General features: G+C 39.6%; 1 protein-coding gene across 1 annotated transcript; it reads left to right on the top strand.

The window, feature by feature from the left end:
- The first annotated feature begins 30,610 nt into the window (after positions 1 to 30,610).
- Positions 30,611 to 57,092, top strand: arhgef39 (Rho guanine nucleotide exchange factor (GEF) 39). Its single transcript, XM_032590059.1, has 12 exons — positions 30,611 to 30,719; positions 32,157 to 32,328; positions 33,836 to 33,930; positions 37,047 to 37,167; positions 37,583 to 37,701; positions 40,233 to 40,303; positions 44,959 to 45,087; positions 48,813 to 49,042; positions 52,988 to 53,076; positions 54,927 to 55,032; positions 55,701 to 55,798; positions 56,253 to 57,092. The coding sequence occupies exons 2-12, from the start codon at positions 32,179 to 32,181 to the stop codon at positions 56,287 to 56,289; spliced, it is 1,245 nt and encodes a 414-aa protein (XP_032445950.1). The 5' UTR covers positions 30,611 to 30,719; positions 32,157 to 32,178; the 3' UTR covers positions 56,290 to 57,092.
- The last annotated feature ends 599 nt before the right edge of the window (positions 57,093 to 57,691 follow it).

The raw sequence follows: 57,691 nt of genomic DNA, 5'->3' as shown, positions 1-57,691 counted from the left end.
AATAGTTGTAAGAAAATGAAAGATAAAGACCTAAACTAGTCCTCAAAAAATTAGTTTGACTGTGATGTGAGATTAACTCTTCATAAAGGTTCCCTACAGTTTTTCTTGTCTTTCAGGTCTCTGTGAATGTCTTCTTTTAACCCAATTTATACATTTATAATTTCAGCAGTCCATTGTCTAAACACTAAATTCACATTACTCTCCTCTCGATTGATCTTTTAACTCTTACACCAATCACAGTTGCCACATCATCTACTTAAACACAGGGTTAATTTCATGTTTCTTAGCTCCTATCCTTAAGCTGTTTGCCACACGGTGACTAGCAATAACCAATATTTAGCTTTCAGAATTGCTTAGTTGTTATACAGCACTTTGGTGCCACTTTGTTCATTAATGAAAGTGACACTGACACCAATAAAAATGGGCCAAGATCAGAGTTATGATCCAAGATCTCATTGATCATCCATTGGGCCAACCATGAAATGAAGCAAAACAGAGAATTCGCTCTGGTGCAAATAAGTAATCACAAATGGAAAGGAAATGGAGTAGAAAAACTATTTTTTTGGAAGCAGAGGTATTCTGACCAGGCTACTTATCAGTCTGGATCCTAAAATATATACAATTGACTGCTTATGTCTAGCAATTGTATGTGGCCACAGATGATTATGGCAAAACCTTAATAACAATAACAGAAAATGTTGAAGTGATCAGAAAACTAACACCAAAGGAAAGCAAAACTCAAACAGCTGTGGACAGGTTTCATTATGGCTCTTAGTTTTACCCCTGCATGTTTCAATCACTATAAATATGATTTCAAATGCTGTTGCTGAGAGATTATAAAGTTTAGGGACATGTTTAAACTGTTTTTAGATAAACCTATCAGTGCTCTGATGTTGTGTGATAGAAGCATATGATCAGAAAGTCCAATCAAATACTTCCTATTTTACACACTATGAAGCAGGTGGGATTTATTATAAAACCTGGTTATTCAAATCAGCAGTTTTGAAGAGCTATGCATCTTCTCAACTCCATATCTGCTGGTGAGGTTGTGCTGTTTTTGCATATTTATGTAGAAGCAGGAGTTCATTATATTTGTATGAGCTGAGTCTACCTATGTGTGCTTGAAGATTTAGTCAAATAACTTGATGGAAAGGAAAATGAAGGAACAGGCACAGGGCAAAGTTGTGGTGTGGGGGTTTGTATCAAACCTGGGCCATCTCCCAATGATTCCTGCTGCATCCAATTTCTGCACCAACGCTTCCTGTTAAACCCCATCAAACAGACACACAGAGGTACAAAGGAAAACCTCATCTCCTCAGGAAACTAATCCGTTGGAATACGCTGTAAGCCTGTCAGTTTTTTCTCTCTCTTTTTTTTTTTGAAAGAAGTCATCACTCATTTCAGTAAAGATTAAAAGTATGGCTAAATTGAGAAAATCCGCTTATGAATTGTAAATTTAAATAGTGAAATGGAGGGGCAGGTAGGAGAGAAACCAAGCAAAGCTTGTGGTGAGCAAACGCTGGTATGGGAGGTAAGATAAATTGCAAATATACATGTTTTTTATTTGGATTTCTCATAACCATCAGACTGAGATGGGTATGAGGAAGACGAGGGTGGAGGAGAGCTGCAGGCTCCACACAGCAACAGCAGTACGACATGAGAGGACCTCACCTCTTGATGCACTGATTTCAGCTACAGAGAGACGGCTGTAAAAATATTTTCACATATATAAATCATATATACACATTCAGAAGCCCCGGCCACCTTATTTATAGGCCCAAGTGGAAGATATGTGGCACATGGTAATGGGTACAATTTAATTTATCAGTGATCAGACATGTAAGAGATCAGCTGGGCACAGCAGGTACAACAGTTAAACAACCTTTGAAGAGGATACCCTCAGTGGATGGCTCTAGTTAACAATGGAAGGGTCCAACGCTCAGCTGAGGGCCCAAAGCAGCAGCTGTTGTCAGGCATGTTGGTCGTCAGCTGTGTTGCTGGTGTGAAAGGACCCTTAAGAAGAACCTGCCAAACAAATTTAGTAAGGAGTGACCCAACAACTTATCCAGGAGGTTGCAAAAAAACCCATACAGTCAAAGTTCATAATTCAACTAAGAAAGAGACTGGGCGAAAATAATATCCACAGGAGATTTGCATTCTGGAAAGATTAAGTTGCTGCTAGATGAATGACAAACTTTCACACTGTCAAATCAGCTTGTTTTGTACATCTGAATGCTACCTTACAGAAGGGACATCAATGGAAATGACAGCAGGGGGTGTCCAGGCCCCACTGCCCTGTAGGCCACTTTTCATAAAACCTACACAGGCTTCATTAATAATTATTTCTACCAGAACAACTGCTATCTGGTTCATAGCCCTGGCCTCCTCACCTCTGTATCTGGGCGCATGGAAAGAGAGAAAGATCTGATCTATAGACTCTGTATCTTGGAGATATTTCATGCACTGAAAGCCTGTGTCTTAGGTGATAATTATGTCAGCTTCCAGACCAAATAATGTATTATTTATTTAGCTGTAACTCGCCTCCCCGTCTCTCTCTAACTGCTGGCTGAGCTTTGTGCCCCTGGAGTGGTCATTAATCTGATATCTGGCTGGCCTGGGTGCAGCCCTGTGATCCTGACCCAATCTCACATCCTAATCCAAGGAGGAAGAGGACTGCAGGCCAGGATTTGGAGGTCTAGGCTATCTCCTTGTCTATGATTGATAGGTTTAAGGTGATTATACGCTTCAAGTGATTACAATCTATAACGATCTATTGATTGGACTGGGATGCATTCACCAGGCTGTTTTCATGCCATAGACACTTACATAGCTGCTGTGTTATTTATTATCTTTTTGTTTTTCCTTGTTTTGAGCTGTTCTGGACTTTAAAATATGGATGACATGTATGCATGCACACACTCACTCACCCCATGCATGCACACACACACACAGGCCGCTATTCTGGATGGAAAAAGAACATGATGTGTCTTTGGCACTTCCTTTAGTTGGTTTGTATCAAACCAGTTGCACTGCATTAAATTGGTTTGATGCGATTCAAAACAACATCCTTCCTCATTCCATATGCAAAAAATATACATGCTCACTTCTTGTCAGTCAACTTGAAAAACACTAAAGAAGATAATACACAAGTCACAACAATAAAAAGTCAGGTTACCATTTCTGTTAAATATTTAGAATCTTTAATATTCATCTATTTAACTTGGAAGCTCAAAAACAGAGATACCAAAAGCAAAAGAATATCATGGTATTACAAAATTACTGGGATTTTTTATGTGATTAGAACACCTTGAGTTATTATAAAAATGAACTGTTTATGTCTCCGTTCACACTGACCAAAATTAGAACAACAACAACAAACAAAAATCTATCTTGAATCACAAAGCTGCTGCCACTCTCATTTACTCTGGGCATTGGGTTTTGTGGTGTTTTTTGGAGCCAATCTTACATTTTAGAATTGTGGCTCAAAAATTACATTTTGCTTTCATCAGACATTAACAAAATCCCAATCCCACATAAGATACTAAGATATCTCATCTGAAGAAGGTTTTGATTCAATTTGTGAGACCTACATGTTTGGAAGAAAAAGCCTGCTTGCTTTTCATGACTTCAGACGAATTGAGAACACAGGAGAATGTCATGTGTAGGACCCCACATTGCACTTTAAAAAAATGACTGGAGCTACTTTATAGAAAAATCTGTCTTAAAAAAACAAAGAGGAAAAAACTGGGTAAAATCAAGTTTGGCAAAGGCCTGGTGGTGAGCCGTTTTTCTTTTTTTGTTGTTGTTTTTTTTTTTTAATTCTGCTGTGTTGGAGCAAGAAAGTGTAAAAGTTGCAGAGTGGAGGACTGCAGTTGCAGACCCCTGCTATTACACCGTATCTGACCCAGATACGGTATGTGAACAAAAAGGCCTGGTTAGTTTTCTCCAAGTACACCTCGCTGCAGCAAACGGAAAGGGGCGGGGACGGACCACTGTCAGTCTCATACCTTATATGGAAATGGCGGGGACGGACCACTGTCAGTCTCATACCTCATATGGAAATGGGACTATTTCATTCCGGAAATGAAGGGGGCGCTAGTGACACTATTTCCTGTACCGACCGTGTTATAATAATTATACTAATAATAACGTATTTTATTTGACAACGCCTTTTAAAACACCCAAGAACACTTTCAACATTAAAAATACAAATTAAATAGTAAAGAAATGGCTACAAAACGTGATATGTCACGTGGTATGTCTGTCACGTGGTAAGTCACTTTTTTATTTTCAAATCTTTATTAAATCTTTATTTAAAATTATATTAGTAACAAACAATCTAGAATAAGCAACAATAAGGAAACATTATGGAGATGTATTTGTCTATCCTTACACCCAATCTATCTCAAACAAAAGTAATAAAACATGAATCTAATCAATATTTTGGAGACAAATGTACATTACATTAAGAGCACATTTATCCATCCATTAATTATCATGAATTATCCCTATAGTGGGGTCATGAGGACTGCTGACCCTGGACAGATCGCCAGTCCGTCGCAGATTAAGAAAACAGATATAAACAAATGAAGTTCAAATAATATATTTTGATGTTGTGAATGGTACTCTTAAAATAAATAGCCCGGCGCCGTTAGGCTGGGATGGAGACACATGATCAGGTGATTGGCTGAGCAGGTGAGATGAAGACAGTTATAGTTAGAATTTACACACTGGTTTAATTTATGTAACCAGTGACTTTATTCAAAAAGGTTTTCATATAGAAAAAAGATCATTCTCTCTTATTTGACAAGAAATAATCTTTGGCCCTCGGCAGTAGACACTGTGCTGGTAACTGCCAGAGAGAATGATCTTTTGTCTATATGAAAACCTTTTTGAATAAAGTCACTGGTTACATAAATTAAACCAATGTGTAAATTCTAACTATAACTGTCTTCATCTCACCTGCTCAGCCAATCACCTGATCATGTGTCTCCATCCCAGCCTAACGGCGCCGGGCTCATCTCCTCCACCCTTCATAAAGTCCGGCTCAGGATACCTTTAATCTTATGTTTGTATTATGACTTTGTAACCGAACAATATGTTTCTGTATGTGCTTACTTTTATTACAAAAAAACCCAACAGTTGATTCTGTTAAAACATAAAACAACTTAGCTGTATGTCAGGTTTGTAAAGAAAATTTGTATTGATTCCAGTCATTGTTCAAAAAGTATAGGAAACATTGTATTTACACATATAAAATATTGCAAGTTATTAGCTTTGCTTGCATTTAAAAATTTTAAAACAAGGTTATCCTATTGTTAAACAACGTTGTTACAACATATTTACAACTACTTTATTGGTTCTACTCTCTCCAACAAATTACAGCCACAAAGTAACTTTGTGTGGAAACGGCACCATTTTTATGAAAACTAAATAATGCAAATCAACTGAACTACAACAAAAGGAACATTCAAAAATGTAAATAATATTGAAAGAACACGTTATTAAAAAGGATGACTGCACAAGTCAAAAGGTAAATATTATTTAGCAGAAATGATTTAAAATGGCATGTCACAAAAAAAACGCACAATATGTGACAACTGAAATGTGTGAAAGACTGTGGAAAGCAACTAATATTCTCCTTGCATTCAGTATTGACAGTCAGTGCAGTGTCCAGGTCGGCCATCACAGTAGTAACCAGGGTACTCTCCTCGTCTTCCATTGCCGGTGAAGCCCACAGTCTTTATATTACCGGCTGCAGCAAGAACACGTTACAAGTGCAAAAGGAATCCGGTTTTCTGCCTTGAATGTTTTTGAAAATTTGCCCCAGTTGATCTCACCTGTTAATGAAAAATCGATTTCATGTAGCTGAAATCTAATTTCACATGTTTTAGGTGAAAAAAGTCAAAGGTCATCCAGCCAAGCAAAGTGAGTCTTCTTCCTGAAAACTGGGTCAGACACAACGGCTTCAAAGCACTTGCAGGTCAATGCCAAGGTGAGGTAAGCTGAGTCTCCCTGTGCCGGTATCACCTCCTGGAGAACAGCTTCAAGAACATTCAGAGGCATCTGAAAATAACAAAAAACCAAACAAAATAAAAAATCACATTGCACATTATGTGCAATGTAAAAAATCACATTGCACATTAAGATCACTCCTCCATGGGCTGCCACCTTATCGTGGTGGAGGGGTTTGAGTGTCCCAATGATCCTAGGAGCTATGCTGTCTGGGGCTTCATGCCCCTGGTAGGGTCACCCAAGGCAGACAGGTCCTAGGTGAGGGACCAGACAAAGAGCAGCCCAAAGACCCCAATGATGAAGGAAAACTTTGGACTTGGTGTTCCCTCGCCCGGACGCGGGTCACCGGGGCCCCACTCTGGAGCCAGGCCTGGAGGGGGGGCACGATGGCGAGCGTCTGGTGGCCGGGCTTTTACCCATGGAGCCCGGCCGGGCTCAGCCCGAAGAGGAAACATGGGCCCCCCCTCCCATGGGCCCACCACCCGTGGGAGGGGCCAAAGGGGTCGGGTGCAGTGTGGGATGGGTGGCAGCAGAGGGAGGGGACCCTGGCGGTCCGATCCTCGGTTGCAGAAACTGGCTCTTGGGACGTGGAATGTCACCTCTCTGGTGGGGAAGGAGCCGGAGCTAGTGCGTGAGGTCGAGAGGTTCCGGCTAGAAATAGTCGGTCTCACCTCAACGCACGGCTCTGGTTCTGGAATCAGTCTCCTTGAGAGGGGCTGGACATACTTCCACTCTGGAGTTGCCCAAGGTGAGAGGCGTCGGGCAGGAGTGGGCATACTTGTTGCTCCCCATCTCGGTGCCTGTACGTTGGGGTTTACCCCGGTGAACGAGAGGGTAGCATCCCTCCGCCTACGGGTGGGGGGACGGGTTCTGACTGTCGTTTGTGCTTACGGGCCGAACGACAGTTCAGATTACCCACCCTTTTTGGAGTCCTTAGAGGGGGTACTGGAGAGTGCTCCTCCTGGGGACTCCCTTGTTCTGCTGGGGGACTTCAACGCTCACGTGGGCAATGACAGTGAGACCTGGAGGGGCGTGGTTGGGAGGAACGGCCCGCCCGACCTGAACTCGAGCGGTGTTCTGTTGCTGGACTTCTGTGCTCGCCATGGATTGTCCATAACGAACACCATGTTCAAGCATAAGGGTGTCCATATGTGCACTTGGCACCAGGACACCCTAGGCCGCAGTTCGATGATCGACTTTGTCATCGTTTCATCGGATCTGCGGCCGTATGTCTTGGACACTCGGGTGAAGAGAGGTGCGGAGCTGTCCACTGACCACTACCTGGTGGTGAGTTGGCTCCGGTGGTGGGGGCGAAAGCCGGTCAGACCTGGCAGGCCCAAACGTGTTGTGAGGGTCTGCTGGGAACGTCTGGCGGAATCCCCTGTGAGACGGAGCTTTAACTCCCATCTCCGGCAAAACTTCGAACACGTCCCGGGGGAGGTGGGGGACATGGAGTCTGAGTGGACCGTGTTCCGTGCCTCCATTGTCGAGGCGGCCGATCGGAGCTGTGGCCGCAAGGTTGTCGGTGCCTGTCGCGGCGGCAACCCTCGAACCCGCTGGTGGACACCTTCGGTGAGGGATGCCGTCAGGCTGAAGAAGGAGTCCTATCGGGCCTTTTTGGCCTGTGGGACTCCGGAAGCAGCTGATGGGTACCGGCGGGCGAAGCGGCATGCGGCTCGGGCGGTTGCTGAGGCAAAAACCCGGGCGTGGGAGGAGTTTGGAGAGGCCATGGAGAAAGACTTCCGTACGGCTTCGAGGCGATTCTGGTCCACCATCCGGCGTCTCGGGGGGGGAAGCGGTGCAGCACCAACACTGTTTATAGTGGGGATGGTGTGCTGCTGACCTCTACTCGGGACGTTGTGGGCCGGTGGGCAGAGTACTTCGAAGACCTCCTCAATCCCACCAACATGCCTTCCACTGAGGAAGCGGAGCCTGGGGACTCTGGGTTGGGCTCTCCAATCTCTGGGGACGAGGTCGCCGAGGTGGTTAAAAAGCTCCTCGGTGGCAGGGCCCCGGGGGTGGATGAGATCCGCCCGGAGTTCCTTAAGGCTCTGGATGTTGTAGGGTTGTGTTGGTTGACGCGACTCTGCAATGTCGCATGGACATCGGGGGCAGTTCCCCTGGATTGGCAGACTGGGGTGGTGGTCCCCCTGTTCAAAAAGGGGGACCGGAGGGTGTGCTCCAATTATAGAGGGGTCACACTCTTAAGCCTCCCTGGCAAGGTCTATTCAGGGGTCCTGGAGAGGAGGGTCCGTCGGATAGTCGAACCTCGGATTCAGGAAGAGCAGTGTGGTTTTCGTCCTGGTCGTGGAACGCTGGACCAGCTCTACACCCTCGGCAGGGTCCTGGAGGGTGCATGGGAGTTCGCCCAACCAGTCTACATGTGTTTTGTGGACCTGGAGAAGGCGTTCGACCGTGTCCCTCGGGGAGCCCTGTGGGGGGTTCTCCGGGAGTATGGGGTACCGGGCCCTTTGATACGGGCTGTCAGGTCCCTGTATGACCGGTGTCAGAGTCTGGTCCGCATTGCCGGCAGTAAGTCGGGCTCGTTTCCGGTGAGAGTTGGACTCCGCCAGGGCTGCCCTTTGTCACCGATTCTGTTCATCACTTTCATGGACAGAATTTCTAGGCGCAGCCAAGGTGTTGAGGGGATCCGATTTGGTGGCCTTAGGATCTCATCTCTGCTTTTTGCAGACGATGTGGTCCTTTTGGCTTCATCAGATCGTGATCTGCAGCTCTCGCTGGAGCGGTTCGCAGCCGAGTGTGACGCGGCCGGGATGAGGATCAGTGCCTCCAAATCCGAGGCCATGGTCTTGAGCCGGAAAAGGGTAGAGTGCCTTCTCCGGGTCAGGGGGGGTGTCCTGCCCCAAGTGGAGGAGTTTAAGTATCTCGGGATCTTGTTCACGAATGGGGGAAGAAGGGAGCGGGAGATCGACAGGCGGATTGGCGCAGCGTCTGCTGTCAAGCGGGCGCTGTACCGGTCCGTCGTGGTGAAGAGAGAGCTGAGCCAAAAAGCGAAGCTCTCGATTTACCGGTCGATCTACGTTCCCACCCTCATCTATGGTCATGAGCTTTGGGTCATGACCGAAAGAACGAGATCGCGGATACAAGCGGCCGAAATGGGTTTTCTCCGTAGGGTGGCTGGGCTCTCCCTTAGAGATAGGGTGAGAAGCTCAGTCATCCGGGAGGGACTCAGAGTAGAGCCGCTGCTCCTTCACATCGAGAGGAGCCAGTTGAGGTGGCTCGGGCATCTGGTCAGGATGCCTCCTAGACGCCTCCCTGGTGAGGTGTTCCGGGCACGTCCCACCGGGAGGAGGCCCCGGGGAAGACCCAGGACACGCTGGAGGGACTATGTCTCTCGGCTGGCCTGGGAACGCCTCGGGATTCCCCCGGAGGAGCTAGAAGAAGTGGCTGGGGAGAGGGAAGTCTGGGCCTCCCTTCTGAAGCTGCTACCCCCGCGACCCGACCTCGGATAAGCGGAAGAAGATGGATGGATGGATGGACATTAAGATCAGTAAAACAGTAGTTAATAATAGCCATTTCACCAAATACTTTGTTACTCTTACTTGTGTAGTTTATTGCAGTTACTTACTAAAACTATATTGAAGTAGTGCTACTCGTCATTAGAGTATCACATCTGGGTACTACACCCAACTATAATGGCAGCTGTTAGTTTATAAAATATATTAGACTTTCCAGAAATTTAACATTGGTGTACAAAACATATTTAAAAAAGATTAACCTTTAAAAATAAAAGAAAAACACTAGAAAACTGGTATGTAAAAAATATTTTATATTTTTTAGTGTAGTTATACATACCGTTATGTTGAACCATAGCAGTTTGTGCTATATGGTTCTGTAGCTTGTATTAGCAAAGGGAACAGCAATATTTATCGTTCATGCAATACGGAAGAATCTTCTCTCCGTTCCGAATGTTGCAAATAGATACGTGGATCTGTATAATGAAAATAAAAAATAAAGTTTGAGCATAAAATACATTTCTCAATTATACATGTTATCTACATTTCTATTTTTATCTAATGGTGCCCTGCGGGATAATAATTAGCTATGCTACATGTTAAAATTAGCCTTCCCCTGTATGAATTACGAATTTCACTAGTTTACAGCTGTTAATTATATTTTCAACCTAATCTTGAAAAGCGTATTGATTTACTATGTGAAAAAATTTTAAGAAGGTAAAGATACCTTTTGTTGACTTTGTGAGTTTTGCATTGATCCGTGATCGTGCGCCAACACCAGTAGAAGAACCTCTCAAACTTCTTTCTTTCTTCTTCCTTTCCTCTTAACCCGCGTCTTAAGGTATTTATACTAGTGATTATGAAAATAGCGCCCCCTTCATTTCCGGAATGCAATAGTCCCATTTCCAAATAAGGTATGGGACTGACGGAAAGGTCCGTCCCCGCCCCTTTCTGTTTGAAAGAACAAAATACTGTATGTAAATCACTTTGCAATTCAGTTATCAACATTGATTTTAAAAGGTTAAAATTGCCTGATTTTTATCAGTAATAATTATCTGTAAGTTACAATTGGCACATTTGATGGCCAGGAGTCATGAGAATCCTTGCAGCATTTTCTTTTTAAATTCACAGCAGACAGATTGTTTGTGTCCAGCCTGGCTGCTGTCAGGCTGCCACAGGGCAGCGGTGGCTAAAAGCTAGTAGCTTATCATCATCACCATGTGAATGGGATTTTTCAGATTTCAAGATTTAAAGGGTATTTTGAATAAATCAATTATTATTATTATTATTATTATTATTATTATTATTATTATTATTATTATTATTATTATTAGATGAGTGAGCGCTGTGAATGTCTCAAAACAATAAACTTTGTTGTTGACATCTCAGTAAGATAAGCTTGTCTGGTAATTCTGAACAGTTGTAGTTATAATCTCGGTGGATGTTTGCTTCTGAATTGGAAGAAAAAAACACTCTCCTTAGTTGGGTTACAGTACAATATAGGAATGTACTAGTGCATCTCAAAATCTTAAAATATTGTGTAAAAGTGCATTATTTCTTATCAGTCATCAAGAAATGCAGAAAAAGTAAAACGGTTCATGACACAAAAATTATGACGTTTCAAGCTTTAATTTTTTTTTTTTGTGTGTGGCATTTTATTGGTTGTGGCTTCAGGTAAAGAAACCCTGAAATTCAGGATTAGTTTCCATCTGAAAACAAAACCAGAGTCGTTGTCTCTGGTTCAGGGCACTTGTAGCACACGTTTGTGTGGTGGCTCTTCTGGATCGGATTTCACTTGACAATCAGCTCAAGACTGCACTTCTCCCTGTCCACATTTCTTCCTTCCACTCAATTTTCTGCTATGTTTAGATAAAGAACACTGTACTACCAGCTTCTTCAGTAATGACCTGGACTGTCTTCTCCTCCCTGTGTTGTCTCACTGTCTTGTGGACATTTGTCCAGTCATCAGTCTTCCCCATGACTGTGTCCTGCTGACCCAGACAGAGAGCGTTTGTTATTATTAATCTAATTTCTTTGATGTAAAAGTACTTCAGAAAATGGACTCAGACTTAGTCACACTTTTTTTAATACAATTAATATAAATACATAAAATACATACCCTGGAATATGGAAATGTTTCACAACCCCCATTCTGTTCGAGTTACCTCATTAGAGGTATCCAAGCTCAAAACCTCCCTCAACTATTATAATAAATGCTTCAGTCTGGTGCATGGTTGTTCATTCCCAGGTCTGTTTGATGTAGGACGTACAGAGAAAGCTGTGGGATATCATCAGATATTGATCACAATCTGGTTTGCAGCAACATAAACATGCAATAAATATTTTCAGCAAACCTTAGGTTTTGCTAAAAATATGGTCTAAAATGCTTTTAGAGCATTTTACTTTAACTGGCCTTTCCATGTAAACATAGCAGCTATGAATGACTGTAGAATTAGCTAACAGTTTGCACTGACCAAACCCCAGTCACCTCAGCTCATCTGCATCTAAGTTTATCCAGCAGTAACAAAACCACACCTCTTCACATCCTTCACCAACCTCCCCCACATACTCTGCTATTCCTGATTACTCGTAAATGAGCAAATATTTTCCCAGTGTTTGCCAGGTTAGTTCCCCATTTAATTAAACTGGCTCATTATGTCGTTCTCTGATTAGTGGAGGAGAATCAATTATTCAATTCACAAACACGGGCCGCAGGAGCTGGAGGTGCACAACAAGCTACTCATTTAATTCCAAGGACACTAATTAGCAACAAAGCAAGCAGTAAGTTTGCATCTTTTTTTCTGTCTGCCTTGTTTTCCAATTAATGCACACGCATGGCTTGTAAGGTTAGCAACAAAGGAAGAATTACAGCATCTTGTGAGTGAGGTTTTGAGCAGGTGTTTTGGGAAAACATAGAACCAGTGGGTGTGGTCAGTCAATCTTTCTCACTTAGTTAGAAAGGTCAAAAAGGAGAATTAGGCAACAGGGAGCTTATTTGGTAATATGTAGATCATTAAGTTTAAGAATTCAATGAATTACCCAGAGGGTTTGTGGATGTGCCGAGCTGAGGCAGCTCACTTTTGTTATCTGCAATCAACCAGAGGGCCGTTATCCAAATTATTGACAGCAGATTTCTCATTTCAACTGCAAATTAAGGCTATCAATAAAGCTTTCTGATGCAAAAGTGACTAATTAACCAACCGAGTCAAGCTCTGAAGCCTTGATTAAGGAAAAAAAACTCCAGTTGACTGCACATCGTGGAAACACAGGGGATCTAATTAGTTTAATTATCAAAACAACTAATTAAAATTACACAGTTGCCTAATTAGTTCTTTGCTTCCCATCATCTTTCTCTCCTGTTTTTTTTTTCAGCTGTCCGCTCAATCTGTAATTGACAGGTTGAAATTAAATATAAAATATCAAGTCATTGACTGAGTAGAGGGTGAGCATTGTGTGGACTTGTATGAAACTAATCTTACTGAATATGTTAAAGCATAGCAGGATCAATAACTGATATCCCTTTAGAGTGAAAACCTATATTTGTGGCTGTTTAGCTGTTCCTCTGGGTTGATGTAGAAGACATGGATGTCAGTTGCCACAGAGTTTTGATCACTGGATTATCAATTTTGAAGTATCTACAATATTTCAGAATACCAATCTTCTTCGTTCATTTCAGGCTTGTTGCCTGAAATGAACGAAATGAAAAGCTAGCACTTGTATTATATGCAAACTAGGGCTGTACCAATTTATCTGAGCCGATTTCCTTAATTTTGGGAGATTTCGGCTGATATTACATGTGATCTTATTTACCTCAGCAAAGGTGCAAAGATCAGCCACTGTCCTTTTCAGCCACTGTCCTTTCAGAGAGAGAACCTCTCTGCCTTAAGAGAGGTTAGACTGACAGACCCGCCCACCAGATTATGTCTGCACATTTTCAGTTAACAATAGTCCCTCCACCGCTGCCAACTCAGTGACATTCTTCCTATATTTAGTGACACTGGGATAAAAAAGAAAAACTGGCATTGGCCAAAGTCGGAATCAGCATGTCAGGCTTTTCATGATCTTTAGATCAGTAATCGATTATCAGCCAGAAAACTGCAATCGATGCACCCCTGATGCATGCCATTGTTTCTAACCTTCTCAAACTCTGAGGAAGAGATAAAAAATAACAGAACATTCTCCAAAGCACTGTGACTAGGACTGTCACAAGGACAAATTTTGTTGGACAATAAATTGTCCCAGAAGTTATTGCGATAAACAACAATATTGTTGTTGTGAGACAATTTTCCAGTAAAATAATGGTAATGGCATAATAATGCAAGAACACATTATCAAAGATCAATAAACTTTAAATTCTGATGAACATTTAACTCTGGAACTGGAAGACATTTTAAAGATCCCAAATAAATGAACAAAAGAACAGAAACAAATAAAATGTATTATGAAGTCTCTGTAAACAAATTTGTCTTTCAAAAAAGGTCTAGTTAAGACCAAAGCACCAGACTGAAGACTTCTGTCATCCAGTTTTTGGTAAAAAGAGAGAAAAGAGAAAAACAATAAATCCAACAAATAGAAATTGAGTTTGTTTTACTTTATCATACAATTAATTGATTTAGTGTAGGATCTGGATCAAAGCTATCCCCTGTAACATTAAACTCAAACTCCGTTCCTTCAATGAGTTCAATGAGTGAGACCATGTGTGTTGAGTCCCACAGAATCATTAGTGCATAACAATTAAAGATTTACCACAATGGTTCAATCAAGCCTCTGTTCTCTGACCAGAACTTATAAAAGGAAACCAGAATTCACAGTTAGTCAGAGCAGACTTGACAGTCTCCTTTGACTCTGTATTTTTATTCTCACCTAGAAAGATTAAATAAATTTCTACTTCTTCTCTTGTTAAAGTATTTTTTTTCCATGACAATGCATCGTCTGAAGGCTTGATGTTTTGGTTTGGTCCAGAAAAAAGTGAGACTGAAGGGGAGCAAACTACTCAGGTACCCAAAGAAGAGCTAGCGCCTCTTCATCCATGCTGCACTCCTCTCTGCTTTGCTGCCACACAGCATACATACAGTATATACATATACATATACATATACATACACAGATGCACATACACTCATATATCCTGTTCCCTGTTAGCGTTTACTTAGTAATCAGTCCCGTACCATTGCTCCAGTAAGCACAGTCCCAGTATTTAACAACCTCTCCTTCAATCGCTCCTTGCTGGATTCTCCGTCGCTACAGGGTCCCGTCTGTGTGTCGCTCTGTTCTTTGTACTTTCTGCATTTATGCCTGTATTCCTTCCCTGTAAGGAACAAGGAACACAGAATTATCTTTATTAGATATATTCAAATTTACTTCTGCCTTCAACTCTGCCTGCACTTTGGGTCCAACTGGCACACTGACCATGACACAGTGTCTGTATCCTCTCTGCTGGCTCTCCTGTGCCATTTTTTTTTTGTGGTTTCATTTAAGCTGTTCCCTATAAATCAGCCATCACCAGCATGAGGTTGTCTCTGTCTCTGTCTTGTCTACTCTGGCTTCAGTTCCACCACCACACATCACTCAGTCTGTGATTGAATCTGATGTGCCAGAGCTGTCTCTGTTGCAGGTTAATTGAAATAGGTTGATTGAAATGACTTGTGTCTTCTTGACCAATTCATCTTTGAAGTTCTTTAACAAGTGGAGCCGTAAACTGCAGCCATGTTTTAACATGGAGCAAAGCCCCATTTCTCATTTCCTTAGTGCCAGCAGCACATCACCAAGACAATGTCTAAACATACTTTCATCCACAGAGCCAGTCCCTGTCTTCCTCTTTGTATCCATTGTGAAGGGTCCCAAACTTAATTAAGTCTGCTGAGGTTTAAACTGTTGAATCTTGTTTAAAGCTCGTCTCAGCTCATTTAAAAGACTTGTGGGAATGTGCATGGTAATCAGGACGTTGTGATCTGGTTGCTGAATGGCAGATTTCAGACTTGTTTCTTTTGCATATTCTGTATCTTTGTTGACATAAATTTTTGAAGGAAATCATTGTGGTGCAGTTGTTCCAGTCTGTCAGATTTAATTCCAGGACTCTATTACTCCCTGGAAGATGTTAATATTCCGGAATTTGCCCCACTCAAGGTGGCAGTATAATTGATTCATTCTGATTTATTCTTAAAAAAAATTATTAAAACAACTTTAACTCTTAATTTTAAGTATTTTTTATGATTATTCTGTTTTTTTATGGAAGGAATTGACTTAACATTTTTGCAAAAATGTGTGCTTTTGTAACAGTGGCAAACAATCAAACGAGATATTGTGATTGAGTCTGCAACATTTTAATTTTAGAATTGTTACAAAGTAACTCAGTTAGCAGTATTGCTACACAGCCGTTAGAAAAAGAGCACAAAAACATTCGTTCCACAACAGTCATCACATAGCAACGGCTGAATGATATTGACCCCCCTCCGCAACCACGTCAAACTTTCAACACAACTAGTAAATAATGCACACAAAAAACACAAAACAGTATTAATTTACCTCAACTATTTCATCAAAATGGCCTGTGTGAAACACTTTCACAACTGGGAGCAGCTGATTAACATCTCTAATTACAATATTGATAATAATAGCTCAAATAATCTCTCATCTACAGCTCAGAATCCCAAATGAGTTGAAAAGGATGGATGGGGAGCAAGCCCAGAGAAAAGAAAGAAAGTAGAAAGTTCAAACCATCTCTTCTATCTGAACTTCAAGCCCTAATAATGATTCAGCCAGACTATTATGTTGTGTTTAATATGAGTCAGGTTTTGGCTATGAATAATTGAAATCATTGTTTAGAGCAATTATTAATAAAACTAATAATTTAGATCAAAATTACCACGTAGGGGAACCACACTCAAGAAAATAGCCCAAATTGTTCCAGTTCTCAGATATTATTTATAGCTATGTGCCTGAAAAGTTCTGGTTTTTAAAATAATAGATTAAGGCATAAGTCCAGCATTGATGTTATCTGAACAGCAAGATGAACACAGACATTTAAAAAAAAAGAAAAAAAAAGATTATTAACAGAAAGGATTCAACCTTACAATCAACAAACTGTCTATGCTAACAACACTCTACTAAACTACCTGAAAAAACATACAGTGATGATGAAACTAAACCACTAGAGACAAAACAGTTAATTATAAAATAAAATTGTAATAGAACCAGTAAAATTCTGCAATGATGTCACAGTTCAGAATGAATAGTGAACATAGAGAAACCAGATTTATTTTGTGAGGAATTTAGAGTGTGACTATTCGTTTTAACTAATTAGTTAAGGTTGGTTTACAACAATCTGTACTGTGTGTTCTTCAGACAGAAGCAATAGAAATAACAAACATGAAATAAGCAACAATCCATTCGCTCTCAGAGAGCAGGTCCTGAAACACCCAGGCCGTCCACCTGGCAGCATCAGTCGTATGAAAAGGTGTCAGTCCTTCACTCTGGAGATCAGCTGTAATGACAGGAACAGCCTCATATCCAAGCTGTGCTTCTTGCTTCCGTCCTTGTAGCAGAAAATAGTCGGTGGCGATGAAAGATTCATGTTTTGGTATGTAAACAAAACGAGCTGCTTTTCAGTTGAACATTTAGTGATCGAGATAAAAGTAGCAGCAGTTTTTTTAAGACATGAGTTTTTCTCCTTCTGAATTCTCTATTATGTTCATGTCAGTTTGACAACGTTATTTGCTTGAAACTGTAATTAAAAAGCACAGACAACATTGAAAAATTGAAAAACTGAAATTGTTTTGAAGTATTCCGAGGTTAATCTCTAGATGTAATACTGGACATAATGTTGCTGTTCTGATTTGATTTCCTCTGAACACCATGAACAGCCGTTCTTCTCCAGGCTGTTTTCTACTTTTGCTGTTGCCCCCATTTCTCCACATTAATGAGAAAGGCAGTAGAATTAGGCTGCCCACTGACTGTTAATGGGGCCTGTGAAAGCTGCAGAGTGGCTGCACCTCTCGTTAGCTGAGCCGGCTACTATTGATTGTGGCAGGCCACTAGGGGCTCTCTACCTGTGGTTGACTTTGTACTTGCACAGTAGTGGTAAGGGCTTGCTGAACAACAGGGACCACGTACATCTCAAACAAGGTCTATGAGAAGCCTATCAATTAGGCGTTGAAGGTCAAACAAACTCTCTTCTCCCACCCTCCACTTTCTCTGTCTCCCCACCGCTCCCTGATCTTGAGCCGACAGTATCTTCCCTGCTTTCTCCAAAATACATCTGAAGACTCCATTCAATTAAATATCTCTCAGCTCCAGCTGCTCCCTAAGTGAAAGGTCAACTTAGTCCAGGAGGCTAAAAGAAAAAGGCTTGGGTTCTTCACAACCCCTCCCCACAACAAAGCATCCCCCAAGCAGGCGTGCTTGCTCCTAATGATACCCACTGGTCAATACCTAACTAGCAGTGACAGATACCCCCAGAAGCAAGACTGCAGACCAGAGCCAATCGATCAGGTAAAGAAAAAAAATACATATAATGATAACCTGCAGACATAATGTCAAGCCCTTGCACTGTCCCAATTGGTTGACATTCAGGTTGATGGTGTAGAGAGAAAGGTGGTCAGACATCAAAAGAGAGGTATAGCAGTGAGCTGTCTGGCTCTCCTGTGGTACTGAGAGGTTAACCCTCCCTCAACCGCTCTAATTATCCACACCGCAGCCCAAAGGAGCTCCACTGGGATGACCACCAGGCCCAGCAGCACACACTCATTCAATAACCATCAACATAAACACCAGCTAATTGACTTAAATTGAGCCTTATTGCATACATTTTATCAGAAGCGTTTAGAATAAATACAAACGTGCACAATGGACTGTAAGAAAAAAAAAAGAATATTCACTTAGTTATGTTATGTACTTCGAAGCATCTCAAAGATGATCAGTGAAAACAGCTCAAGGCCGCGAATGATTACCATTTTTTTTGTTTTCTACGTTTAGTAAATTTGCAAAAACTGAAACTTTTTTCCACATCGACACAAATGCCGGGATGTTCTAATCCACAGTGTTTACAGGATATTTACATTACAGGTTTTAATCAGTGTTAATCTGTCATCCAGGAGACGACATGCCTGGCAGATTAAAAATGATAATTCGCTCCAATCCTTCAATTAAAATACAATAATACAAACATGGACAAGCAGTATTCAGCTTCCATCCTTCTCTAATCTGGAACAAACTTCTAGAAAACCTCAAAAATGCTGAAAAACTGAGTTATTTTAAATCAAGGCTGAAAACACACCTGTTTGGGTCTGCCTTTGATTAATAACTGGAACATCATTAGTTTTAGTCTGGATTGCAACTTTTCATAATCTTTTTCATTGTCATTTCAGTGTAACTTTTTATTGTTTATTGTGTTTGCCACTTTGAATGCCTTGTTGCTGAAATGTGCTATTCATATAAAAGTGATGATTATATTGATGATTAGAGGTGAACAAAAAACAAACAAACAAACAAAACAAACCTAGGGTTTTTTTGTGAAGTTGCCAGACTTACAGACTATGACTATAATTATGCTCCATTCTCTCTATTCTCAGGAATTATGATTTCTTAGAATTTCTGCTTAATAAAATCCATTCTATTTGGCATCCTCCTTAACATGGTATGTAGATCCGCAATATGTGAGGTAACCTTGAGAGCCTGATTTGTATTTGAATTATTTCTATTTAGTTAAGGTCGCTAAAAAAAAATCTTGAAAAGACACGTTTCTAATAAATTGTGTGAGGATTTCTGAAATAATTAGATATCTGAAGAGTTTTAGTCAGGTTTCAGATCTCATTATAGCACATTTAAAAAAATATGTGTATGCAACTGCACACCAATGAAATGTTACATTCCAATGTTACAGCAACATAATGCAGTAATACAGCTGGGATATAGATTAGGGACAATAGACATGCTATACATGGTTACATTCAAGACAATTCTTCCCATTGCTTGCTGACCTATTGCTGCTTTTCTTCTGGGAATGCTTTACATCACATAGCATCTGGTCATGCATTTCCTGTAAGCATTTTATATGAGCAAACACAAAATCCATAGCTGGATTTGAATTTCTGCTCTTGGAAAATTGAGAACTGTGACCATAAGACCAATATGATCAGTATTTTTTTTAATTGAAGAAGCTGGGAAGTGATCCTATTGTATGGCAGGTATTGTTGGTGATTTTCTGGAAATACAAAGAAACTTTTTGACTTATTTTTGCAGAGTGTTGATTAAATAGTGGCTACTCTGTGCCACTATTCCAGTTATTTATTTATTTTTATTTTTTTACTTGTTATTACTTTTACTATTACTTGTATTATTTTAACAATATACATGGATTTTCTTTCTTGTAATATTTCTCTTTTTCTTTTCATCAACTTATTTTATTATCGTTTTTGTGCAGCACTGTGGTGCAGTTTTGAACCTGTTTTTCAAGTGCTATATAAATAAATTTCACATTGACATTGACAAAAATAGAAGTGATAGAACTTTTATATGGCTTAAATTCAGATGTAAGCCTATTGACTGATTATAACCTCTGGTCTCATATCCATAGTGCTAATCCCAAAGCGGTTGCCTGAAAGTAATTGACTGTTTTATGAAAGATCTTTGCAGAAGGAGAAACCACACACAACACAATGTGCCTGTAAAATGTTTCACTTTACTGTGAGACATTACATACAGTTTACAGTAAATACTGTAAGTAATGTCTCATATTACTTACAATATTGTGAGTAATGTCACATTACTCACATTAATGAGTAATTAATGTGAGTAATTAATTACTATATATATATATATATATATATATATATATATATATACAGTATATATGCCTTCCCAAATGTTAGATCAGTAAACAGTCTACTGGTGGCAGATCACGAAGAGTTGTCTCTGTGTGTGCTATAATGAGATCTTCACACAGTTACATTCACCAGAGACTGGGCTGGTCATCTGAAGCACTACGATGGTGGTGAAAGCAAAAATGAGCTGTATGAATACAACAGAACTACATTGTCCAACACGCCACTATTTAGATATAAAGCTTTTCAAGAACAAAGCTAAATCTGACTTTATTTACACTCTAACTGAAATTAAAGACAGGAAAGTGATTAGCTTCCTAAGTCTAGAAATATTTTACCTGAAAGCACCACCAGGTTTCTTTTTACAAATCTAGACTTTGATTGTTCTTGCACACCTTTAATTCCCTTTCTGTTGTTTTAGTGTTTAGAGTTTCTGAGTCAACAAAATATTATTAATAACTTCATCTAAACTATGTACCTGTATACTAGACTCCATCCCAGCCAGAAATGACCAAAAGAAGTTTATCCTTTGCGTACCACCTTGAGCTCAGATGTGATTAACCTTTTCTCAGTAAATGGACATGTACCACATGCCTGTAAGCATCCTGTAACTACACCTTTACTAAACAAAGAAATGTTCTTGACAGGATGTCTTAATCAGTTACAGGCTTTGATGCAGTCCCTCTTTTCTTTATTTTTTGAGAAAAAGTTGCTAATCAAATTTGTGAGCATTTGTAAAGTAGTGATCTGTTTCATGAGTGCCAGTCAGATTTGGGTGTTAGAGCTCATCATGACATGAATTGTTCCAGATATCAATACCGAGGCACTTTACTGCTGGTTCTGGCAGTAGATCGGGAGGCAAATCCTTTAGTTCAGTGGCCCCCAACCACCGGGCCAATTGGTACCGGGCCGCGCAAGAAATAATGAACTACTTCCGGATCTTTTATTTTGAAAATCCTAAACCGGATTTTACCGGTTACGTCTTGCGAGCCAACTTGCAGCAGAATGAGTAACAAAACAACATCGGAGTTCAGTGAACCCTCACTATTTCGCGGTTCACCTTTCACGGTCTTGCTGCTTTGCGGATTCGCATCGTGCATTGTGTTCTGCATTCTGATTGGCTAAACAGTCTCTCCGCTTCTTCTCTACCTGTGTGTCAACAACGTTGCGGTATAATATGTACACGTACGTAAAACAGCTTGCCAAATTTAACATAATCGATGGTGGCATGTCGGTTTATAAGAATCTTTTTGCCCAGAAGAAAAAAGAGCGACAACAGCTACCGATAACTATGTTCTTTTCTCAAAAAAACACACCTGCACCGCGGGTTTTAGAAGAAAAGAAAAAAAATCCGCTACAGGGCGGAGTCAGGATGCAGCGGCTCAGTCAGAAGAGCAGTGAAATACACGTGAGTCACTATTTGTCCTACTGTAGTTTGTTTTGTTTTTTTCATAATCATTTTTTATTTTCTCCCGTTCTAATCCAATGACTCAGGTCGCGGTGGGGCGGCGCTGATCTCCGCAATTCGGGCACGGGAATCCGCCTTCAGTTCATATTAAAATTATTATTTTACAGTACAGTAGTTATTTGTGGAAAAAAAAAAAAAGTTTACACAGTACTTTTTAGTTGTTAAACAAATGTTTGGGCCTGTAAAAAGGTTTTGTTCTTTGGTTTCAATGCATTATGGAATGTTTTATTTTATAATAATTGTAAAAAAAAATAAGGGTTCACAGTAGTTCCCTCCCCCACCCCCCCCACCCCCCACCCCTTCCCCGGTCCACATAAAAATTGCGAAGGGCTGACCTGTCCGTGCAACTAAAAAGGTTGAGGACCACTGATTTAGTTGAAGCTCCTCTCCTGTGGAACCAGCTCCCATCTTCAGTCCATGAGGCAGACACCCTGTCTACTCTCTAGACTAGATGGGCTTACCTGGATTTCCTCATTCAGTCTTCAAGTCAGCAATATACCTCCGGGTCTCTCTCACACCGAGCAACCTCTACGCTCCTCATCACCATCATTCTCCTGCAAGCATCTACCTGTGCCCCCTTTGTTGCTGTCTGCTTCCACCTGCTCCAGTCTGCATGGCCTATAGTTTCTCGTCAGTTCCACACCTCCTGCTCTTCCTTTGTCATCCAGCTCCAAGTATCATGGAACTGTCAGATCAGTCACCACATTGCACTCACTCCTCTCTGGCGTCCTTCTCTATTTCACCCAGTAAGCACGGTTCTTCATTTCATTGATTGTTCTTGTACTCACCTCTCTGTCTTCTCAGTCTCTGGGTCTCCACCACCCTGGATCGGCAACCAACCATATTTGACCTTCTGTCAAATAAATCTTTTAAATCTTCACTTGCCTCCTGAGAGTTTTTGTGCATGTAATGCATGTAGTATCATGTTTTTATAGACTGGGTCAGGAGTCTATAGAAGCATGACACTAGCTTTAAGGTTTTCCTTTTTTTTTAAAAGGACCATATATTTATGATCGTTGTAGTAATGCTGCTTTAGGCTTAGATTGCTGGATCACAAATTGAATACTCTGCTACATTCTACTTTTCTCCAAGTTTTCTTTATTTTCTGTTATTTTATCTCTGAACTTTATATTATCTGGGTTTTTTTCTCAGTTTTGTCAAGAACAAACAAAGCTAAATCTGACTTTATTTACACTCTAACTGAAATTAAAGACAGGAACGTGATTAGCTTCCTAAGTCTAGAAATATTTTTACCTGAACGCACCACCAGGTTTCTTTTTAGAAATCTAGATTTTGACTGTTTTTGCACACCTTTAACCTGGACACCTGGCCTGTCTTTCAGTTTTCTACCCGGTCTCTCTTCTAGACAGCCATTGTCTGAGCTATTATTGCAATTGACTCAGAGCTCATCTGTGTCTCTGTGTCAGCTGTGTCTCTCTCCTAGATGAAGCCTGAGATTAATAACAAAACTTTTCTTTAATATGGAAAGTACTCCTGAGTCTGTGCTTCTCCGTTTTTGTGTGTATGCTCTGTCTACTCAAACTCCCAGTACGTCATGATAGATGGTTAAGTCACAATGCCATGAAAATGAAAATGCGATTGTTATTAAACTCTCTGCAATATTTGGAGAGCCCTCAGTGTAGGTTCCTATCCAGAAGTCACTGACTAGCATGGTTTAACATAGTGTAATTATGACCTCAATACAAGAGAAAACATTTATATTTATAACAGTATTGAGTCCAGTCAAATACAATAAACACTCATGCATGACATTTCAAGTCAGCTCTCAGACAAATGATCCTTTGGAGTGTCAGATAATTATCAGTATTTTGCATGATTTAATTGATGAGGGCAGTAAAAGGAATATCCACCAAGTATTGATTACAGGTCTACTTAATCTGCAACTGCTGTTTTCATCAAAGTGGGACTCATATTCACACTCTCTGCAAAGCAAGATGAATGATAATTCACCGTGGAATCAGCTTCCAATTTTGCCCCAAGCCAGTGCCAAAGGCAAGGCCCATGCAGCGTCCCTCTGGACAATAAGCGATTCTGTTTAAGGTGTCATATCAACAAGGAAATGTTCAGGACCAGGAGAATGAAGGGCTGCATAAATACAGATATAATCATTGCAAAAGGAAAGTACACCGTCCTGCTGTTTTACACACCTTTAGTTATTGTTTAATAAAGCTTAAAAGCTGGAACTTTTATTTTAAAAAAGCCACGAGCTGCTATTACTGTCTGAAGTAATGCACCGCCCCCGCTCAAAAACAACCAATCAGAGCCAGGAGGCGGGTCTTAGCATATGTACTGCTAAATGTGCTAACAGTCAGAAAAACAACTTATTGTTCCAGAGAAACCATTAATCTGCCATCATCGGTGGCTATGGTAACAACCCTAGCATTCATGGCAGCTTCTGCTGATGAGGACAAACTGTAGCGTAGCAGAGCAAACGGGATAGTGTGTGAGCAGCGAGGTGTACTTGTGTATATGAGGTGATTGACAATGCTAAGACCCTCCTCCTTACTCTGGTTGGTTGTTTCTGATTGAGCTGTGTATTTCTATTGTTGGCACTGGGAGAAAGGCAGAGCAGCTATATTTTTTCACAGATTATCTGTCCCTATGCCATACTGTCATGAAATAGCAATAGTTTTAGCAAAGGTGTAAAAAGTTATAAAACTTTTTAAAGTTTTAGCTTTAAATTAGGAGATCCTATACTTTAATTTTCTCTGCTTCCACAGGATGTAAGAGGAAATAGTAGAAGCCAGGTACCACTAATGAAATCTACTTGTGCGTAAATTGTCAAATATCTGGTTGTCAAATATGGTGTGTCATTGCTTTAGTCTGGAGCATAGGTTGGCATAGTAACATAACTGGCAACTGACATGATGCCACCTGTCAGTCATTCCAGTGGGTTTTGTCAGCACTTGACCAGTCAACGGTCACAATTCGTCCCAAAGCCCCTTTACTGGAGGAACTGAACCTCCGACAACATTGCCAGGGTTTCTCATTGCAGATAAGCTGTGGTCATAGAGAGGTCAAGCAATATAATAGAACTCAAGGTCAAACGTTGTCAGTGGAGAACTTGATATTCCGACAGCCATTACCCAGAGCTTTTAGAGTAGCGTTTCTCGACGGGGGCAGTACCGCCCCCTGGGAGGCGTTCAGAGGACGGCGGAAATTTTTACAAAAGGGGGGCACTGGGATTCCTATGGGGGGCGTTTGCTCGAAGGGAAACTTTACTTCTTAAATGTATTGTGTAATACAAACTGTATTGTATTACACAATACAGTTTTAGCAACTTGCTAAAACTGTATTGTGTAACATTAAAACATGCTTGGCTGCAACCATATCGATGGTAGCTCTTATTCTCTTAAGTGTTTGTTAGCTTCTTGGCGCAGCGCCGTTCTCCTGCTACTGATAGCTTCACCGCATCAGTTCAGCGTCACACTGGCTGATGACGTCGCTGTGATTCACTTGTGTGGTGTCTGATTTTCAAATATTTTATGTTTTATTGAGGATTTTTGTACATATGTTTTGGCAGTGCTGTGATCATGTCAAACTTATATTAAAAAGTGTTTTATTGTCCGTCTGGATGCTACCCGCTTCCATGGAAGGACAACGGAATATCAAAGTAGCCTATAATGTCTTTGGTGGGGGGTGGTAAGGGACCTGGATAATGGATAGGGGTCGCTGGCCCCAAAATGGTTGAGAAACACTGGCTTAGATGGTGGAATGCAATTTATTCCATGTCCAAAACAGAGTTTATAAAAATGCAAGCAATGAATCAAAGGCCTGCAGCTGATCTCATGTCCAGTTGAATGAAACTGTGATCAACTCCAACCTCTGTATGAGGTAACTGGTAGTAAACATCCCATTTTTTGTCAAATTGACACTGTAAGATTGATACTCAAATCAAAGATCAATAAGTGAAGGTAGTTAAGCTTGATTTTGTGAGTAGATTCCATTGGTGGCTCTATGTAGTATGAAAACACGTACTGCAGTAACTGCTGTAGTCACATGCATTTACATGTAAGCACATTTGCTATTGTTTAGTTTTAAGCACTTTCCTGAAGGCAAGACTTTCACAAGCTCATATTATTTAAGTCATTGCATTAAGTCCCACTTTTGCAAGTGCAAAACATGTCTGTCGGATTTCATATTCACATCTAGACTTTGTGCTCCTCATCATCCTTCCCCTGGCTGTGAAAGACTTGGTCTTTAACATTGATTTCTCTGTTGTTTTCTGCAAATAACATTATAGAGCTGACACGACTCATCATTGTTTTGGTCTGGAGCCGAAACGATGGAAAAGTTGCCTGTTGCCTGTTTCAGCCTTATGGCTGATACGGCAAAAATGACTCACAAAATGTCTCTTGCAACACACTGAGTTTCACTACTCCACTACTCATAATGAGGCCTTTCCATTATAACACTGTTTGTTGGAGGTTTGCTCTACGTCCGCATGGGGGCGGAGCCAGCGTTTGGCAGCCAGCGGGTACCCAAACATCTGCTTGACGTTGGTTTGAAACCAGCTCAATTATTCTCAATCTTGTCAAGAGCTACCATCATTTTTGTTCATGCCTGTTTTGTTAGTTAGTTTTTTTTTCATGATCACGTTGAACCACCTTTCAACAATTATGTTTGATTTTCATCGTTTAATTTTCAGTAAATTTTCATTTATTTAGATTTTTATCAATATAGCTATAATAATATATATATTTTTGAAAGTTTCATGTTATTTCAATGACCATGGTGGGTTTTTGCTCATAACAGAGGGGTAACAAATGTTTTGTCCACGTGTGTCGGCATTCTAGCAGCATCTGCTACAATGATAAGTAGTTTACAGAAAACATTGTTGATTTCTCCAAAGTAAGTGAACATGATCTAGAATATAAATGAGGCCTTTGTTCCCTTTTCCACAACAAGATTGAAAGATTCCAATCAACATTCAACTCTTTAGAGAACATATTTTGATCAAATGCCAACTTCCTGCAGAAATCTGCTGTTTTATTCCTTCCCACCCCAGATTTTTGTGCTCTCTTATTTTGAGGTACCTTCAATTGTCAATTGTTTTTTTCTCCTTTCTGACAAACCCATGTGATACTTTTTACTCTTGCAACCTTGATACATAGAACATCTTCAAGCTAAGGCTGCTTCCCTGCTTATGTCTTGAATAATTCATGATTTGCAATCCAATACCAGTGCAGTAGGGATAGAGGGACTCAAGAGTTGATTTAAAAAGAATCTGATTCTTTCATCTAGTGAATTTTTTTTCTCAACAAAGTGCAGAGGTCAATTATGACTCCTCTGGCAATGGTTCGTATGAATAAAACACTGAAGGGCTCCAAAACCATGAGAGACTCACTTCACTTGTGTAGCTTATTGACGCCTCCACCACTTTTTTCCACCCTTCTTCGGGTACAAAGTAGACCCTTTGTCTATTGCCTCCTGCGTGGCTCATGTTTGCATTGCTTGAGGCAAAGGAGTCCTAATGTGCACCAGTGTCTTTTGGGTCCAATTATTATAATACCAAATTTATTGGAAAAACAATCGCATTGAAAACAATAAAGAGATGCCACCATCATGCATTTTAATCATTTTCTCATTTAAAATGTATTTCACGTGTTCAGCAATTTCTGGAGTTTTACCTCGTTCATCAAAGGTTCTAATTATCTGCAGTGTGTAGAGGCAACTGTTGAAAAAAATAATTATTTTTTTACAGAATCACAAAGTAGCTCTGGCTCAGGAGGAAGAGCTGTCATCTGCAGCACAGTGTTAAAGTATTTGCTCACCTCTGTAGAATTTTTTCTTTTGTTAGACTTAATGTTTCAGAGCACTGTCACACAGTATCAAACATGATCTGAATAAAGTCACAAAGTAGTATGCAAATGGTGACTTCGTGTATTTAATTACAGGTATCCCAACCAACCAAACAACCAACAAACCTGGCCCCATGAAAATACAATTGTTACTTATTATTGTAAGCATGATTTAGCTGTGATTAGCCACAATTTATGTAATTACAGCATCTGAGTGTTTTCAGTCAAAGGGTTTTCAGATCTACAGTAATACTGACCACCACTGGAGAGCTTGGATAATATGAGCTGCAAGAAGCTACAAAAGCATTTAGGCGGCACAGTGGTGCAGTGGGTAGCACTTTGAGGTACCTTGCAAGGCAGCAGCCTTGCAGCAAGAAGGTCCTGGGATCAAATCCAGTTTTGGAGTTTTCATGTTCTCCCTGTCAGTGGATTCTCTGGTACTTCCTTCCTCTCACAGTCCATTAGATGTGTGTGCATGGTTGTTTTTCCTGTGTGTGTCTGTACTGCCCTGTGATGGACTGGTGACCTTTCCAGGGTGACCCCGCCTCTGACCTGATGACTTATGGAGACAGGCACCGGCACCACCACTCTCTCAATGATAAACATTAGATAATGAACAATTAATCAGATTGTGGTGAATCAATTATTAAAATTACTGTCAATTAATTTAGAAATTGATTAATTGTTAACAGGAGATTGATTTTAAAAAAGACATTTTCCTGAAAGAACGACAAACTCATAGCAGTAAGTATAAAAAATACATATATGTTGAATTAAAAAAAAAATAATAATAATTTTTGTAAATGATTGTTTGTAAATGTGTTCTACCCAAAACTCCTCAAGAGGAATAATTACGGTTCAAATTCTGTAAAAAATAAAAATGAAAAATTCCTCATATTAAAGACTTTTTCCATTTAATTGTCAATGGGTTAAGGCTCTGGATGTTGTAGGGTTGTGTTGGCTGACGCGACTCTGCAATATCGCATGGACATCGGGGGCAGTTCCCCTGGATTGGCAGACTGGGGTGGTGGTCCCCCTGTTCAAAAAGGGGGACCGGAGGGTGTGCTCCAATTATAGAGGGGTCACACTCTTAAGCCTCCCTGGCAAGGTCTATTCAGGGGTCCTGGAGAGGAGGGTCCGTCGGATAGTCGAACCTCGGATTCAGGAAGAGCAGTGTGGTTTTTGTCCTGGTCATGGAACACTGGACCAGCTCTACACCCTCGGCAGGGTCCTGGAGGGTGCATGGGAGTTCGCCCAACCAGTCTACATGTGTTTTGTGGACTTGGAGAAGGCGTTCGACCGTGTCCCTCGGGGAGCCCCCCACAGGGCTGGAGTGGTTCACAGCCGAGTGTGAAGCGGCCGGGATGGGGATCAGTGCCTCCAAATCCGAGGCCATGGTCTTGAGCCGGAAAAGGGTAGAGTGCCTTCTCCGGGTCAGGGGGGGTGTCCTGCCCGAAGTGGAGGAGTTCAAGTATCTCGGGATCTTGTTCACGAGTGGGGGAAGAAGGGAGCGGGAGGTCGACAGGCGGATTGGCGCAGCGTCTGTCGTTAAGCGGGCGCTGTACCGGTCCGTTGTGGTGAAGAGAGAGCTGAGCCAAAAAGCGAAGCTCTCGATTTACCGGTCGATCTACGTTCCCACCCTCATCTATGGTCATGAGCTTTGGGTCATGACCGAAAGAACGAGATCGCGGATACAAGTGGCCGAAATGGGTTTTCTCCGTAGGGTGGCTGGGCTCTCCCTTAGAGATAGGGTGAGAAGCTCAGTTATCCGGGAGGGACTCAGAGTAGAGCCGGTGCTCCTTCACATCGAGAGGAGCCAGTTGAGGTGGCTCGGGCATCTGGTCAGGATGCCTCCTGGACGTCTCCCTGGTGAGGTGTTCCGGGCACGTCCCACCGGGAGGAGGCCCCGGGGAAGACCCAGGACACGCTGGAGGGACTATGTCTCTCGGCTGGCCTGGGAACGCCTCTGGATTCCTCCGGAAGAGCTAGAAGAAGTGGCTGGGGAGAGGGAAGTCTGGGCCTCCCTTCTGAAGCTGCTACCCCCGTGACCCGACCTCGGATAAGCGGAAGAAGATGGATGGATGGATGGTTGGATGGATGGATGGATGGATGGATGGATGGATGGATGGATGGATGGATGGATGGATGGATGGGTTAATCCAAAAATGAATGAACAGATACTATACTGTATTGATCAGTGACCACACGTCACTGGTATTGGTGTTCAATCAATCAGAAAGCACTGAGCTTTTCACAGGTTGAGTTTTTTAGCAGTAGAAGCTCCTTTCACATGTTCACTAAAGGAATTCTGTTATTGCCAAATATTTCAAACGATTAATCAATTAAATGTCAGTTACTAAAATAATCATTACCTACAGGCCTAATTGCATTAATTTCTCATTGGAATTAATACAACATTTTTTAAATTTGTAATTTATATGCACTCACTTATTTTTACTTAATCTCATAATCTCTTCATGTCCTAATTAAGATGGATGAACTTTATTATGTTACACTACCACTCAGCATTCACCTTTCCCGAATATCCCCAGTGTGGGATATTAAAGGATATTTCCATTTCTTCTTTTAATTATGAATATTTCTTCCTAATCATAATGTAGTTGTTCAACTGTTTGGGTTTGGAAGTACTCCGACCTCGTTGATTACCAGTGGGTATGTTCTTTTACGGTAGCCGGCACATCTCCTTGGAGGGAGTGATGAGGAGGCAGCGTGGGAGGAGATTACCTCTGAAATGAAGAGGTTTTTTGGGCTCAACCAATCTAGTTTTATTCCTCTTACTGTGTGATCTAAAAGAAAGTCAGTTATTCGGTCACAGAGGGCTCCATCCATCGCCACCCAGGTTATGAAATCCAATCAATGATTGCAAATCGCGCCTCCCCTTTGCACCGATTCTTTCCTTCGCTTGGTGGTAAATGGTGCGCACCCAGTGACGCTGTGTTTCGGAATGCGGACGGGAAGCTGAGTGGTTCAGTTCCCTCCTCTGCCCAACAGGCTGTCTCCGCGTTCAGCCAATCAGCGGGCGTCCCACAGCAGCTACCCGGAAACAAGTTAAAAGTTAAAAAAGGGCGCCTTGATTAAAGCAGGAGGCCAGCTGAAGGTAAGCTTCGTTCTCGTTTAAAAATAAGGTGCATAGTTTCCACTTGTTACTTTGAGAGCGCGGTTGAAGAAGCAAATCGGAAAGTTTCTGTGTCTGTTTCAATTTTCTGATACCTCCACAGAAAGCTCCCTCATTTGTGTTCATTATTTGTCTAAAGGTTTAGAAGTATTTAAAGCATTATTGCAGTAAAACATGTAAACCTGTCATCATGTAAACCTGAAAGCGGCTCCTTCTACTACAGACAGACGTCTGTAGTAGAAGGAGCCGCTTTCGTGTTGTTTCAGTAGATGCAAGTTTTGGATGATGTGCAAATACGTTGTGGTTGCACAATAATTTCCACACTGCCAATAGTTTCAGGATATGGGGTCATGAGTCTGTCAGAAGTGATGGAAGGTGACAGCAGGAATGCCGGATCAGAGAAGCTTTCAGGCGGGGCCCTGACTGCCTCCCCTTAAGGCTTTATTCTGTCATTTGGTAAAATTATTATTCTGCTTTATGAAATGTAACAGCAGGGCTCCATGAACTGACCTGGTCAGGATGTTCTCTATACACTTGTCAGATAACACATTTAGCAACCTCAGTTCTAACATTATGCAATTTTCTAAGAAATTAAATCTTAAGACAAACTATTAAATCTTTAGAAGCTTTAAAATAATTTATACAACAGGGAAAATAAGTGTTTGATACACCACAAGTTTCTAGTTTTCATTTTCAGCCATTTTCATTGCAAGGCACAGCTCAGCTGTGATGGACAGCATCTACTTCAGACAAAGTAAAACAAGCAAAAAAAAAATCTAAATGTATGATTTTTAAAACATATATAATTTGTAGTTACTTGAGGTTAATTGGAGATTCTAAATTTTAGATTAATTTGATGCCATTTAACATTATGTGAAAACCTTTGGAGGTCAAGAAAAATGTCATGCATCTATCCTTCAACATGGAGCGACAGTCGTCACTCTTTAAGAGCATGTCTAAATAAATATGGATGTCGTCATGACTGAAATGTTAATTTATTTTAGCAATTCAGTTAAAAAGTGACACTTATCCATACTTGATAAGTATCAGGTATGGATAAGTGATCGTGAAGGAAAGCTCTTTTAACAGTTCAGTAGAGATTCACAGCTTCAAGAGCCAGCACCATGTCACAGAAAACATCAGAACCATGATATGTGAGCTTAGGAGAAAAATAACTGGAAGGTTCTGACTCAGGTTCTGACTGTGACTAAGCAACCGGATTTGAGACAACTGTAAAGTCAGCAGTCTTCCCTATCTTCTTCTATAATTTCTAATGGTAGTAGTGGTTATTTAAATACATTTCTTTAAAATAAAAGTAAAATTTCAAGAATTTCTTGGCCTGTAATCAATCTAATAGGTCGATTATATTACATATTGTTTCAATATAACCCTTGTGTTGATCCTTGTGTTTCCCTGCAGTCTCCTCCTCACTACGGTAACCATGAGCTTCTCCCCTCATCCACCCGGTCTCTCTGGGTGCAGCAGCATCCAGGAGCAGAGGGACCGCTGGGAGAGGAAACGCAGCCGAGCTGCTAAAGAGTTGGTGCAGACAGAGCAGCACTACTGCCAACAGCTGGAGCTTGTTACCACAGTATGTTTTTATTATCGCTCTCAGTAAGGGAGGTTTGAGGTTTTAGGCCCGTTTTTATTGGCTTGTTGTGAATTTGAAATTTGGTAACGGCCACACATTTTGTCAGTAACACAAACCCATTTTTTGGCGATTGCATGTTCGGATTTCTTTTTTCACTAGATTGACTTCTATGCTTCTTTGTTAGAAGTCAGTGATGGAATAGGAAGAATTGATGATAGCTTTTGTATTTAAACATGACAGCTCATTTTGGGTATTTTTTCAAAATTATAAAATTTTTCTATACATCATTCCTTCAACTTAAAATCTTTTTAATGAACTGCTGTGTAGCACAAAATCTCCAAAGACTGCTATTTTCTTATTTTTCATATTCATTGGGAGATACTATTTAGGAACTTTGGAGATATTTAGGGTAATAATGTGTCCATCAATGTGTTCAATAAAATATCAATATATTGTCACGCCAATAGCAGTACTGTTTTGCAATGCAATCATTTTGTTAGAATAATGGTATTCAATAAATTAGAATATTAATGTTGTATCTCAGTAACTCAATCAGTAAATAAAACAGATTGATTTCACACAGATTAAGGTTTTTAACCTTTAAGCCTTTATTTCAGTTATTTGTGATTATTTTCTGCTTACAGCTGATGATGAAAACACATTTAACATAAGAATATGAATGACCATTTTATGCAATTCCAAGAATAGACAAAAAATAGTTTAAGTAAAATTCAAAACAAAACAAAAAAAAATGCTTTTCTCAATTAACTCATATGGATCTTACCAGCATAGAAACTCAGCTGGGGTGTTCAGACAAAGTTTGAACTTTGAGTCTGTCAAACCAGCACCATTTAGAGATAGACATCTTTATACTGCATTGTGCCAGCCCATTTGGTCACATAAACAAAAAATTATTTATTTATGTATGTATTTTTTTGTTTTCTCATTTAAGATATAGCAGAATTAATATTACACTATTGTTTAACTCTACCATATCTTTTTCGTCTTTCTTTCGTCTTGAATTTTGATGTATTTAATAGTGAACCTGAACTGAAAATTAAAATGACCCAGCAGAGGTAAAAGTGTGTCTGGTCTATTCAGCATCCATCCTCTGCCTCCTGCAGTGATGAAGGGAACCTTACATAACAGCTCTACAACAAAGCCTAACTGAGCTTTTACAAATAGTATTAACAACACCTTACCTTCCTGTGGAGAGTGCAGAATTAGTATGTGCATCTATAGTCTAAATTCAATGCAACTACTAGGTCTCCACCTCTTCACTAGAGGTAAATTTCATTTTCTTCATCCTATTTTCAGCTTAAATGGATTGAGATCCCAACAGATGTTGTTTTGTCATTTTGGCAGCTCAACAGTGCTGGTTTTGTGTGAGCTACACAGCCCACAAAGCTCTGGCTAATGGATATTTGGATTTTTAATGCTTTCATATTATAGCTCACCACCTTGGTCCAGCTCCAGAGTTTTAACCATCTTCTTGTCCTTTGCACAGTTTTTTGTGGAAATCTTGAAAGCCAAAGGAACCTTAAAGGAGGATGTTCGAGAAGGAATCTTCAGTTCCATCAAATCCATTTTTTCAATGAATCAGTAAGTATTTTTTGAGTGCCTGAGTATTTTTGAAGAGCTGATCACTGGTGCATGACTTGGTTAATTGATGAAAATTAGTCGTTTGTCATTATTACTGTGTTGCAATCTTGAGGCATTCTCTTATTATATACCTATAAAATGTCACCTATGATTTATCCAGGTAATATTAATAATGTACAGTTATTTGTTCTTCCTTGCACCCTTGCATTACATTGACTTCTGCCTAGGCCGGGTTCACCGATTGCAGTTATCTGGCAGATCAAAAATCTTTAACAAGTCTGACATGCTGTTTCCAATTTTTATTTATTTTTTTTGTCTGAAATGTTGCTAAATATAGCAAGAAAGTCGCAGAGTTGGCAACTGTGGGCGACTATTGTTAACTGCAAGAGTGCAGACATGACTTGGTGGGCGGGGCTAACAGTCAGACCTCTCTCATGCAGAGCAAAAGAGGACAGTGGTTGATTTTTAGACCTTTGCTGAGGTAGAAAACATCAGTGGATGAGATCGGCTTCACATGTAAATATCAGCTGATCACCAATTTCCCAAAATGAAGGAAATCGGATTTGGGACATGTCATCATTTTTCAAACTGGAAATCAAACAACCACATGGGTGCTAACTGAGTGCCCTGTCATTACGAGAAATCTGGGTTTAAAAACAATACAAATCTTTTCATTTATATCGTTTATAAAATAAAACTCTGACTTGAAATGGTAAATTTCTGAACATTGCAAAACAGTTTGTCTTCCTTGGAAACTGTTGCTAGTTAGGGATCAGTCTCTGGCTCAAGCAGGAGCCAAGGGTCTGGTTTACGAGTAGGATGGAACACGAGATGGACAAATGGACTGGAGTTCTGTCATTAGAGGGTGCTGCTGCTTCGGTCTGTTGTAGTGAACAAAGGGCTAGGGAAAAAAGCAATACTCTCAATTTACCAGTCCGTCTACGTTCTAATCCTCACTGACTGAACCTAGTGATGGGGTGTTGAGTTCCTCCAACTCATTCTTGAGATTCCTGAGAATAAGTAGAAGGATTCTTTTTAGGGTGGAAGAACGTCTGGGGTACCCTCCTGGCTCTGTTGCCCCCACAACCTGGTTTTACATAAATCATGGACGGATGGATGGATTGAGCTAAGCTGGATGGAAATCTTAGCTGCTGCTTCTTAAATAAACTCACCAAACTGATTTTAGTCATTTTCTTAGGTCGTTGAACTCAGCTCTGCTGGCAATTATCTTGCCTTTTTTATGATTTGTATCCAATGTGAGAGAGAAGTTTGCTCTCCAAGTTTTTCTGGAGCTTTCTTTCTTTGACAAGTTGGGAAAACAGGTGATAGGCTCTTATTGTCCTGCTCAGGCTGAAGCTTCCCCAACATGAGCCCTTCAGGGGGGAAGGCTTCAAAGCTACAGCTGGCTAAAACAAGGTAAGTCATCTGAAAAAGTACAGTTGGTGCTTGATTTGAAATAAAAATGCAAGCAATTTCTGTTCACAATTGCACTCTTCAGCAAGGCAAGCTGTGGAATTGTTGGTTCAGATGCCTTGGACACCCATAATAAGGAGTTTAAGTTGGACTAAATGAAGGTTCGAGTCCCTGCAGATGGCAAAGCTTTCTTATTTAGCGTGCTACAATGAAGACTGAAGTATAAATTACACACTCTGATTTATTGGATGAATGGCTCCACAGTTCCCATACATCTTCATTATGTGCCCATTACTGAATCAGTGCTTGAAACATAGTGACAGTCTATCCTGTAGGAAGTGGTCTTAGGGGAGACAGTGGTTTACTGCTAGAAAGATTTAACACTACTCTTTGTTTGATTAAAGACTTAGCTCTGTTCTGACATGTTGTATTCACTAAACTTGTTTTGTAATGCCAGAATTTACATTGATGTATTGATATATAAAGTGTATAATCCTTAGTTTCATATTTATTATAAGAACCTATCCGACTGAGAGTTTAATAAAAATCGGAATCTGAAATTTTCCAGCCCTTGTTAGAACCCTCCTAGCTGCTTCTGCATCGCTTGATTATGTAGAGTCTACCTAAGCATGCACCTTCATTAAAATCTATTTAAATCAACTTCAGTGGTAAAGTGTGTGTGCACAAGACATGTGGTTAGAAGTCTCTGGTAGCATCATTTGATGAGGGTGTGTGCGTATTCGAAGTTTAGATAATGAGCTCGTTCACACGTGCCAAAGCCCTCTGCCAGTTGAGTCTGTTAGAGAGCCTTACAGGCTTAGCGACTGTGTTCTCATCTCCTTCATGCTGTTGTTTTGGTGAGTTCAGCAGGTGTGTTTTCTCTACAAAGTGGCTCTGTTCACCCCGAACATTGACTTACAAGAAAAGTCTCACCCTTGAACCTTGCCTGCTAAGCTATGTGTTTAGAGAAGCTCTACCTTAAAAACCATGTGTGGTCAGGCAGGAGAAACTGATACAGACGTGATGTTGCCTTTATCTCTCGGGCAATATTGCACCTTAACATAAAGTTCAATGCAGTTTCATTGGGGTTTGAAATGTGACCACATTCTGTCATGAATTTACATTTTGAGCTATAAATTTTTCTGTTTAAAATACAAACAAAAACACAGACAAAAACTTATAGCAGCCAAGTATAACGAAGCAGATGAAGTTTTTTATTGTGGGTGACCTGGTTGAAGTTTGACCTCAATGTAATATCTTTCAAATGAAAGCGACACACACCAATTCAATTCAGTTTATTTATATAATACAACATGTTGCCTTGAGGCACTTTACAACATTCAAACAGCACAAATTAACCTAATACTGTATTTTCCACATCTACTGTATATGGTGAATAATAGTGACATTAGAAAATCAAAGCACATAGACACAGTAAAATGTTGGGTTAAAAATGCAACAGATAATTAAGGTCCCCACCTCCTCTCTGACCCGTCCTGTGGGATTACAGTCCAATAAAGCCCAGGAGTGCCAAAAAATAATTTAAAAATGTAACTGATGATGTAACATTTGTTTAAAAAAAGATATGCAGAAACTATTATATATGAAGTTCAAAGCTGTATTAATAAAAAGTTTTGGTTGTTTTGCAATGGCCAAATTGAAATGATTCAAAGTTTTATTTTTGGCTACTTTGTATTTTACAGATCATTACTGGTCCATTTGGAGAATGGCTACATTGGGAAAGGCCTGGAAAAGTTCTCTTCACATTTGCACCACTACAACACCTATGTGGACAACATCTATAATGCCAACAAAGTGCTTGGGGTAGAGACTCTGCATTTGTTATGCAGCTGAGTTGGATCATTTTTTAATAAATGTACAAAATGTGCATGTATATATTTTTATTCACTTCTATTTACTGTTTCATTTATGAGAAATGAAACAGCTCACTCTCCCAGCTGCTGGGAGAAAGGATCTGTTATAAAGTTTCTTTGTGCACCTAGAATGCAGCAGGTGTTATTTTCCACATCTTTCTGCTTTAGCAATCAATGTACTGCAGTTTAACAACAGATACCAAACCACTTCCAAAACCAAGGGAGTTGTCCTGGAGTAACATGAAAAAATAAAAACAATCAAGAACTTCAGAAAGCTTTCAATAAAAATGTCCCAAAGTATTTGCATTGTCCTGTGTATGACCTTGAAAATGACCTCACTTAATATAATGGGGGTTTTTTTCCAGATCCAGCTGAAGAAAAATAAAGCCTTCAGACGTTTTAAGAAACTACAAGAAGCTCGACCACAGTTCAACAACCAGAAGCTGGAGGACATGCTTCAAATGCCAGTTCAGCGAATTCGTCAGTAAGACTTCACCTTTCTGTTTAAATTAAGATTCTGGTTCTTTTGTTTCTCATCATGTTGGAATTGGAAATTGAATTTGGGGATCTATTTGGTGTTCAGCAATTTTTATTATTATTATTATTATTTTAACTTTGTGACATGGCAGGATGGATTCTTGCTGTTATGTTCACTGCAAATTCTGACCAAGCAATCGGTAGTGAGATTGAAAGTTGCTGCTACGGTTCACATACACATCTTCTTCAAGGTTCAACTCATTGTGTGTTCATAGATGAAATTCTGCTGGGTAAAATAAAGGTTGTCTTCCTTTTTTCTCAAACTGCTCTGCCCATTCTCCTCTAATATTCATAAAGATATTTACCAGGTTCTAGCCTGGTAAAACCAGCCTCTTGTTCTACACTTTGCTTCATCCAGAGGGTCCGGACACTTGGCTGTTGAGAAACGATTACTTCCTGGAGGCGTGGCCTATGTTAAAGTTTTAAATTTTACCCAGTTGCAAACGTATGTGACGTATGTAATGCAGTAGTTCAATGCTATGAAGCGAACCAGAAGTTGCCTGCGCTGTAAACAACCATCTTGCACTGTGAAGAGAGAAAAGCCGATCCGAACCAGTGAGCTGTTGATGTTAATCCAATATTTGGAAGTGTGACCAAAACGGACTGAACGGCTTGGTTCACTTCCTCCTCTGCCATCACTAAAACTACAGTTAGCCTATAATTCTAAAACAGAGCAGAAAATCATTGTCATCATTCACAACTTCTCCTTTTGTTCGCTGAAGGAACAGTAGAAATTCTAATAGACAATCCAAGTCAAGGGTCTGCACTCAGTCTGTGCTTTAGATAATGGTAGGGGAAACGCTGTACTTGGTTGTACTATAAAATGGCACTTTTTGCCTTGAGAATACATAATACTGCCCCTTTAATTTAATAGGTGGGTCAAACCCTTATGCCTCATCTGGCCGTCTGACTGCAACATAAATAATCTAAGTTGAGGCAGAAATAATATAAAAACTTTCCCTGATTTAAAAAAATAAACACCTCCTATGACGGTTTCATTGTCAGAAATATATATATACTGTATATACTGTATATATATACAGTAGCTCAGACCAAACGTTTGGACACACTTTCTCAACAATGAGAAAGTGTGTCCAAACTTTTGGTCTGTACTGTATATACAGTATATGTATATATATATATTTAGCTTTAGGATTTTTTAAGTAATGGATGATACTGCGACCCATGAGGCTTCTAAGTTCTTTTATTTAGTGGTTTTTACTGAGGCTTATGCTTATTAGGCATTACTACATGAGAGAGAAAGAGAGGTAGATAATGTAAGCCACTTTCCCCTCCCTGTGTGAGAAGCTTGCACCATTACATTTGGAGTCGTGGGCTAAAAAATTTGGGAACCATTGGTCTTAGCAACCTCTGTCACATTACGCTGGAACATTTAATGCCACCAAACAGACCAGAGTCAAACAGCCTGGTTTTGTCTATAACGGCCTCTTCCAGTGGCACCACTGTGTCTGTAAAACAAGTTAAGACTAGACTCAGGGAGGGGTGGGCTGAGAGGTGGAGACAGACATGGTGAAAATCAATGAGAACTGTCAATGTTCCTGTAGGTCATGTTATCCTATGAAAAAGTATCAAGTTTTTGTATAGTGATTATTCACCAATACAGTGTTTTGCAAAAGTAACACCATGAACTTATTTTGTTCTCTTACTATCACTAACTTCAGTGCAATTTATTGAGATTTGTGTGTTAGACCAACACACAAATCTTGGAATTAGACCAGAGGATACTTACTTATACTTATTTACCAACCCTGAATAGGAATATCTAGTTTATTTACTTTGGATCAACATTATTAACTTTTTCTTCTTTTGCTCTTTCCTTTGGTTTGTTATTTTGTTTGTATTTCCTTTTAATTCCTGTAAAGCACTTTGTATTGCCTTGTTGCTGAAAATGTGCTATATAAATAAAATTTCCTTTACCTTTACAAAGGAGAACATTCACATGCATTTCACTTTTCATATTTTCATTGATTAACGTTTTAGATTTTTATTTACTTAAAAAAATGAAAATCATCTATTTTGAATGTAGTGTGAAACTCTTTGGGGATCTCTGGACAAAGCCCTATACAAGTGCAGTACATTTGCCATACAGGTTTATGTCTTTGAAATATGCGTATAGACTTATTAGGGATCAGATTGTCTGCATGTTTTTTGCAGAGCAAAATCTTCAAGGAGCTAACAATGCGCGACCATCTGGAGGGAAAGTATAACTGGGATTATGTGCGCTCTGAGTCTTGTAATTATGGCATCAATATCTCAATTTTTTTAAACTGCAAAATGTACACTATTATTTGACAGTTCACATCAAATAAACAACCGTAGCTTGACAGCTTTGGGCCAAATGGCAGAGAAGATCTCCCAAAGTCTACAGTTCAATACATACCAACAGCTGTTGACTCTGGCTGACTCTGCATTTTTCCATTTCTTCAGTTAGTTCAACTGGTTTTGTTTGTTACTCAGGTATAAGCATCTCCTCCAAGACCTGGCCGCCAACACCAGTCCAGACCACCCAGAGTTTGAACAGCTTTCCAGTAAGTATCTCTTTATTTAAATTAGTGCATGTTTTTGTTTTAGTACAACGGAAATATGGACCATCTGTATTTACATCTCCGCCTTTCATTATGTCTTTGCTAATGAATTTCTCATTAAATGCAAACAGGAGCAGCTTTAATGTGGTTTGCATCATTAGACGAAGATCATGTTGGCCTCCTTCAAACATCTTTAAGCAACAAATTAAGGAGTCTGCACAGTTAGAAACTCTATGGCTTGTCCTCATGATACTGTAGTCTGTCTGATTGTCTTTATTTAAAGGAGAATGAAAAGTGCTTTTCTTCATAACGCCATTGTAAGTGTGAAATTTTCATTTGACTGGAGAGAAAATGAAAGCAAGAGAATACTGTGTGTACATGTGGCTCCAGTTTGACCTCATTAATTAGGAGTGGATCAGAGCATATTAAGCAGGCGGTTATATTAATAAATAAAATCTTCAACATCAGCACAGATCTTGATAATGACTATTTCCAGTTGTCAAATAAACAGAAATGTGCTTCAAGTGCAAATATACACAAGGAATTATTTATGTGTATCAATTAAAATGTGGTTGCTGGTGTGCTGCGTGTGCTTACGAATTAAAACCTCCTCTGACTCTAAAATGAAGGTACATATCTTACTGTGCCCTCCTTTTTCCTTCCTCTTCTCATTAGTATTTTTTTTTATCAGGGAGCCTTGTATGTGTAGCACATACGAGCACATAATGGAAATTGTTCAATGAGAAATTTCGGATAATTTTAGCAAAACTGGATTAAGCTAACGAACAGAGAATCACAAGAGACTTAACTGTTGTTTCCATTCTGTATCTGTTTGTTTTCCTTCTTCTTTGTCCCTTCTCCCTGAAGCATTACTTTACTCTTTCTACATATTAAGGCAGCATTTAATTGGTGTACCTGCACTGAGTTTTCATGGTTGCAAATTTTGTGACCTGAGTGTCTGGAACACAGTCGGACCTGAGCAATGCAGCTCAGGTTCTAATCTGTGAAGTCTGATAAATCTTTGTACTGGGTCAAACACAACTGAAGAAAAATTTGGAATAAAGAGTTGCAGCAGGTGGAAGATAAATGTGGAAACCAAGGCAACAAACAGTCCTGCTGCTGTCAGTGACTGTTGAAATAGTCATATTTTCTGTAGTCTTTTTTTTTTTGGTTTGTTTTATTGATAAACCAGACGTTTTCAGAAATTGCTTCTTTTATTTTCTGTTTTGCTTCTTATTTGGTTTCTTTTTCTTAATTTCTTGTATGAAGTTAATTTTCATAGAATCACAGCGTTTGCTACCGCCCAGAGAACCACAGCAAAGATACTGGAACTGAATGAAAACGTGCCAGAGTTCACAGGTTAAAATAGTGTTTGCAGTGCAGTAGCAGGAGGACGATGGGGAAGAGGCTTGCACAAGTCTTCTTAGGCGTAGTAGTTCTACTGATAGAACTACTAAATTAAGTTTTAATTTATTTTTTGTTGTTGTTGGTAGTAAGCTAGTGTTTAAATTATGCAAAGTGGATTAAAATCTAGATTAGTGAGAAATTTGCATCAGACTTTACTTTTAAATCCAAGCTCACTGATAGCGTTCATTATTGGGGCGTGTCCTCTCAGTGGTTTCATAAAAATGAATCTTTTTATTTCTCTTTCCTGTTGTTATCACACACATAATTTCTGAAACCTCCTGAAGCCACCAGTCCTGGTTGAGATGATCACTTTAAAACCTCTTCTTTCCTTCTCCTAATTCTTTTTGCAAATGCACTTTTTGGAGGAGGCCTGGCAGGAGCGAGGGGCTGATTCAGCACCACTGACTAGACTTTGTGCACTCAGGTCCCATGTTAGCCTTCTTCTTTCAAGTCAGAGGCTTTGTTCTTTCCCAAGTGATCCTTGGAGAAATGGAACGTTTGCAGGCAAGGCGTTTTAACTTCAAAGTCGTTGCATTGTTAACTGATTCACAGTAGAGTTTATGTAGAATGTTTCTTCTAAAAACTGTACAGGAGAACATTGTCTGCATGTAACTTTTACAGATGATATTTGTTATTAAACTGGGAAAACACTGCAAGCACCTTTTTCAGTTGTACACTGCACCAATGTCCAGTAGTTGAAGACAGCCAGCTGCTTTGCACAAAAACAAGAGATGAATTTGTGAACTTGTGAGGGCAAAAACTCAACATATCCTCATAGAAATTCATCCCATAATTGTTACAGGCACTACTGCACATGTGTGCTGCCAGTGACAAAGAGGAGAGAGGGGGGGCAAAGCAACAAACTGGGACATTAATACCACCAAATGGTATGATGGTTTATTCTCTAAACCACAGGGGCCAAATCCAGCCCACCAGGACAAGATAACAGTTCTGTGCTTAAATATTGTTTAATCAGTCAAGTTAAATCAGGTTTTATCTGTGTACTGCCAAATTACATCAATGTGAAAAGATGTTCAATATTATTTAACTTTAAGAAGTACTTACTGAAGCAGACATAGCTATTTATTCATAGTTTACCAGTTTGTTAATGGGTTTTATCAATACATTCTGCCACACCAAGAGGACATTGATGATCTTAATGAGTCTGACACTCTTGCTATAAGCTGTTCAGCGAGAGTTTCTTTGATTGGCTGTAAAGGTCCACTCTTATGCTACCTGAAACACGCATTCTGTGTGATATGCAAAACTTGTTCCTTACATTTAATGCACAAAATCTTTCTCAGATATTGAGATTTCACCTGATCAGTGAATGATCTTTTGTGAATGATGTTTTGACCTCATTAAGGAATGTGATGTTTTATGGCTTCATCACAATTATGCAAATGAGCTGCTGCTGGTTAGGCAGCATCAACAGACATTTCAGACGCATCGAACGTGAGTAAATTTGTTTTTAATCAAATTTCAACATAATTTTTCATGACTCAACTTTGGTTTTACCACTTACAGACAGTTTTATTAATCGCTAATTTCCAACATGATTTACAGTCGGATTACTGAAAACAGAGTTCATACAACTTCATCTGTGATTTCCTGAAGATTTCTGCTTACAGCTAAGCCTACATCTAGTTTATAAGCTCTGTAAACTTTTATTCCACAGGCTAATTTTACTCAACTCTGGAAAAAAAATTTGCATAGCAGTTATTTATGATTCCTGCAGTGGATGATAAAGTGACATCTGACCTCTGCACTGTTTAAGCACTTGTGCCATTACTGGTAACTGGGACGTCATCAGTCCAGTCAGTATGATATTCCTCTGATGGTAATGGTTTGATGTTGTAAATCCTTTAAAGAAATGATTTTTTTTATAATGCCCCATGTTTGCCAGGTTTAGCTTTTTCTCTACATATCATAGACATAAAAACTAACTTGAAAGCAGCTATTGCATTATGGGACAGAAGGATCCCTGTGGTGGAGACCGGCATCCCTAATTAAAATAACCATGGTTTGGTGATTCTGAACACACTGTTCAGCAGACCATCACACCTAATCAGGACCCTGAATATTTTCATTTTCAGTAGAGTTCCTGACAGGAACTTAATGAAATCAGGTTGTGTTAGTCTGTGATCTTATGAAGTCTTTCAAAAACAGATCAGAAAATTTATTGTTAAAAACAAATAATCCAGTTTTCAATTTTTTTGTTAATTTTTAAGATGTGTCATACATTCTCAGAGAAGAGCAGGATGATCACTGTTCAGAACTCATCAATATTTGCTTCTTCAGCTGGCTTTTGTCTTCACAATGGGTTGCTTATGATATTTGCATTCATCTGAACTTATATCTGTATCTATATTTGTGAATGTGACAATATAACTATGTCGATCAATTTGTTTCAGTGAAAACTATTTAGAAAAATCAAAATTATACTTTACTAGAGTAGTGACAAAATGTAGACTTAATGTTGGGTGTTTTCTTCTGTTTACAGAATTTTTTATGATTCTGTAACTGATGAATGCAGTGGTGGAAGACTGAAAAATACACAAGATTATTAAATGTACAGACGGCCTGCCATAGCTGTGCACCAAGCAGCTCAACTTCATTCACAGGAAACTGATGATTCCTAGACTTTATTGGGATTCCTATTTATGTGACTTTAAACTGTATGAGCCATTTAAAGGAAAATATTTAACTTTCAAAAAATGTGATGTACTCTGAGAACAGAATCAGAACCAGTGCTGGTCAGGGTGGAATGCTGTGCAGGGTTGGAGTAGCTAATTTACTGTTAGGTTGGAGCTAAAACAGGAGAAACAGTGGAGTGGTTATTTGAGTTACTGTTTTATTATCTTGGAGCAATCTGCACTCTCTCCTGAAATCAGCAAGACCTTTTCCACCTCTTTATATGTGCTTACCTTGCTCTGCAAACTCTGCCGATTGTTCCCGAACTTCTCCACCCAGTCATTGGTTGGTTCTTATATTCTAGTCTTATATTACTTTTATAACTATCACTGCTAATTTGCTAGAGAGATTTTATCTGGACCCCTTTACTGCTTCACATGGTTTTGAAATGTTTTTTCTTAACCAAAACATGTAGTTTTTTCTTACATGTTTGCTCTTTCATTTGACACAGAAATGTGTGCATGCCCACAATATGTTTAGAAACATATTCAGAAAGAGCTCACACACAAGTTTTGTGAATGTCCTCCTAATACACTATATATCTTTGATTTCTGTAGGAGCCGTGGCTGCTGTGTGTGAAGTTTTCCAGCGTATCCAGGGCAATGCTCAGCGCCATGAAAACCACCTGCAGCTCTGCAGAGTGCAAAAGCTGCTGCAGGGCCGAAAGACGCGGGTGTTGGCTCCAGGTTGGATCCTCCAATGACGCATTCCTTTCATCTTTTTCATCAATTGCCACAATCTCTCTTCTACATTCCTGAATCTGTTGCTCAAAGTCCTTTGAGACACAAGGGGGAGAGGAAGACACAGCTAAGCTTAAGCAGGGCGACAGTATGTCAGGACATAGGGGTTCATCTGGTTTGAACCCCCGCTCAGTCTATTGTGTCCTTGAGCAAGGCACTTCACCAGTCTTCCATGGTCAGAGTGCCCAGTGGCAGCCATACTTCTGTCAGTCTGCTCCGGGTAGGGCATTGTGGCTACAACGTAGCTCACCAGCATCAGTGTGTTTAATGCATCTGAATGACTGAGCACTAAGAAGGCTGATAGCCTTGCGTGCTTCGCAGGATTTTATGACTGTTTTTCGTGTTTGCTCTCTGTCAGCTGGGGGGAGCGTGTATTTACCCGTGTGTGTGTGTGTGTGTGTCGTTGATATATAGTAGAAGTGTGTGTTTTTATCCAGCATTTGTCAGCCTTGTGGTTGGTGCTTTTGAAAATTTGAAGTTACGCAAACCGAGCAAGCTCCGTGAGTTGGCGAGCACACCCTCACACTCAGTTCAGTGTGTCAGGTAGATGAGTGACCACTAGGGGCAGAAATCACTCACAATGTAGTCTGCTTTTACTAGAAAGGTTGATAAAATCAAAGGCATTCATTGTGAATACCTACAATTACTATGTCGTAATCTTCTTGGGGGGTAAGGAGGAAGATTACGACCCCCACCTGGATAATGGTAGGGGGAAACGCTGTAGATTAATATAACAGCACAAATTTAATAGGGAAAGGCTGTAAAAAAAAAAAAAAAAAAAAAAAAAAACGTTTATATGTGTTTACCATTAAATATGCTGCAGAACCATTGAACTGTCTTTTCTTGTCTTGCCTGTGCATCTTTGACTACTGGAAAATACTTTAAGTAGATACAAGTTATAAAACTATTTCAATTAATGAATGAATGTACCTTTACCCTTCACCTGCTTTCTACCTTTTTAATTTATTTCCTCTCTTGAGTTGCGGTTCATCCAATGCTTTGTGGAATGGTGGCTCTTTTCTTCCTGCCACTCCCCTTCCTTTTGTTTGCCTCAAGAGAATTAGGCCTCATTGTAGCGCTGCTCGCCCTGCCAATCTCCCCCAGGACCAATTAGAGTCCGGCTTCATCTCGCAGAGCAGAAGATAAAAAGAAAGCCAGAATGTGTGTTTCTCTTAATGTGTGTATGCGTGCGTGTGTGTGTGACGGCATGTGGGGGTGCGCGCTGGTGTGTGCCTCTATGTGTACTTGTTTATGTTACATATTTAGGACCTTGTGTGGTGTATTTAGTAATCTCCTAAAGACCTCATGGTGCAGAAGCACATTTTAATGGAAAGGGGTTATGATTAGAGGTAGGGTGTAAATTAAGTTGATTATTCATATCCTAAAATGAATGGATAGAAAATACAAACCTGTGTTTGTCTTTGCGGATATGCAAGCTGTTTTTAAATCAGCTCATGGAGGCTGAGAGTGAACGATGAATAGCAGCTCATGTCTCTAAGGCCAATGTGGAAAGTTTTGAAAGCTTCCTCTCATCCAAGTTCTCAAGCCTTTGCAGTGCACAGGCTCCATTTTAGTGAATAAAGCTCCGGTCCCACCAGGCAGACTTCAGAGGTGCAGCAGCACCTCCCCACGCAGCAACCTCATCCCGACCCATTCTCCTTCCTCCTCACAATCACCACCTTTAATGTTGGAGAAAGAAAAGCAGTGCCTATTACAGATCAGAAGCATAAGAGCCCCTCCAACATATTAAGTAGCTTTGGAGGACAGAAGAGGGGCAATTGTGGGACTCAAAGCCTAAATCACTAAGGCAGATACAGCACACTGTTGTGTGTTTTTATGTCTGTTTATGTATTTGTTACTGAAGTCCTACATTTTGTATGTAAGTAATGAGGTTTGATTGTCCATGAATCTGCCAAATATTTTTCCTTCACTTCAATTATTTTTATTTTTCATTTGAAGCCTCAGGACATGACATGGTTTAAAAAATAATAATCTGAGATTGTATTTTTTGAGCCTTTATTAATTTCTGATCACCCAAGCATTTTTTTAATTTTAAGTCAGTAATCATGTTATCTTTAAATTATACAAAAGAAATTCTTAGTTTTCTTGAAACCCAATATAGAAGCTCAGTTATTCAAACATATTCATGGAAATGTTCACATTCTAGAGCCAATGTCAGACAAGCTAATCTACAAACTAATTGCATGGAATCATTTTTAAATTGGGTTAGTTCAAACCTAACCATGTAGGGCAAATGAGCGTGGTTAGAAACTACGCTGAGATGCCATATGACGCTAATGTTCTTCAGCTGTGGTTCTGGTCCGATCTGGAAGGGTTCTGCTGGGGGTAACTTGAAAGGATCAACCAGAGAAGCTGATGACATCATGAAAGGGTTAGCCATTATTTTCTCTTGTTTTCCTTTAGATCTTTGTCCTAAACAGTTGTGTAAATGAATTGTAAGTTTAATTCATTCTTCTAGACTCTTTGGTTTGTCTCGGCAGTTAAGCTCATTCTTAAGATTTTCATTAAATGCCTGCATGAGAGTTCCATCCAGAAGCTGCAGCTAAAGTCCAAAACCACTGATTTCTTGGCTTGTTTAATAAATGGCATTTATTATTATATAGATTTAATAATAAATCTATATAAATGGTGGGTTATCTCTGCTTCAATAGCGGTTTAACAAAAAGTCAGCCAGAAAAACTTCTAAGGTTTGACTTAGGAGAGTCTGCTAACTAAATTTAGCTTCAGTAAGCTTTACCTTGAAGTAAACTGGTAATCCTGGTTAGATCATCAGGAAAAGACTATGGAGATCGACTGAACACCAGAAGAACTAAGAATGTTATGTGTTTAAACTCCTGAATTTGAAGTAATAAAATAATTCTCATGTGAATCTTCTCTTTTAATGGGTACATGCAATAGTGCTTTTGTCTCAAACAAGCTAATTAGATTTCAGAAAGTGTTTATTTCATATTTATTGGAACAGTCAGTCATTTTCCAGTGAAACATGTGAGAAGTCATGGCATGTCTCTTTCTTTTTGAAGCACATTGCATTTATAAGCAATGTGACCCATTCTTGGCCCCACCACTTAATCTCAGTGGGCTTGTCTGCTGCTGAAAATGTCCTTCCTGAGCCCAAAGGCAGAGCTGCAGTCACTCAGGCTAACTACAATCACTTTGGTGAAAATGACTCTGGACCCAGGATAAATTTTCATTTTATCTATCTAAATGTCAGTCCCCTGCTTATTAGCTGTCATCTTACTGCTGCCAATCAAATTAAAAACATGAGCTTTTCTCTTGGTATAGGCCACATAGGCAGTTAACTAGAATGATAACGGCAAGAGGTGCTGCTGCAACAAATAAAGAAAGAAACAATGAAGCAAAATAAATAATAGGAATAATGTGCAGGTAATTCAACCTTTTCTCATGCTCTGTACCAAATAATTTAATGTATGATTTGGAGTGTCTGACTGAATTCCTTTTTTTATACATACACTGTATCTTCTGCTATGTTATGCTGCCACCCCTAGCCAAAATCAGAAAAGAAATTGAGCTGAAAATTATTTATTTGGAGCTTTCCATGTTCAATTTTGATTTTTTTTTGAATTTCCAAATAACCCACGTCCTGTAGAGAAAGTAAAAAAAATTTTCAACCAATCATCTCCATTTCACAGGAAGATGGTTCATCCGTGAAGGTTGGCTAAACATGGTTCCTCCAAAGGGCTCTGAGGCAAAGCCCAAGATGTTCTTCCTGTTCTCTGACCTCCTGCTGGAGGCCAGACGCTGCAGCCCACTGTCTCTCTCCAATGGCGAGAAGTTTGTAAGCCAGCACGCCTACCCGCTGCAAGACGCTGCTGTTGAAAAGGTTTTTGGCCACACCAGGAGCCAGGGAGGACTGCTCAGTGTAAGTTCTTGTAGCCTTTGGTATGACAGGTTTGTTTTTAGTTTTTGAAAACACAAACAGAATTATGATTTTTCTTTTTTTTCCCATGTACTCTACAACTCACAGAAAAATGTAATATATTTATTAAACAAACAAAATAGCTGGACAGATTGTAAAGATCAGTTCAAACGTTGTTTGCCTATTAGGTTAACTTCGGTACTCAGTCTCTCCAGAAGATGGAATTTCTTTGTTTTTTGAGTATTATCCATGCAAGTGTGTTGTATACTAATTAAAAGATGCTTGGTAATTATTCTTGGGTGGGGGAGGGGATTTATTTCTTGAGTTGTGAAGTGTTAATGTCAGTGTAAATGATTTAAGCCAGGCATATTAAGCCCTAGGCTTTACAGGCCAGATATAATTGGATCCAACCCACAAGGTAATTTCATACATTTATTAATAATGTAATCCCAGAAAGAGTTCACAAGCTGCTTGGGAAAGTTAGACGCAACAAGAAAAATTATGGCACTTTCCACTTGCCAACTAATGGCAAACCAAGTGCACATTTTACTAGTAAACTGATGATGTGTAATGACTTCACATGGAAAAGCATCTGAAACTCTATCATAATACATTCATTTTTACACAATGACTACCATTTGTTTTAACTCAACATAATGTGCAAAATCTTAAATGTATGTATGATATTTAAAAGAAAAAAGGATGAAGTGATTCAATTGTCAACACTATGACAACTACAAAACAAGGAAAAAGTTTTTAAGAAAATTAGTGAGAGAGAGAAAATAAAGCACAACAGGTGGATAGTATGACTAGAAAAGCACTCTAAGTTCAGTTTAGTTACCATTTTACTCTGTAAAGAGGAGAGAATTAGAATGTGCAATTCCACCATGAGCCAACAGTTTATTCATGTTATGGATGTTTATTCTTTTAATAAGACAAAAACATTCAAGCAAGAGCAATAAAAGAAAGACTACAAAAATAAAGGAACTAAGGGAAGAACTCGGGGTCTCTCACACCAAATGCACCACTAGCTTCACTGCTCCCTAGAATTCCTCTATTTGTTGTTGATTTTTTGTGCAGCAGCTTTGCAAAGCAAAGTGCAGGTGGAGCAACGCTCCCACTTCTGTGTGGAGGTGCGAGCTGCTTGGTGGCTCTTGGACAGTGCTCAGGTCAAAGTTGAAATTTCTTCAACTTTTTACTCAGTGCACTGTTAGGGATATTTGCATGATGTCTATCCAAACTCCACACTGCTCCTTACTCCTCAAAGCTCTTCCTCTGTCTCACTATACCATGTTTAGTTGAGAGCAGCACCATCTGTGTTGCTGCTTGGCTCCACAGGGTTCACTACAGTCTCCTACAGAAAGCTCAGCAAAAGCTGTTTTTAGTCTGGAAGTCTAAAATACATCGGTTTGCTAGTTCTTGCTAGTGCTGCGTTACTATGCTAACTTGGCATGCTTCAGATAATGTTTGTTTCTGTTTTCTGGTCAAGAGCTAAACTTGTCAAATTTTGTGACGTATTCTTCAGGCTTTTGGCTCATTATCTACCGTCCTTATTGATTAATGTGATCAGAAGCATGTTGTGTCACTACACTAATAGTTTCTATGTGAAATAGCAGGTAGTCATTTGGTGCTCAAGGACATTTTTACATGGGGAATTGAACTGGCAACCTTCTTGTCAGTAAACTACTTAATTCCATCATGAGTCTGTACCTTTCCTGTGCCTGGGGGGAAAAATGATTTCCTCACAGTGGACTGTGCCCCAAGGACAGATAGATCAGGTTTTATGTCTGTCTTATTGTGAGGATTAGTGTTAAACAAGTAAGAGTCAGAGTTAAGCTTAGAATAAGTGACCAGGAAGTGAATAAAATCCTCATCTTTGTGTGTGTGTGGGTGGGTGTGTGCATGGGTGTGTGTGCGTGTATGCATGCGTGGGGGTGTGCGTGAGAGAGAGAGAGAGAGAGAATCATCTAGTTGCTGGATCCGATTAGGTTGCAGATCCATCTCTTCTGGTCTTCCAGTAAATGCATCTTCCTCAACCCCACTCTGCCATCTCCCTGCAGCTTATCTAATGGTAGAAATGGCATTTCATTAGCCTCTTATCCCACAGTGCCCCGCATGCATACGCAATAGCTTTACACATAATTTCTCATAACGACACATTATTGATCCTGGGCCCCTACCTGAGCTAGAGGAAAAGGGCTATCAGCACTCCAGGGCCCTCATCATGCAGAACCATGAGGAATTAAAGCTAAATTAAATTTGACAGCTGTAAATGCCATGCCAATCTATATGCAAAGTTTTTTTAAAAAAAAGAATTTTTATTAAAAATTCTGTCTTTTTCTTCTCTCCTTTCTTTTTTCCTTTCCTCTTTTCCTCCCGTTTTTCTTTGTGTCTTGCTTCTTTCGCTCTGTCTGTCCTGACCTTCCCGTCTCTCTCTCTTCCTCCTGCTAATATTCCCTCATTCCTTAAGTATTTTCTCACATCACTGACAGATTCTCTTTGATGTATAAATAATTAGACTAAATTATGTGCAGCGATCAGGATTTCTGCTTTGCTGTTCCTATTACACAAAATAATTTCTACCTAAGAGGATCAGATTTCCTGTCAAATCCCTAATTACCGTGCTGCAGTGGAGCTGGAATTTATTTATGCAGGGGTGGGTGCCTAATATTATGAAGCACTCTGCTCATCCTGACTCACTGAACTCTTTAATAAGACTTATGTTGATGTTACATTTGAAAGATTTTGTTTAAATGTCCAAATAAAAAATACAATTATCCTTCATGAACTTTCTGGTCAGTCTCTAGTCAATGCCTTGCGGATTACTTTATCAATGTCATGTAACCATTGAGAAAACAACTAAAAATATTTCATTACAATATCAATCCTCTTGCCTACTTAAAATTTTATTTTTCCTGGAAACTTCACCTGGTTACAGCACAATCTTAACTAACATTACTTCCAAGCACCATTTTTTTAAACTGCAAATGTCACTTTCTGCTAATTTCTTGTAGAAACAGCAGTGGCTTTTTCAGGAATAGTATTGCTTGATCTGGGCTGCCCCCTACTGTCGGTTCTCCATCACTGCAGGCAGGTGTTTCACCTAAAAACAAGCCTTTGGAATAAGAAACAGGCCAATAAGAAACTCTTATGACCCAAGTGGCTACAAATGTTCTTTATGTTCTTTGGCCTGTTGAGCAAACAAACCTTTCAATATGAGGCAAAAATTTAGCTTCAGTTCAAAGCAATTCATGTTTCTCTAAAGACAAAACATCCAACCTAGTGTTATGAATAAAGGGATATATAAGGAACACAATCTAAAATGCAGAATCATTGTTTTCTGTTTTACAGTTTCCCGTGGCATTGGAATACTGTCACAATCATTTCATAGATTTAGTTTTAATATACTTTATTACAACCTTATATTGCATATTATGAACTATAATACTCCCATTTGAAGTTGTGTTAGTAAGATGTTTCCCTATTTTTAAAAGGAATACACAGAAAAATAAATTATTTGATAGAATCTTACAGGAGTTGGGTAAGTACCAGAGATGGATTTAAAAAATTAAGTTGTAAAAAGTGTCCTGAAGAAGCATTTTTCAATTTTTGTATGTTTTTAATAGCAGTGTTTGTGGAGGTTGGCTGCACTGATGTGCAGAAAAAAAAACTGAATAAGTTGAACATCCATTTTTATTGTTACTTTTGAAATTATCATAATAAAAACCTAAAATTTAAGGTGGTATGTTACAAGACCACATCAGTAAGAAACTACTCCTGTAATGTATTGATTCCATCAACAGAAGCCTGCTTATATTTAGATTGGACATCACTACTTAGTAAATAAAAAAACTCCAGACCTGGAAATATGGAAATAGACAGGAACTGATTAGGAACTCACATCTTCATCAGACATCATTACTTTTTTCTTCCCATATCTTCCTCCAGCTAACCTTCCCCAATGCAAAACTCCTGCTGATGTCCAGTAACCATGACGACCTCAATGACTGGTATCAGTGCCTGAGCTCAGCCATAAGGTATATAGCTGCTACACACACATACCAGGTGTTGCCTTTAACTTTGGTTGTTCTAACATTAATATTGACTTGTCTACATTTTACCCTGTTTAAACCTATAAAGTGAGTATTTCTTGTCAAAGAGACTAAACCAATATGAATATCAGAGAGCTGTCTATAGGAGAACAGACAACCATTTTGAAGCTGAGAAAAGAAGGACAATCAATCAACCACTGGACAAACATTGGGCACAGCAAGCACAACAATTTGGAACTGTACTGAGCAACAGATGTCGAACAGGTCACCCAAGGAAAATAACAGTAGAGTTAATGACAAAAATATTTTGAGAGCTGTGAAGAAAAACTTCAAAATATCAGTAAGTGACATCACCAACAGCCTCCACAGTGCAGAGGTGAAGGTATCACAATCCACTGTTCAAAGAAGACTCAGAAAAAAAAATAGAGAGGATGTACCCAAAGAGGCAAACCACCTATCAGTGGTAAGAATTAGAAAGCCAGGTTGCAATTTGCAAAGAAGTACAGAGATGAGCCAGAAAAGTTCAGGAACACAAACTTAGGGACTGATGAGACCAAGACTCACTGTCTACCAAAGTGATGGAAAGGCCAAAGTGTGGAGAAAGAAATCAACTGCTTTTGATCCGAAGCACATAAGCTCATCTATGAAGCATGGTGGAGATGATGTCAAGGATTGGGCTTGCATGACTGCTATGGGAAAAGGCTCATTGATTTTTATTGATGATGTTATTGATGCTGTAACTGATGAGGATTGCAGCAGAAGGAAATCCAAAGTGTACTGAAATATTTTGTCTACCAACCCAAGGAGAAAGGCATCCAAAGTAATTGGGACAATGGCTCAAAACATACTACCAACAAAACAAAGGCCTTCATCAAGAGAAAAAAGTGAAAGGTTTTGGACTGGCCAAGTCAGTCACCTGATCTTAACCAAAGAGAGCCCACATTTCACCGCCTCTTTCAGGAGGACTGAAAGGAGAAACCCCCCAAACAAGAACTGAAAGAATCTGCAGTGAAAGCCTGGAAGAGCATCACAGTGAAGAATGCAGCAGTTTGATGAAGTTGAGGCATTCACTGCAGAACGTAAGGGTGATGGTGGGGAGGGCGGTAGGAGTTTGCCTCGCAATCAGTGGATCACTGGTTTGATTCCCGCTCCACCATTGTTGTTTGTGTCCTTGGGCAAGACACTCTTGCCCAGGACAAGTGTCTTGGGCAAGACACTTGCCCAAGGACACTGTCAGATTGAACACTGCAGCCATGTCAGCATGTGAATGTGTTCCATTTGATTTAAAGGATACTATAAATAAAATGTGTTATTATTAAATATTACATATTATTCAAGTTAACATTATTTTCCCTTTACTTTTGCTCACCTAAAAATGCAGTGGTGTAATGCAAATGGTGATATGAACTAATTTGCGTAACACATCCACATGTAAATACCAGGAAATAAAAACTGACATTTTATTTCCCGGCAGTCCGTTGACATTCTGAACTCTTGTCTCATGCTCATCGTTTGATCTTAAACCCAAATGTTTTCAGTGTACAACAAAACAAAGAATTTGGCTTTGCTGTTCCAATACTTTTAGAGGGGACTGCAAGTATTTTCTTGTCTCCAGTGTGGTAAGACGTGTTGTTATTACCAGATCACTACCAAAGGTAATCAGAAGTTGGACTTTCCAAACCTTCATGTCTCTCTCCGCTACTATTGCAGGGTTTGTTCCCTCAGTTTGGTGCCATATATGTGCACAAAGGTCCTCCATATTTATACACAACAAAGATCCTTCAACAAACACTCATCTAGCATAATGCTGAATGTGACCGCTGATGTGTTTCCAGGAAACTGCAGGCTAAGCACACAGTGGTTCTTCAGAGAGATGAGCAATGTGGCCGACCTCTCCTCCCGGCTGTGGATCACACCAATCCAGGCAGGAAGAGAGACCTGGTGAGTGGAAAAGCCATCAGAAACTTCCTCACTGGTAGAAATTCTGGCTTTTAACTCCAGTCATTTTGTGCTTCAGTAGTTTTAATGATCTTCAAGGGGCTTGATACATGTAAATATTAGTGAATAGATTTATTTCATTTAATTTTCACAATTCTGGTTTATAAATAAAATTCTCAAATTCAGTTTGACAAAAAATTGTAATATTAGATCAGACCAATAGATGGTGTTTTAATACAGAAATGTGGGCCTTCTGAGAACCATGTACTGTACAATCTGTGCAGTTCATACTTAGTCAGACAATAAAGAAGATCCTGCAAACTGTAAATTTGAAATTTATTTATTTATTTGACTGGGGGAATGCACTTTAATTAACATTTCTGTTAATGTGCCAGGATCATTTCATCCATTGTTCCTGGACAATGAGCATTTGTCTTGGTAAGAACAAACAAAGATTATACAAAACAAGATTAAAATAAAACAACATCTCTGTTGATAATCTGCTGCAGGTCTTCTGTGTTCTATTAAGATTAGACTCATCATCTAGTTCAGGTTGAGGTTGTTTCCTGTCAGCCGCCTGAGACAGTCAGGCTGCTGTCATTTCCACATGCTTGGTCAGAAATTAGTTTCCCCTTTCCACTTTGTGAACTAAATCCCGCCTCTGTCTTCAGGCCAGCATTGAACCCTCGGAGCGCATTCAGAAGTCAGTGGCTGAGCTGGAGTGCAGCGCCCCCAAGAGGACAAAGCAGTCAGTCGACACAGAACCAATGTAAGGTCCTTGTAGCTCCGCAGATCTGAACATTCCATAGTAATAGTGAAGAGTTATATTCTGTTTTGCTCCCTCGGGTGACAGTTTCTGCTTAGAGCTTTGGAGCAGCTTTATTAGCTGGACAACAAATATGTCCTAAAAACAAAGGGGACATTAAATAAATAAATAATCTGATGGAAAAATATAAGAATGAAAAGAAAATTTAATGTTTATTAGTTTTTCAATTGTTAACTTTATGGTGTTTTTATGACTTTAGGTTTTTATAATATAAAGCACTTTGAACTGTCTTGTTGCATAAATATGCTATAAAAAAAAAACTTGATTGATTGACCGAAAATTGAACATAACTGTATGTGGGTGTGTGTTACAGAAATATTTAAGTTTTCTATTCCTAACTTGCCTTCTGTTCTGTGTGAGGCGGTTTGATTGAGAACATTCTCTCTGTGCCCAGCAGTGCAGAAGACTCCTCTTCCAGCTGTGTGATCCTCTGATGGGTTCCTTCGGTCTCAGATGATTGTGGACTCTCTCACCTGCACATTTTGATTCCACACTCAGGCTGTCCTCTAAATCATCACATGCAGCTGCACTACCTGCATCACCCAGATGTTTTCCTCTGCGTTTACTTCAACCTGAGAGCTTTTTATAATCTAACCTTTGTTTTATAAACTAACCTCAACTTTTTTCCTTCATGTGACATATTTTTTATCTCTTACCTACCGATCAAATATATCTGCAATTAATCGTGAGATCCTGCTGTTGCAACCTTAGCAGCAAGTCACATAAACGATAATCATGAGATAATTAAACATATAGCACTATATGCAAAATGTTAACATCATGTAAACATTGAACTCTATTATCTGATTGACTTGATTCAGCTAATATCTGTTTCTGTATTCTGATGAAGAATGTATGCCTTTAACTCCTAAAACCAGAGAATACGAACTGATGGAGAGTTTGGGGTTCTGCTGCCATGCAGCTGCAGGATAAATGCTCACTCACTGCTCCTTCCTGAAAGTTCTGTGGTGTGTATCGGAAGGTTCTGTGTCTATCTCCATCCAGGCAGAACAACCTGGTTAACAGACATGGATCTGGAACATGTTTTCCTCCCTTTGTTCTACCTTTTTACAGAAATTCTGCAAATATTACCTCTATTTTGTATCTTTATATTGCACACTGAGTCTTTTAATGCTTTTTTTGCTACTCAACATGCTATTTAAAGCTGTTACACTGGTTTCAAATAAAAACTGATGAAAATGATAATTTCCTCATAAAATGAAAACAGTAGAACAAATTTAAACTTGAGTGCTTGATTTTGTTGTTGCTTGTTGATTCCTGAATGGTTTGAATAGATTAAACAGAATTAATTAATGTATTGCATTAATATTACAACAATATTGTGATCTAGAGCTCAGAAGAAACAGTGTTAGATCAAACCCTCTTTCCATCATGGGAGAAGAAGTGGAGGTGGTTGAGGAATATAAATACCTCGATGTTAATCTGGACAACAGACTGGACTGGAGACACAGCAGTGAAGCATCTGTAAGAGACAGAGCAGACTGGACTTGTTGAGGAAACCAAGGTCCTTCAAGGTTTGCAGCAAGATGGTGTAGATCTATCAGTCTGTTGTTGAGAGTGTCATCTCTTCTGCTGTCATCTGTTGGGACAGCAGAGCCCTGACCATCTTTTTCATGAGACTGTCATTGGAAAAGATAGTGTCTTCAGTCAGAGGCTTCTTTAGATTTGCTACAGGAGATATTTCCCGCCAATACCATCACTATCTACAATGACTCTTTAAAAATTTTGAATTAATATGAGTTACAACAACATTTAATACCTGTTTGGGATCAATAAAGTATTGTGAATATGGTTAGTTGTCAGATCTGACTTTAC

The sequence above is a fragment of the Xiphophorus hellerii genome, chromosome 17 (assembly GCF_003331165.1).
Source record: "Xiphophorus hellerii strain 12219 chromosome 17, Xiphophorus_hellerii-4.1, whole genome shotgun sequence".
In the NCBI taxonomy this organism is placed as follows: Eukaryota; Metazoa; Chordata; class Actinopteri; order Cyprinodontiformes; family Poeciliidae; genus Xiphophorus; species Xiphophorus hellerii.
This window is presented reverse-complemented; position numbering and strand designations above follow the sequence as displayed.

What these genes read in the sequence shown, in the direction of transcription:
- arhgef39 (XM_032590059.1), top strand. Translation starts at nt 32,179, where the DNA reads ATGAGCTTCTCCCCTCATCCACCCGGTCTCTCTGGGTGCAGCAGCATC. An exon ending in CCAGTTCAGCGAATTCGTCA is followed by an intron (nt 37,702 to 40,232) that starts GTAAGACTTCAC and finishes TTTGTTACTCAG; the next exon opens with GTATAAGCATCTCCTCCAAG. An exon ending in GCCAGGGAGGACTGCTCAGT is followed by an intron (nt 49,043 to 52,987) that starts GTAAGTTCTTGT and finishes ATCTTCCTCCAG; the next exon opens with CTAACCTTCCCCAATGCAAA.